This window comes from Aethalodelphis obliquidens, unplaced genomic scaffold (assembly GCF_003676395.1).
Source record: "Aethalodelphis obliquidens isolate GAN/ISIS:26980383/991018 unplaced genomic scaffold, ASM367639v1 scaffold133, whole genome shotgun sequence".
Lineage (NCBI taxonomy): Eukaryota > Metazoa > Chordata > Mammalia > Artiodactyla > Delphinidae > Aethalodelphis > Aethalodelphis obliquidens.
The window spans coordinates 623,418-684,365 of record NW_020838077.1 but is presented as its reverse complement, the minus strand read 5'-3'; the positions used below and the strand labels follow the sequence as shown (position 1 = coordinate 684,365).

At 39.3% G+C, this 60,948-nt stretch overlaps 2 protein-coding genes and 5 non-coding genes across 7 annotated transcripts; 3 read left to right on the top strand and 4 right to left on the bottom strand.

The window, feature by feature from the left end:
* Positions 1-213: 213 nt before the first annotated feature.
* On the bottom strand, positions 214-285 carry TRNAA-AGC (transfer RNA alanine (anticodon AGC)). The gene has a single exon. It is a non-coding gene; the product is annotated as a tRNA-Ala (tRNA).
* A 5,979-nt stretch (positions 286-6,264) lies between these two features.
* On the top strand, positions 6,265-6,346 carry TRNAS-GCU (transfer RNA serine (anticodon GCU)). The gene has a single exon. It is a non-coding gene; the product is annotated as a tRNA-Ser (tRNA).
* A 4,095-nt stretch (positions 6,347-10,441) lies between these two features.
* On the bottom strand, positions 10,442-10,513 carry TRNAQ-UUG (transfer RNA glutamine (anticodon UUG)). Its single transcript has one exon. It is a non-coding gene; the product is annotated as a tRNA-Gln (tRNA).
* Positions 10,514-13,024: 2,511 nt separating this feature from the next.
* SCAND3 (SCAN domain containing 3) lies at positions 13,025-30,246 on the top strand. The gene is made up of 4 exons (XM_027099537.1): positions 13,025-13,935; positions 22,312-22,459; positions 24,588-26,083; positions 28,138-30,246. The coding sequence occupies exons 1-4, from the start codon at positions 13,516-13,518 to the stop codon at positions 30,052-30,054; spliced, it is 3,981 nt and encodes a 1,326-aa protein (XP_026955338.1). The 5' UTR covers positions 13,025-13,515; the 3' UTR covers positions 30,055-30,246.
* Positions 30,247-36,193: 5,947 nt separating this feature from the next.
* Positions 36,194-36,266, top strand: TRNAR-UCG (transfer RNA arginine (anticodon UCG)). Its single transcript has one exon. It is a non-coding gene; the product is annotated as a tRNA-Arg (tRNA).
* Positions 36,267-39,132: 2,866 nt separating this feature from the next.
* On the bottom strand, positions 39,133-39,226 carry TRNAI-UAU (transfer RNA isoleucine (anticodon UAU)). The gene is made up of 2 exons: positions 39,189-39,226; positions 39,133-39,168 (listed from the first exon to the last, which is right to left on the bottom strand). It is a non-coding gene; the product is annotated as a tRNA-Ile (tRNA).
* A 3,823-nt stretch (positions 39,227-43,049) lies between these two features.
* On the bottom strand, positions 43,050-48,142 carry LOC113616222 (epididymal secretory glutathione peroxidase-like). Its single transcript, XM_027099575.1, is given in 4 exon segments — positions 43,050-43,256; positions 44,373-44,472; positions 44,951-45,068; positions 47,875-48,142. Coding segments are annotated over 4 exon segments (693 nt in total).
* Between the last annotated feature and the right edge of the window lie 12,806 nt (positions 48,143-60,948).

The window sequence follows — 60,948 nt, the reverse complement described above, 5'->3', positions numbered from 1 at the left end:
TGGCATCCAAGGAAATCAGGCCAATTATCTTTCAAAAACGGTTGTCACGTAGGATTTAGGACATTTCTGGTGGTGGCAATGCTCTCGGGGCGAAACTGGGTACTACAAAGGCAGTACAGGTATGCAGAAAATTGAATGAAAGAAGACACCAGGTTTAAAGGGAGAGATGAAAGGAAAAGTGGTTTGATCACAAATGCATCCTCTCAAAACTGGTGGAGGTGCCGGGGATTGAACCCGGGACCTCGTACATGCTAAGCACGCGCTCTACCACTGAGCTACACCCCCAACTGCAACTAGTTTTCTTCGGATTCCTTTCGTGATTTATAATCATTATTTCTTTGCTTCTCAAAGATTTAGTAAATTGCAGAGGAAACGTGAATGTAAAATTCTCCATTTGCGTAAAATTCTCCATTTGCGAAACAGACTGAGCAGCGGCCTCATAAGAAAGCAACAGAATGAGACTCCAAAGGAAGGAGGCTGAAAAGAGGCAATCTGTTGTCTCGACAATCTGTTGTCTCTCACTCTCTCCAGCCTCCCTCCATTCCTGCCCTCTCCACATGTAAGGCTTCAGGTAGCTGGGCAGCCGGTACCCACTGAGGAGGTGGCGTTGGGAAGGGAGCAGAGGTGGAGTCAAAGCGGGTCCGCGCCTGCAGAGCTCCAGTTCCCGCGTCCAGCACCAACTCCCTTGGAACAAAGACCCTCAAATCATCTCCATTTCCGGAAGCCAGAAAAATCCACTGAGTGTTTCGTGGTGATGGCAGGGAACATCCCAGCGAGCTCACGATGTCCTGGACTGTAGGCGCCCAGAACGTCCAATTTAGCAACACTTACCTCCGGCAAAACCCTGGAGTCCCCTTGCCTTGCGGAGCTAGTCGAGGGTGGGCTGGGCTGGGCTGAGATGTTATTTAGATAAAAGGTGAGCAGGCAAGGCAGGACTGGCTTCTGTTTCTCCGCGACCAATCCCTTGGGAACCAGGGAGCTATGAAGAATTATTAGTACCTCGGAAGGTTTGGGAAGGGGGGAAGATTCCTATACTTTAAAGAGTTGGCCCGGGCCCAATTCACATGCATTGATTTCTCCGGCACGTCCAGTGCAGTCTCTCTTTTTCTCCCTCTGAATTTCAAAATTATTAAAGTTTTGAAAAAAATAAAAATATTACCCCAAATAACCATATACCTTTTACCCAGACTTAGCTATTGTTAATATTTTACCCCATGTCCTCCCTCTCTCTCCCATGTGAGAGTAAGCTGCAGTATATCATGTTCACTTACCCTTAAATACTTTACTACATAACCACTGTACGATCATGAACTTCAGTGAATTTAACATTAAATAAATAGCTGTATTTAATCTACAGTCTGCATTCCAATTTGACCAATTACCCCCTAGAGTACAGGATCTAGTCTAGTGTCAGATATTGTATTTAGATGACATGCCTTTAGTTTTCTTTAATCTGGGACATTTCCTCAGCCTTTCTTTTTTTTTATGACATTAATGTGCCATTTCAATAATAGTGTATTTTTTCTTTTATTTTTAAAAATAGAATGTCTTTCACTTTGGTTTTTGACTGATGTTTTCTCCCGATTAGATTCAGACTATGCATTCCCAAGTGGATTACTACGTAGATAATGCTGTGTGCTTCTCAAAGTATCATACCTGGAGACAGGTAAGGACTATCTGTCACTCACTGGTGAGGTTAATTTTGATCCCTGCTTTGTAGGACAGTGATTTCAGACTGCAAATATCCTGTTCCTCATCAAAATCTCCCTCAAGATTTAACATGCACAGTCTGAGAAAATCTTTATTATGATTGTTACAGAATAATGATCTTCCAACTCCAGTCCTTCCACCATATTTACAGTCAGTGCTTGGCATGTTACTAAACAATCATTTGTATGGATTTCTAGTTTTTTGATGCTTTATAATTGATTATGATACTTAACTACTTTGGTGCACAAATAGTCCCAGATTTGGCCACTGGGAGTCCCTTCAAACTGGCTTCCTTTGTCTGTTTGAAATGTCTCCATCATTTTTTTGAGTCCTTTTTACTTTCTAAGCCACTATCTTGTTCACACTCTCCTAGACTGAGTCTGTCCTCATGTCCAGTAAATAAACACCCAACACTGGGATTCTGTTCAACAGAAGTGGATGAGGGAGCTGATGATCAGGATGAGAATTTGGGCTGGGGAATTTGTTTTTGTTTTTTTAACTGAGTCCTACCTCCTCTGATATACCCAAAGCAAATAGGGGTAACGGGGGGAAAATCACAAACATAAACTTGTTGCGTGAAAGAAACTAACAGAGTGTATGATTCCTTTTGTATGAAATTTTAAAACTGCCCAAACTAATGTATGGTATAAGAAATTAAGTCAGTTCCTGTCTTGTGGGTAGTGGCTAGAAGAGGACAGGAGAAGAACTTCTGGGATACTGGGAATGTTCTCTTTCTTCATCTGGGTGTTGGTTACACAAATGGGTTCACTGTATGAAAAGTTGCCAAGTATAATTTGTGTACTTTTTCTGTATGTTTGTTATACTTCAATATGAAGTTTTCAAACACAAGAACAGTGTTCAGAGATATGTTATTTCAGTCGCTGGGGGGTTCCTCATCCTGTTTCTGCCTGGGGTTTATCTCCACAAGAGATTTCCCTTCCACGGTAAAGTGTTTACCAAGGATATCATGATTAACCTTGAAGTAAAAGAAAAGAGCAATTCGTTATTGTTTCCTAAGACATGATGTATAGTGGCTAACCCAGAGCATCAAGATGCACTATCAAAGTTCAACAAGAATCTTTTTATTTGGGAAAAGGAAAATTAAATGAACTAGTTTTTGGTAAGCTTTTATCTTCAGAGTACTAGAGAATTGTATGTGACCTGAATCCCCTGATTTAGTGTTTCTACACTTAAGTGGGAGTTCTCTTTTTTCTCTTTCTGTTTTTTTTTTGTTGTTGTTTTTTGTTTGTTGTTGTTGTTTTTCCATTTTGTTCTTAGGCAGACAAGGCAATGAGAAGTGATATCTGGATCATTTTATTGGCATTTCCCCTCCTAAAATACTCTCAAATCCAATGGTGGAGTCTTGCCTCTGTCCCTCCAACTTGCAGCTCCCTCTGGAGATGCCCAAACATCCTCAAGATCAGTACTGACAGGGCCAGATTTCAGGTCCATACTCTCCACAGGGCAATGCTCTATAGCATATATTTCCTCTTCTTCAATTTATACTCATTTTAACATCTCCTCAGAAAGTTTTTAAAAGGTTTTAAGAAACCACAAAAGAGGCCTAAGGAGCAAATTAGCAAGATCCCTTTACCCTCCCCAGAGGTCATGCTGGGCAATTCTGCTTTCTGAATGAGAAAGTCCAGTGAAACCTAATGTGAGACAGACATTTTTTCAGGAGCAAACACCACTTGGATTTTGCAATAGAGAACACTGGCCTAGGGAGAAAAGGGAAACAGTATTATCTATTTGTTTACAGAGCCTTGCAACCTGCCAGATTTTGGGGTTGAAATGGCCTTGGAGATGTCTCAGGTGCCTGGGTTGGATATGTTATTTAATCTCTCTAAATCTCAGTTTCTTCACATGTAAACTGAAAATGATAATACCTATATTTCATGACTGTTGTGAGGTTTAAAGAAGAAATGTACAAAACTTTTATTCACTGGGACCTAGAACAGAGTGTGCTTTTACTATTTGGTGGCTATTCTTATTGTTGTTGGTATTAAACTGGAACTTCTCAGCCTGGAGTAATCTAGTTGTATCCCTTTGATAACCGCCATCTTCCCCAGCTCAGGAATTCCCCATGTCTTTGGGACTGTATATTATTTACTGGTCATAAGGATCTCTGAAGATACAAAGGGGAACCACAGGGAAAAATATGACCCCTCTGTGAAATCAATCATATTACAGAAAAATGTTCTTTAAATACTTTTTCTCAGAAAACATGGTCTGGATAACAGGCTCACTGCTGTTAGAGAAAATAAGGATCCAGGTAATTTTTCGATGGGAAAAAAGGTTTTTTGTTACCTATGGAAGTAGAAATTTCCAAAACCTACTTTAGGTTAAATCGTTCTTTATGGATTTTTGGCAGGAGAAGGTAAAGAGGAAAAAGCTATGAGAGTGGAAAAATAGTGTTCAAGAAGGATTGAAAATAAAAACTAGGGATCACACCAAGCCCAAATACTCTGGCTTTTCTGTGGGAGAACTCACACATTAATAATATTTAGAATGAGAAGAGTAGAGAAGAGAGAAGAGGAGGACTAATGACTAGATCGAAGACAAAATTAGATGCTGTGCCTGTTTACAGTCAGCATCATTGTAAAGTTTTCCCTAAATATCTCGGAGATATGCCCAGGAGTTATATCACTGGGTTCAAAAATATATGTACTGTGTAAGCCAAATTACAGCCATCAAAGATATCTAGGTCCTAAACCCTGGAACCTGTAAATGTTACCTTATTTGGTAAAGGAGAGTGAAGATATGAATAAATCAAGGGTCTTGGTATGGGAAAATTATCCTGGATTATCTGGATGGGCCCTAAATATAATCACAACTGTCTTTATAAGAGGGAAGCAAAGAAGAAGGCAATGTGTGGACTGAAGCTAGATGCTACACTGAAGGCTTTGAAGAGGGAGGAAGCAGCCACAAGTCAAATAATGCAAAGAATGCAGCTCTAAAAACTGGAAAATTAAAGGAAATGTTCACCAATTATGACTGACTAAAAGCTCTGATGGACCTCCTACTTCCCAACAATTAGCCCCTAGATAGTGCACTCTTTGTGACATTTCTGGTCTCACAAAGAGTTGGAGAATTCTCTAGGGAGGTCACTCAAAACAAACAAATATGATATTATATGGGGCCTAAAGTCATTCAGGAGCACGTGGAGCACAGGTCAGGGTGACTAGTGATAAAGCTCTAGATGTGGGAGCCCTGCCTAGGGTGCCTGGGAATCAGAGCAGTTGGGAACAAGAACTGCAGGAAGCCGACCTGGATCAGCAGAGGAGCAGGTTATCTTGAAGCCAAACGGCAATAGAAATACAACTGTGGGGATGAATATTTAACATCAGAAGAGCAGAGAGGTGGAGGAACTGAGCCTGGACTTCTCCTTATGGGCCAAAACCTGTAGTGGGAAAGAAGTGGTTCAGGGTATGTTGTATGTTGAAGGTGAGTTTATGAAATTCAGTAAAAGAACATGAGAGGGAAAGAAGAGGGTCACTCTTGCCAAAGTTGAGAACCGAAGTAGAGATTTCATAGGAAGGAAGGAGCTACAGCATTTGGGCATGTGAGAGTCTTTTCAAATTTCTCTCCAAAAGTCTGCACTAAATGTAGAAAAGCAGTTGAACCCTAGCGAGTGACAGGGGTTTATTGATGCTGAGTTTATTTGAAGTTGTCAAGTTCATCTTCCTCCTGGGGGTGGGGAGGGTGGGGAAGAATGGTGGTGGTGGTGGAATTGTGAAGGCGAGAGGGAAGGAGTGGATATGGAACTGGTGAAGTGGCCTGCCCGAGGTCACACGGTGAGTGGGACAGAACCACAACAGGACCCAGGCGTCCTGGCTTCTGCACTAGTGAAGATTTCCCCACCTGGCCCTTCTTGGTGGGGAAGGGCCACCAATCTGCTCTAAGACGCCAATCTGCTCTAGAAACAAAACGGCCCGGTCAGGACAGTTGCGGGTTTTCTGCTGATACTTTTTTTCAACCACGTTTTCATCCGTTGCTGTGTGTCTCAGACTGATGAATCCCAAGCCCCAGAGAAGGTAACAAGACCGAAATGAAGGAGTCTTTCAGCAGTCCAGCATATTTCAGAAGCAAATATAAGAACTACAGAGCCAGGTTTTGATGTTTCCTGGTCTCTCCCAGAAAACAGGAATCCCGGGACGTGTTCTAATCAGGACGTAGGGAATTCGGCCCCTCGAATGCAGAGTGCAGCGGCAGAGGCACCCTACTCTCTGGGAGAACACAGGGCAGCTGACTGGAGCCGCGTCAGCAAATCAGGGTTGAAATCCTGGCTATGTTCATTCATTCATGTGTTCAACAAGGACCTATGTATTTAAATACCGACGTGTACTGGTTTTACCTGTTCATTTTGTATGTGCCAAGTAATCGAACCACTCTAAGTGTCATTTTCAGTTTTATGGTTGCTGTGAAATGTATATAAAAAAATATCTGATTGTGAGGATTGAGTCAGGATTAAACCAGAAAAGAAAGGCAATTAGATATAGTACGACAGAACGGAACTGCAGTAATGAAGGACATGATTTTGTCCCAACATCATCAGACGAGGTGGCCGAGTGGTTAAGGCGATGGACTGCTAATCCATTGTGCTCTGCACGCGTGGGTTCGAATCCCACCCTCGTCGTGAGGTTCTCTGGACCTTGGCGCCTTCAGGGCGGCCACTGTGTGAGCAGGGTGTTCTTCACTGACTCACTTCCTACTTGTCATGTGGATAGTGCCTATGAACATCTATAGCAACTTGCCTCAGAGCAGGAGGTGTACTTATATTCACACGGACTTTTTCGAGGAAGAGCGATATAATAAAACATTGCCTAGATATACACAACAAATTATTATATGTTGTGTTACACTTGCAGGGTATTTTCAGCCTATTTTTAACTGTACTGCAATTTTCACCAAGTTTGTTAAAGAGACAAAACTGAAAATATATCCCACATGACATTTCCTATTAGATCCAAGGATTCCTCCTTTAGCAGAACAGAAGAATATCATTATTGTGTAGTTTCTGCTGTGATCTCCAACTTGTCAGAACTTTGGGGCAAAATATTTTTATATGTATATAAAATATTTTATAAAATAAATTTATTTAAGTATTTTATACATAAAATATAGTTTAATTTAAAATTATTTAAATATTTATTAAAATATCATATATATAAAGCTATACAGAAAACTCTTGCATCCTTTCTTATTTTCCAACCACCTAATTACATTCGCCACAGATAGCCATTGTTATTAATTCCTTCCAGAATCATATTAAGCATATATGAATATGTACCACGTGCAATAAATATATCTTTTTATCTCAAAAAGGGGTAACACAAATGATAACATACTATGCATATTGGTCTGTACCTTACCCTTTTCCCCTAAGCAATATATCTTTCCATATCATAAAAAAAAGTGACAGTTTATGCTTTTCCAAGGACACATGGTATTCCAACATATGGGTTACTGCATATTATTTAACCAGCCTTCTATTGGGCATTTAGGTTTTTCCCCCCATCTTTTGCTTTTACAAACTATGCTGCAATGAATAACTTTATACATTTATATATAATATTATACAGAGAGATATTATACGGAGAGAGATTATACAGAGAGAATATTATACATAAATAACATTTATGTATAAAGTTATTCATATATCTGTATATGTAATTTTGAATATGTGCATTTGTAATACTGCAAGATAAATTTCTAGAAAGGAGTTTGCTGAGTCCTAAGATATGTGCATTTGAAATATTCACACCTACTGCCAAACTGCCCTCCAAAGGAATTTTATTAATCTATACTCCCAGCCAGTAATGACTGAGGTTCTTTCTCCCTTCACCCTCCCCAATATGCTATGTTGTCAACTTTGGCTTCTCTGTTATTTTAGTAGGTGATAGTGATACTGCAGTGCAATTTAATTTTCATTTCTTTTACTACAACAAAATATTTGTTACATTTATAAAGATAGAATATTTTTTGCTTTATTTTATTTTATTTTTTTAAGGTGAGAGCAGTATTTGAAATATGATCTCTAGGCTGCTTCAAGTGCTTGTTGTGAATGAAGAATTCTGGGCCTCACTCTTGATCTATTAAATTATGATCTCAGGGAGTGTGCTCTGGAATCTGTAATTTAATAAAGCATCCAGATGCTTCTCATGTTGATCTTAAAGCTTTGTGTCTGGCTGAGTTATCTATGTATTACATCCAATCACCCAGAATGCTCTTTATTTCTGTAAATGTTCAGCCCAGGAAATCTGCTCCTGCCTTCAATTTTACCAGCCACATCCTCATATCTTGGACAAATTTTAAAATCTGTTTTTATATCCTCAGGAAATTGGCTACCATTAATTCAGTCGTCTACATTGGACACACATTCTCTACATTTATTGCACCCTCAAATCCTGCGTTAGCTCTCTTTTCTGAAAAAGCAGTTTTCCCAGGATGTGTCTATCAGTTCTTTGTGAAAGAAAAATTGCACCAGATGGAGTCAAACAGACAAGGAAGACTTTAAGACTATTGCAATCAGGAAGATTAAACTCCATTCGGAATGCAACAGAGGCAGCTGAGGATTTTTAACCAAAGGGGCAGAGTAAGGACTCATTGGGTGGAAAATTACTGAAAGAAACTTGATTAAATATCAAGAGTGAAGGAAGGGGAACTTGACTGGACATCAAGGGTGTTGGGGGGATTCTAGATAAACTGGCTTAGTGGGATTCTTGCCCAGACTGGAATCAACAGAATTCTTTACTAAAACTGGGCTGGGCAGGCCAAAGATGGTTTGTAAGAGGGCTCAGAGGAGCTTGACACAAGTTTGGTCAAGGAGGGAGTCCTTGTTAATATCCACAGGGATTCCTTCAGCTTCCTTAAAGAATGGGAGATCCACAGACCAGATAAGGTCCCTACAGAAGTGTCCACATGCTCTCCCAGCCTCTAATGCGTCTGTTACTGGTTCTGCCTCCCTATATCAGCTGTTCCTTGGCCTTCTCTCCAGCCCTGGGTCACTTGAGTGCAGGTACCTCCTCCAGCCAGGTATGTTTCATTACTGTAATTTAGAGGCTTGGAATAATGTCTGATTTACTGAATTTGAGCTAGGACAAATGGGTCCTTGATGCTAAATATGACCATAATGATTATGTCATTAATTTTCCTTCAGTATTTGAGGTGAAGTGGTTCTCCCTTTTGTTACGTCATTTCCTAAAGTTCCAGGAGGGTGGTTGGAACTCTGGAGTCTATTTGAGGTTTTGGCTTTGGGTTAGGACGTTAGTGCTGCAGATGTCTGAGAACCACAGGCTGGAGGTGGCATTGGTTGGAGAGAATGCAGTTAGAAACTCCCCACCCCGGGAAGGCTATCAGGTCAGTTCAGAAAAGAGAGGATACTTTGGAGGATACTTTTGATCATACTAGCATCAACAAGGTTGAAAGAAGACAGGACCACACCTGCTAAGGCAACACTCCAAGCAGAAAATGTTATTTCCCCCTGCAATTAGCATCATCACAGACCATCTAGGTAGAGATACAATCAAGTGCTCATAGAGGGAAACAAAAGAATCTGTTTTCATAAACTTAGTAACCTTACTTTGTTACAAAGTCTCTGTGTAACCAATAGTAAATCATAATATGAGTCAATGAAATATTTATAGTTTAGTGAGTTACTGGAATTGGTGAGAGTAGGACTTGATTTACTTTTTGGTTACATATGAGAACATTAAAATGTTGAAGCAAGAAGGAACCTGAAAATAGATCACTGGATTTAAGGGTTGCCTATTATGACATAGAAGAGATTAATTTGTACAGAACATAGATACCTGTCTCCTCCTAATTTAGTTCCTGTCCAGCTGAAGGAAATCTTTCCTCCCACTCGCCTACGTTTCTCATTCTAATGGCAAATGAGTGGCTATCTAGAACTAACTGGACTTTCTACGTTTGATCAGCTTTGTCTCCAACGTGATCTCTGTCTACACACAGAGTACTTTTCCAGGGGGACATTTCTTGACCCTGAGCGTCAGCTCCATAGAACCGTTTCCCGGGTGCTTCGGGTGCAGGTGTTTGGCACTTTCTGAGGAGGTCGCGTTCAGAGGTTCGCTCCATTTCCCGCGGGCCCGAGCGGCGGGAAAGGGGAGACGCGGGGAGAGACGTGAGTTTTTCTGCTTGGACGGCAGGAACTGCGCGCTCCGCGGCTGCAGGCTTTCGAGGAGTTTCCAAGCCGGCTTCTCATTTGGGGTGGGTGATGAGAACGAGAAGAAGGAATGAGAGAAGGCAGAGGAGAGTGAACTGTCTCGGTGAAATGGGAATGGGAAGAGGAGGTGAGAAGTGACCCCGGACGGAGAAAGCGCGCTCCCGGCCGAGGCTCGGCGACTCGGCACGTGGGGTTTTAGGCTTAGGAGCGGGCGCGGCGAGGAGGCCTTGGTACCTTGGAGGTTTTGAGATGCGGTCTCCATCAAGGAATTGCGCTGCTGGAGCTGTTCCGCCCGAGCCCTGAAAAGTTCATGAGGTTGCTGGGAGGCTGACCATTTCTAGTCAGCCTCCTTGCTATTGAACTTTGTGCGATTGGAAAGCTTAATTTTAAAGAATTCGTTAGCTCCCAGGAGAAGTATTCTGTCCTTTTGTTTGAACAGAGTCGTAGAATCCAATACTGTTGCACACGACCACAAATGTGTAAAGCAGAGGAATGCTTTCTTTCCGGTTCAGATATGATCCCAAGAACTTTAAAAAGTTCCCCTGAGAGAGGTCCCACCGAGATTCGAACTCGGATTGCTGGATTCAAAGTCCAGAGTGCTGACCATTACACCATGGGACCAACCGAAAAGGTAAACCTCCGTCTGTAATCATAGTTAAATATTTCCTTCATAAGTTTTCAATAGCTCTAACCCAGAAGAGTTAGGTCAAGCTTCAGTGAGACCACGCTGATAATGAAATCTGACGCTTTACTGTCGCTGGGGAAGAGGCATTGGGCAAAATATCATTCAGGGCAATCCGGGCACTCTCTCTTCTGCTTCTGTTGGGAGCATAAATTAATTTTCGGAAGACCAGCAGAGGCGGATCCAGATTTTGTGAAGTCTGAAACTTACACAAGTTTCTTAAAAAAGGACACAAGGGGGTCTTTTTAAGAAAAAGAATAGACATTCTCAACAGATACAGCTACTCTAAAGCATATATAACGTATCTGAGGAAAAATTGGAATAAAAAGAGGTCGCAGTCTTAACTAATTTCCATTATAATATACTTTTGCAAGTTTTACAAAAACATATGTTCATACAGGGCGACCCCTTCCAGGGCCTTGGAGAGCAGTCTTGACACACTTAGTGAAACTCATGATAAATACCCCTCCAAAGAGCAGTTTGGCAATATCTATCAAAATAATCTCTACTCAGCAATTTTTCCTTAAAAAAGCCATCCTACAGAAATACAAAAAATTAAAAAATTAAAATATATGTCTAAGGTTGTTCACTGTAATATTTCGCAATATCAGAAACTTGAAAATATGCCCATCCATTCAACGGAAATAATATACTAAAAAGAATGGGATAGATGTAGGTACCCACATGTTGGTTTGGCAGTTTCTGGAGAGGATTTAATCTAAGTTTAAAACAAATAAACACAACCTAGAAATTTGCTGAATTGTAATATATAGCATGAACTAATTTTTGTAAGTCATAGTTTGTGAGTTTATATATACATTTTTAAATAGCTTAAGAAGCGGAATTGGGAATCAAGGAGCTTCTCACTTTTTGTCGTGTTCACTTTTGTGAGATATAGTCACTTTAGTAATTAAAAGTGAAAAATCTACAAAAAAAATTAATGCCCTTCAGTAGAGGACTTAGAAGTCATGTTTACTCCATGCTGACTGCCTCCTGTGCTCAGTATGGCGGTGATCACAGAATGCAGAAAATGAAAAATGTAGAAGATAGAATCCCTGACTGCAAAGGGTTAACAGTTGGTTAGGGGGAAACCACAAAAGATAAGTGCAACATGTTAATAGTGGCTAGGAAAATGAATGGGGAGCTCCATCTCAGTCCTTTTGATGATCTGATGACTCACGCACATAAAGATTGTATATACAATTTCACTGGGTTTAGCGACTCACTCAAGACCATTTACAGACCTCAAAGGTAAAAATTTTTGATTTAGAGATCTCTAAAAAAGACCTTCTGATCCTTCAAAGTCTCTTGAATCAGAAATGCCAAAATGTGAGTAATAACAGGGAACAAAGTAGAAGCAGAGAGAGAATGGGGAAAAGGAGGCATTCAGCAATTCAACAAATATTCCTCAGACATCTATTATTTATTGAGCGCTCTTAACAAGGCTGTGGGGGCAGGCTGGGTGGGGAGGAGGAAGAGGAATTAAGGCTGACACTTGCAATGATTCCTAGGCTTCTAGACCTCCAGCAGAATCCACCCGTGCCACAGCCTTTTCCTCTTGAAACAGCGTTTTCTCTTTGCTTACCTGCATCCACTCTAGCACTGCCTGCTCCGTGCATCTTCGAATACCTTGCCTGGCAGAGCACACTGCCTTGAAGGAGCATGAGCCAGGTGGGAATTTCCTGGTTGCCCACCTGTAATGACTTGTTAGACTCTGAAAACACGTCCAGATTTTCCTTCTTAGGTTTCTGGGGCCAGTTTCACAGGACTGTTTACAGCATGGCTCACAGGAATAGCTACTCCTGCCGTTAGGGGGGAAGCTCACTATATGGATCTTGATTTTTCCCATCTATAAAATGGAAAGAAGGAACTGGATCTTACATTTCTTTTTTCGAGTCTGATTTACGGTGAATGGGAAAGGAGACAGTGGCCCAGATCTAACGAGAAAAGGCCGGTTGAAGCCTACAAATTCGCTGACTTGGCATTCGCTCAGGGATGCTCTTCTACGTCTGTTTTAGGACGCGGCGGTGAGTCCTGCGGGTCTGAGTGCAGCGACGGCTTATCACCGTGACAAAAAAACCAACAACCCAGAGTAGCCTCTACACTAGCGCTACTCACACCGTGAAACTCTTTTCACCCGGGAACTGGGTAACTCGGGAGTTAAGTCTCTGTACAGTTTACTGAGCACTTGCCTCCGGGTGCTCACCAACGTTACCACGACCACCGAGATGACTGCACCACCTGGAATCCTAGAGCGGACCGGAAGTGAGCGCTGCTCCCCCGACCTGGCGGGAACGTGGGAGCAGCTGCGTCGGCCAGGAGTGCAGCCCGCGGCCCATCTCTCTGGCGTGGCGCAAGAGGGTCCGAGCTTCTCTGAAGGGAAGTGCAGGCGGAGGGAAGGTTGTGTCTGCGCGGCGACAATCGGGCCTCCTCCGCAGACGGCTCAATCGGGCCTCCTCCGCAGACGGCTAGCCGTGTGGCAGGAGCCCTTCGCCCTCTCCACGCGGGCCTGAGCCACAGGGAGCGCCGGTTTCGGAGAGACCTGTCTGGTTTCCTTGGTGGAGCTCGTATATCTAGGCTTTATTTAGGGCCAAAGTCTCCCCAGTTTTCTGTCTCGCAAGTAACCTGCCGCTCAATCTGTGGTCCTGGAGCTTTAGTGAGTGCAGTGAAGAAGCTTTAGTGAGAAACTGTGAAACTTTAGTGAGAAACTGTGCTCACAGTTTCCCGTCTTGTCAGAGAATGGCTTCACTTTCAATGGAATTGCTCGAGTAACTGCCCTGTTGTCGCCTAAACAAAATTTTTTTAGCTGCGTCTGTAATTTTTCTGGTCAACAGGGTTTTCTTATATCGAAAACTTTCCTAACCAAGAATTGACTGGGGCCTTCAAGGAAAATCTGCCTAGACCCTTGTTGGAGCGAGCCTTTCTCTAAGCTAAGCTAAGGATGGCGGCAGCCCCGGGGGCCCTCCCAGCCTTGGTTGGCCAGGCTTCAGAGGAACAAGGGGAGATTATCAAAGTAAAGGTTAAAGAAGAAGACCCTATTTGGGATCAGGAATCCTGCCTACAGAAGGATTTGTCTCATACCAGGGAACTCTCTCGTCAACGCTTCCGGCAGTTCTGCTATCAGGAGACTCCCGGACCCAGGGAAGCTCTGAGCCAACTCAGGGAACTTTGCCGTCAGTGGCTGAGCCCAGAGATGCACACCAAGGAGCAGATCCTGGAGTTGTTGGTGTTGGAGCAGCTCCTGACCATCCTGCCTGAGGAGCTCCAGGCTTGGGTGCGGGAGCATCATCCTGAGAGTGGAGAGGAGGTGGTGACTGTGCTGGAAGATTTGGAGAGGGAGCTTGATGAACCTAGACAGCAGGTGAGAAATTGGAGGGGCCATCTTCTGTGAAGAATTTGAGTGCGTGGGTCCAAGGTAGAGTAAGTGGGGTTAACTTCACACTGACGGCTGCAAATTCTGGTTCTGGGCATTATTATTTGATCAGTGGTGTAGACGAATAGATTCATGCTTCTGGGATAACAATTTGCATGTCAGTGATAGCTGATCCTAATAAGGAGATGGTTTAACCAAATGGGAAACCTTGGTCTATTGCTTGCAAATGGAAAATATCTCTTATTTAGTGACTGTGAGATTAAGGTAGCTATCTCTTCTTACGATCCCCGCTACTTTTACCATATATGAAAGCAAATCAGTGCAGGAATATAAGGAATACCTTCTAGGAGAGACAAATAGAAAAGTAGTCTAATTTAATGGAAATATCAGGAAATGGTGAATCATAAGATCTGGGTTCTATGATAGGCTCTGTCACTAATTAGCTGTATAATCTTGGGCACACACACTTTCTCTGGACTTTGATGACTTCATCTGTACAGTGAAGAGATTAATTGCATCATTTTCTAGATACTTTTCAGTACTTGCAGTTGTTGGTATGTGAGCCAGTATTCTGTCTTTTCCCATCACACTAGAGGTTATTTTTAAGAGAATATACTTGCTTTCTATGACTGTAATTTTAGAACATTATGGATATTGCCAAACACTGTTACATTTCTATAATGTTACTATCTATACATTTATCTGAATTCTTTTTGAGTATGAACATTGTATGTATACAATCTGATCTGTTAAAATATGTTTTTCTGGAATGCAGAATCTTTCATATGAGATTGGTAAATAGGAAAATAAGTCAATATAATGCTGAAATTGTGCCGGCTCATATATGAGTTTTCCCAGAAAGTTGATGTTTTGGGCCACCAAGTAAGAGCAGCTGAATACAAAGTATATGACTATAGATGAGTGCAGCAAGCTGTGAAGACATACAGTGCAATGTCCATCCACTTCCATATCCTTCCTCTTGGCTCTCTTGGCCCCAGTGTCTGTTTTGGAAGCCCTCATGTGCATAGTTCCCTCCCATTTTGGTGCATTTTTTGCTAAACTTTTTTGTATTCCAGAAAATGAGCAAGGAAGGGGGTTTGCAAGTGCCATAGAAGCATGCTGGTGATAAAATTTATGCTAGTGAGCACAAAAGAAGAAAAGATTTAACAACTGAAGAAAAGCTCGAAATTATAAAATGTTTTGAAATAAATGAAAGAACATGTGACACTGGGTGTGCAACTGAAATAAGAGTCAACTTTACGAACAATTAGAGACAATGCTGGGAAAATAAAGTTATCTAGCTGGAACAACTTCCATTGCTACAAAATTTATTGGAAGAAGGCATAAGGAAATGGTAGAAATGGAACATTTGTTTGGATTTTATACCAAAGAAAGAAGCAATCAGAGGTAACCTTTCTCAAAATTAAAGAGAAGACTTTAGCAATACATGAAGACCTTAAGAAGAAAGTGGAAGATCCTGCAGAAGTGCCTTCATTTAATGCAAATAGTGGCTGGTTTAGTGGCTTCAAGAACTGCTATGGTTTCCACATTATTAGGATCTCTGGTGAAGCTGTGAGTGCAGAGAAGCTGCAAAGACATTTCCCCGAGTGTTAAGAAATTTGATAAAGAAGGCTATAACCTGGATCAGATTTTTAATTTTGATGAAACTAGTCTATTGGAAGCAAATGGCCTCAAGGGCCTGTATCTTGAAGGAGAAATCATAAGATCTGGTGTTTAAGGCTACAAAAGGTCTACTGACTGTGATGCTGGGTGGGAATGCCAGTGGGAATTTAAAGCTAAAGCTTGTGTGATTTATCACTCTGCCAACCCATAAGCTTTAAAAGGAATTGTAAAGACTAGCCTGGGTGACTGCTATAAGTCTAGCAAGAGAGGCTGGATGACAGGGCAGGTATTTACTTATTGTCAAGGTGATGTTTTGTAGATGATTTCTTAAAATATTGCAAGAAGAACAATTTGTCTTTCAAAATTCTTATAATTCTCAGTAATACATCAAGCCATCCTCCAACAGTTGCTGAACTTTCTTCAAATATTAAAGTTCTCTTTTTATCTCCTCATACAACTACTTTACTCGCTGATCAGGGTGTGATCACAGTTTTTAAAGCTTATTATTTAATGATAACATTCAAGATGTTTATTGGATCAACAGGGGGTGACAATGCACACACAGTTTTTGAATTCTGGAATTGATAGAGTATTAAACCTGCAATTGATAGTCTTGTAGAGGCCTGGAATGATGTCACCAAAGCCTGTTTGCATGGGGTGTGGTGTAAGATTCTCCCTGATTTAATTTATGATTCTAAAGGCTTTGAACCTTCAGAAGAGCTCCCTCAAATCAAAGCAAGCTGTATTGCTCTTGCAAAGGAGGTTGGATTTGAAGAAGTTGAGAGTGAAGATATTGAGGAACTGCTGCAATCTCATGCAGAGGCTCTCTCTACACAAGAGCCACAACAATTAGATGCTGAGGCTCAAATGGAAGCGTTTAAGAGGATGGTGCAGTTCAACAAGCTACCCCATAAGAGCATTTCACTTCTCAGTTATCTTCTGCTCTAAGTATGATAGAAAAGCAGTTACAGTAGGTAGAAGATAATGATGCAGAACACAGCAGGGTTTTACTTCGTGGCATGAGGTCCTGTTTGGAGCCATGTTAGCAGCTTCTTTATGAAAGAAAGAAAATATTTAAGCAGCAAAAACTACATATCTTTTTATAAGCCAATATCAAAGAAATAAAAACAAGATGATGAGCCAGAACCGTCATTATATTTTTTGTAATATCACTACATTTCTTAGAAAGTGTGCAAATGCTTGTCCATCTGAACTTCTGATGATGATATCCTCTACCCTTGCCTCACCCTTTCCTTACACCTCTTTCTAACAAGATACCATCACCTTTCAAAGTAAAATCCTATACTTAATGTAACATTTCTTTATTTAATGTCTTTTTGACTATACTTGAACTTTTATTGGAATTTCTGTAGTTTTATTAATGCTCTCCTGACAAAGTTGTGTAGAATTTAAATAGTCTACCCTACAACTTTATTTTCTCCATAAATCCTGTTATTTTTTGTGCAGTTTTGCAGAAAGCATGTTTTTTCATGAGTTCATATGTTACCACATAGATGCCTGTACAGGCAGTCTCTTATCTCTAGCCAGCACACCTTTTCTCTTTGTTTCGAATAAACAATATTAGTTTTTTCCCTTAGGATGTACCTGTTACTTTAAAATTTTCCTCTTCTAGCTTTGTTGAAAAATGCAACCATTGGTAGGACTTGGTGTTTTGTCAATCCTGGGTAATGTTCAGGGTTATGCTCTGCTCATACTTGATAGTTTTTCATGTGACTCAGGGTTATAGAAATCTCCTAGTCTTATTGAATGTCAAGTTTGCATAAATGTTTCTCATTTTTCTTGTTTCTGTGTGATTTCTGAAGGGAGGGGGAAATGCCATTGTTGCAGACACTTTTAGCTGCCAACCCAGTATCTATTGTACACCCCTTCTTTTTTGCTTAAAAAATGTTGATTTTGTTCATGTTGGCTATGTACCTAACTAAATAATTTTCAGCTTTCCTTGTGCTAGAGTTAGCCATGCATCATAGTCTGGCCAGAGAGAAATAAGCATATTTTCTGGGAATTTCTGTAGAAGCTTTAATTTTCCTTATAAAATGGCACAGATGTGTTTAGTTCTGCCTTTTCCCACTTCCTGTCTTGAACGTGGATGTGATATCTGGAGCTGTGGTAGCCATTTTGTGACCATGACATGATGATAAGCATGAGGATGAATACCAATATGTTATGAATGGCAGAGCAGAAATATAAAGACAACTCGGGTCCCTTACAGAACTGTTAGGTATGTGAATCAATGCCAGCAACTGCCCTCCTCTGGATTTCTTAGCATATGACAAAAATAAACCCCTATTTGTTTAAGCCACTATAAGTTAGGTGTTTTAATTAATTGGGAAATACATGCATTTCTAATGAATACAGTCATATTTACTCCACTATTTTATGACCAAAATTTCTTATTAGATATCTTAAAAAATCAAATCTGGGAATCATATAGTGAAAGACAAATGACTTTCATAACCAATTTGAAGTAATTTCAGCTTTGTAATTTGTTTTTGCCATCCAGAGGTATCCTTTACACTTTTGTGGTAAAGGCAGAGTGGAATTCCTCCTATTCCTTCCAAGACCAGGCCCACCTACCTTGGACTAGTCCCTCTAATGGAAGTAAGAAGAAGTAAGCAAGCAGAACCCAGGGAAGCTGAGGAACACAGCCAACCAGCCAATGGCCATAGAAGCGAATTCTAAGGGGATTATCTTAATAGGTAATAACAATGAGATATTACTATATTATAGGTTCATCTATAGCCAGGGAGGATATCTGTGTTGCTTAGAACCCAAAACTTGAAAACAATAGAAAATGAATTTCTATCTACTGTGTTAGGAGAAAACAAAACTAATTGCTTACTTTTGAAAAAGATTAAAACACTGAACTGTATTCATATGTGTAAATAACCCTGAGAGAATCGGTAGGAAAAACTTGAAGAGTAAAGAAGAGAGCAATAGTCTCATTCGATACTAACATACCATAAAGCCTCTTTAGGTAAAATTGTGGTACTGACACATGAATAGCTGGATCAATGAAACCATAGAAAGTATAAAAGTGGACTGGAGCACATATGAAAACTGAGTACACAATATATGTGCCATCTCAAATCACAGTGGGGAAAATGGTGTTTTAAGTAAATGGTGTTGGGACAAAGAGATAGCCATTTCAAAAAGAAACACATGAAACCCATACCTCATACCATATTCCAGAACCAGAATAAACTTTAAATGTGTCAGAGATCAATATATAAAATTTTAAACATCCAGGAACTAGGAGAAAACAAGCATGACTTCTAAAATAATCTGAATGTATAGAACTACTCAAAATCTAGAAGTAATATCAAAAACCTTTTTTTCTACATGAAACATATTTTTTAAATGCAGGACAAAAAACCCCCACAAGCAAATCAATATAACAAATTAGTGAAGATATTTGCAAAATATGTCATAGGTATAAGTGAATCTCCTTAACAGAAATGCAATAAAAATAATCACGAGACATGAGCAGTTTTTTTTTTTTTTTTTTTTTTACAAACAAACAAATGGCTATGAGAAGATACTCGACTTCAATCATAAAAAGAGCAAATCAGAACTATACTGAGGTGCCATTTGTCACCTATCAGACTGGCAAAAATTCAAAAGCTTGGCAACACAATCTGTTGGCCTGACTGGGGAAACAGTTCCTCTCAAATGTTGCTGGTAGAAGTGCAAAATGGTACCATCCCTATGGAGGGGATTTTGGCACCATCTAACACATATTTATGCATTTACGATTTGACCCAGCAATACTGCTTCTGGGAATTTACTTGGAAAATACAAGTAAGAAACAACATAGACACAATTTTTCATTGCAGCATTATTTGTAAAAGCAAAATATTGTAAACAACCTAAATGCCCATTCGTATAAGGGTGATTGAATAAACTATGGTGCATCAATATAATGGTACTATGTACACAAAAAAAAGCATAAGCAAGATATCTATGAACTGGTATGAACTGATTTCCAGATAATATTTTTATATTAAGTGAAAAAAAAGGAGGTGTAAACTACTATACAATATGAAAAAATAAGTATACACACATTTGCATTTAATTTGTATATGTATTATATACACACAAATATATACATGCAGACGTGTGTATATACGTATGTATAATGTTTTTACTTATTTTTGCAAAAAAAAACACCAGAGAGTAAAGCATCAACAACAAAAAATGGTTTCTTATGGGAGTGGGGGAGAGTAGAATGCAGGCTATGTGAATATGAGCAAGACTTCTCTGGATACATATTTCGTTTTTTTTTACATCACGTAAATGTTCTCAGTATTTAAGAAACAATACTAAATTCAAAATGATAAAAACAGAAACAAATGAACTCAACAATATATCAAATTAACATAGTAATACAGAGGAAAATAATAATTCAGGTGGCTTGACCACAGTACTCTGACCATATACTTTTAGCGGGATACTGTCTATGGGCCTGTAAAGCTGCAAAGGTATATTGAACTTTACTTAGTAGGTATGTTGTTGGAAGTGTTCTACAACACAAAGCATGCTGATTCTGAAACTCTTTTGTATTATTGTAGTTTAGAGCCAATGAGTAAATAATATATATACATTGTTATGAACTGCTTTTTTTTTAACTGTGGGAGAAGGAAGATATTAATATGGAAGATGGAAAGGTGAGGAAAATTCTATAGGTATTGAAGTTGAGTTGAATTCATGTTATTTTATAAAATATATTTACCAGTTTTATCCTTGAAAGGGCCTAGAGGAGATGACACCTATTAAAAATGAGCCTACTACTACTCAATCTTTGCTACTAAACATTGTTGTCCTCTAAAATGAATAAAAATTTCTTGGGGAAAAAAACAGTTGAACTAGATCTGGGACAGGGAGAATACAATGTGGTCCTTGTATTGTTTATTCTAGAAAGCTTGGATGTGCCAAAACCAAAACCAAAACAAAACAAAAACTAGTGGGGTCATGTCAAAAGGTTGCAGGTGCCAGATCAAGGGGGCTCCCACTGGCCAAATTTGAGACAGTTTGAGCATCAAAGTGAGTGAGGATGGAATGGATTATAAAATAAGTCTATAGTGATACTCAGAAAGAGAGCCAGACACCAAAGTAGGATGGACAGAAAGCTCTTTACAGAAAATTGCTAGCTATTAAATGTGGAAGGAATTGTAAAAGTAGGAAGTCACCATTTTGCAACCCCCAGTATAACAAGCAGAAATCAATGAATGTTAAAACCATTGGGGAATAAGATATTTGCATAGTTCCAAATTATTACCAATTATTATTTATTACAGTTGGAGAAAGTGTATTTTTGAATGGATAGATCTGGTAGTTACCACCTTAACTAAAGTAATCAAATTTAGCATTATCTACAATAAAATAATTTGACAACTTAATGTAACCTGTGATGTGACACAGTAAGTACACATTACTTACGTAGTATTCTTCCAAAAATGTTCTTTCCCTGCCGCCAAGCAGTCGCGTGGAGGCTGAGGCTCGGGTGCTTTCAAGATTCGGCTCCATCCGTAACCCACCTCCTTGGCCGAGGAAGGCATTGCTGCTGGAGGTATAATGGACGTTAATACTGCTCTGCAAGAAAAAAAATGATCAAATTAAAAATACTGGGTTTTTGTTCCTCAAAAAACAAAGAAAGAAAAAAAAAGTTTAACCAGTATCTACTTGTGAAGAAACAATTAGGCAAGTCCCTAATGCGCGATATTCTATAAGACAAGTAGCCCTGACTTTTCAAAATTTAATGTCATAAAAAAGCCAGGAAAAAAAAAAGTCAGAAAATGATTTTAGATTAAAAGAAGCAAAAGAGATATAATAACCAAAAACAATGTATAAATATTGAACGGATCATGGACTTAAAAAAAGCAAACATAAAATGCAGGTGACCCTTGAACACCTATGGGGGTGAGGGGTTAGGGGCATCGACTTTCTGCACAGTTGAAAATAGTCCTCCCTATACATGGTTCTTCCATATCTGTTTCTGCATATGCAGATTCAACCAACCAGGGATCGTGTAGTATTTACTGTAGTAGTTACTATTGAAAAAAATCCGCCTATAGATAGTCACCCAAGGGTTAAACCAATGTTGTTCAAGGGTTAACTGTATGTATGGGGACAATTGGGTAGATTTAATTATAAACCGAGTACTAGATCATTGGTGTAAGGAAGAGATAAATGTTTTCTTTTCACCCAACAGTTATCCACTTTGATTGGCTTTTTTTTTCTCCCATCCATAACACACTGGGCTAATGTTTTCCACATTTGGTCTAAAACAACTATCAGATTTCTTCCTGAGTTTAACAGTTCAGTTAGTTCCTATTAGATAATTTGCATACCCCCCAAATATTTACTTTTAATTGCTCACACTGAAACCCATTTACAATTTTCTTCTGGTTAGGAGGAAAATTAGGAAAGATTCCTTTAATGTGCTTCCATTGTTATTCCCCAAAACAGAAACCACGAGGATGCATATCAACTCCTGTTCAATGCAGACAGTTTCTGTTGTATGGCTCTGGCTTTATTCGTCCCAGCATTTTTTATTTCTCTCCTTATTCTATCTTGCACTCCTCTTAAGAATTCAATGAAGACTTTTTTTTCTTCTTATATCCATTCTGTTTCAGTAGAAGAATGTTTTGAAGTTTAGCTATGGTTTGTGCAGTGATGTGATTAATATTATATTAGTTTCCAAATGTACTTGTTTATCCCCAGGTCCCACAGGACACATATGGGCAGGAAGTTCCTATGGAAGAAATGACTCTTCTAGATACTGCAAAGGCGTCCTTAGGTACCCATCTCCAGACTATAGAGGACGGAATGGAATGTGAATCTCCAGAGCCACATGCGCTTCAAGATAATGGTGAGGATAAGTTAGTCTTTGGAAGGAGGATGAGATTTGGGAGGAGGGAAGGGTCCATTCATGGAAATCTTATCAAATTTTATTCCATTGCAGCTTCTACTGAATATGGCTGAAGGAAGGGTCAACGAGTGTAGTGGAATGCTATTAAAGAAGTTGAATTAAGCAGTCATGCAATAATGTAAAAAATAGTTGAACACAAGATTTTTCATGGATATTTTGCAATGGAATTAAGTACCTATGGATAGATAAATCAGAGATGCCTCTGTATGTAAATGCTGATCACTTGTCAATGTAGACATGGGTCCCATTTCTGTAGCCTCTGCCCCCAATTCTTGTTACATATGACTGTTTAAGACTTGGAAATACTACTTCAATATTCTACTGAAGAAAATGGAATTTCTGAAGTCTATGTCCACTAGAGATCTAAGGACTATTAACAGTGTAATGTGTGGTGGAGGCAGCAGCACAGGCTGGCCTAGTTATGGAGTAGCTGTCTTTTCCCAAAGGCTTAAGTATAATTGATATAATTTTCTTCTTTTCTTTTCTTATAACCCTAGCAACTCCTTATTCTCTGCTTATCCTAGACCTACTAACATTGATTGTACTAATTTCTGAAGCTCATATTCTCAGATTACATATTCTGAAGCTCTGGTTCTCATTTACGTTGCCCTGTATTTCTTTCCTCCCCCCAGTTTATCCTTGTTTATCTTCTGTTATGTTCATGGCTCCATAGCATGATGCAAAATGTATCAGTGTGGAAAGAAATACTATCTATATAATGGTCTTTTCAGTCACATTTTGAAATACCACTTATTGTGAGCGTTGTCATCCTCATTATAAAGTTAACAAATTTTTATCCAACACTTTTTTTTTTTGTGGCCACACCCAAGGCTTGGCTTGCAGGATTTTAGTTCCCCGACCAGGGGTTGAACCTGGACCACACAGCAATGAAACCACCTGAGTCCTAGTCACTGGACCACCAGGGAATTCCCTATCTGACACTTTTCTATGTAGTAATGTGTTAGATAATGGAAAAGATACTGGAGGAAAAAGTGATCCCTGCTTCTTTAGAAACTTACAATCTTGTTAGTTCTATGAAACAGTTAAAGAAGAAAGTGCTACAGTGCTAGTTTGTGTTGTGAATAAATTATGTCTTCAAGAAAGGAGAACTCACTGTAAGCTTAAATTAAATGATCAAGGAAGTCTTTTTGGAACCATTGAGACTTAAGTGAGGCCAAAACACACAGTAACATATTAATTTGAAGTTTTGGAAGTTATGAACATTTGAGAATGATTTAAATTTACCAATTCAACATTTGTTATGCAAATTGGTAGTATAAACAACGTTGACTTGAGAGAAAGTATTTTTTCCAAGCAGCTGTAAGACTTTAGAGGTGATATGCTAATTCCAAATTATTCTTTTTGATTTTTTCAAAATAGTTTCCTTAAGACTAGCCAAATTTGATTTATTCTAAGTGTTTCTGTTATGAATATTCTAAACACTTATTTTAATATGCTATATTAAGTCAGAGTGTTTTCACTACTTCAGGTTCATCTGCTACTCTTTCTTTATTAAAATCAGTAATAAGATTATTGGTATTGGGTTTATAGTTTCACAAGCACCAAAAAGGAGCTCATGCAAATATATGATGTTGAAACTTCAGCCCCAAATGTTGCTATAACAGCTAACCTGACTGAATAAAACAAAATGTGGTATAGTCTGGGGCTTTAAAAATATCTATGACTGTATTTCTGAGACTTCTCTAGCCAAAAAAAAATGTTCTTGTGTAATTAATAAATAAATGAAAAAATAATAACATCAGTTTGCTCCCTGTTTTACATAAAACAGTGCTTTACTTTAAGGCTAACCCTGGATACTGCTCTGGAAAGTCACATCCTGGCTTTCTACTCTTTACTATATCAGAACTCTTTGTTCCTGGGTTGAGTTCTTCATTTACCCTCTCTATTCCTCCAAAGGTAGACTCCTTAACCAAAATTGTATTCCCCCTCTTGTGTGTCCATAGCATCTACTTGTACTCCCAGCTCTCTCTAGTGGCTACTTGAGCAATATACATATTTTAAATTATATTCCCAAATAGTCTAACTGATTTTTTTCTTTGTATTTTAGGGTCATTTTTGTGGCTTTCCATGATGTCTCAAACCATGGGTGATGATAACTTTAGTAGCTTAGATACTAATGAAGCAGAAATCGAACCAGAAAACATGAGAGAAAAGTTCTTCAGAAGCTTAGCAGTGTTACTGGAAAACAAGAGTAATAATACCAAGATATTTTCTAAAGCAAAGTACTGTCAATTAATAAGGGAAGTGAAAGAGGCTAAGGCCAAGGCAAAAAAAGAATCAGTTGACTACCGTCGCTTGGCTAGATTTGATGTGATCCTGGTACAAGGACATGAGAAGCTGATTGAGGCTGTAAATGGGGAAACAGATAAAGTACGGTATTATTTACACAGTGAGGATTTATTTGACATACTGCATGATACACATCTCAGCATTGGACATGGTGGACGTACCCGCATGGAAAAAGAGTTACAAGCAAAATACAAGAATATCACAAAAGAAGTTATAATGCTATACTTGACACTCTGCAAACCATGCCAACAGAAAAATTCAAAACTCAAGAAAGTTCTAACATCGAAGCCAATTAAGGAAGTTAACTCAAGATGCCAAGTAGATCTTATAGACATGCAGTTGAATCCTGATGGGGAGTATAAATTTATCATGCATTATCAAGACCTTCGTACAAAGTTGAGTTTTTTGCGGTCATTAAAATCTAAAAGGCCTAAAGAGGTTGCACATGCTCTTTTAGATATTTTTACAATTATTGGAGCACCCAGTGTTCTACAGTCTGACAATGGGAGGGAATTTTCAAGGCAGATTGTCAGTGAACTTAGTTATATTTGGCCAGAACTGAAAATTGTCCATGGGAAACCTCAGCCCTGCCAAAGTCTAAATTCTATAAATCAAACTAATGAGGATATCCAAAATCGGATTATCTCCTGGATGCAAACTAACAATTCATCACACTGGGCTGAATTTTTGTGGTTTATTCAGATGACCCAAAATCAACCCTATCACAGAGGCATGCAACAGACTCCATGTGAGGGTACATTTAGCTCTGAAGCTAAACTGGGCTTGTCTCATTCTCAGCTAACTGAAGAACTTATTGCCAGCCTGAACACAGAAAATGAATTGGAACAGGCCGACAAGGAATTAGAAAATACTCTAAGAGCCCAGTATGAAGAAAATATTGAGACTGGAACAGATAGTAGTGATATTGAAGAAAATCTTTCTATTTCTCCTAAGATAGCCCAAAAAACTCCTCCTGAAAGCAGACTGAATTTTTTATCTTGTGTAGTTTGTGAAAAAGAATGCACAGGTGTTAATAATTGTGTATTGTGTAATAGAAACGTCCATGCAATCTGTGGAGTGCCCTCTCAACATGAGACTGATGGTTATCACCATAGAATAACTTGTAGTCTTTGCTGTGAGACCACTACAATGAAAAGGAAACATGATGAGATTCCAAGAAGTTTGACTGTTCAACCCTCCAAAATGTTAAAGCCATCGGAGACACCATTTTCATCAGACAAAGTAGGAGACTGGGTAAGAGTTTGAGTGTCTGCTGTAGATCAAAGCAGGGGAAGAGCCTCATACTTTACTGTGACCATGATGAGTGAGAAATTTTTGACGTGGCATACTAAAGCACAATTATGACCATCTTGTATATATTTTCTCCAAAGAAAGGCCAATTACATTTAATGTCCTCCCTCCACTCCTTTTTTCAAGTTGGAAGTTATAACCTTGGATGCTGCTTTGTTTATTGTTCTGGGGTGAAAAACAGTAGTATCTCTTACTTATTTCTGATGTCAGGCATTTCTTAGCGGAATGAGAAAGCTAGGGGATAAATGGTATGCATGATGGTATGTTTCTATAGAAGGATAAATTTGGGGACAGATGAATTTAATGTTACTTGGTTTTAATTATATGTGAGTTTGGGTTGAGGGGTAAGCTAAGAAAGGGCATCTCAGGTCAAGTGAAATATTTAGGAAGGGCAGGGGATGATAAATTTGGTTGGGAGATATGGATTTGTGTTGGGAAAGAGTTTGGTTTTCTGATTTAAATGCAGAGTGTGAAATAAGACCAATGAGGCTAATATGTGTTCAGGTAAGTGTTTTGAAATGTGAAGCTTACACATGATTTGGGCCAGTGGTACTCAGAGTTTGTTCTTCAGACTAGTGCTGGTCTGCAAACTGTTTATACTAGTCCATAATTAGTTAAGTACACAAATTTGAGAGTATTTGGAAAGTTACAACAATTTGACATTGCTGCAATGCCCAAGCACGTGATTAATGAACTCATCTTTTCAAATAGAATATTCAGTTTGGGTGTTAAACTCTCAAGGTGAGTCACATGTGGTAGCAGCTCTACATTAGTCAAGCACAATAGGTTCATATTAAAATGTGTGATATAGGGGTTCCCTGGTGGCGCAGTGGTTGAGAGATCGCTTGCTGATGCGGGGGAAACGGGTTCGTGCCCTGGTCCGGGAAGATCCCACGGGCCGCGGAGCGGCTAGGCCCGTGAGCCATGGCCGCTGAGCCTGCGCGTCCGGATCCTGTGCTCCGCAACGGGAGAGGCCACAACAGTGAGAGGCCCGCATACCACAAAAAAAAAAAAAAAAAAAAATGTGATATGCTATGATTAGCTTGTCGGCTGTAACCCAAAAGTGTATAAAACTCTGAGAAAATGTAAGTATTTATTTATCTTTATAACTTAATTTAAAAATAATTTTATATTTTTAATCAAGCCTAGTTTTGGGGTTTTTAAAATTTTTTTAAAGTATAGTTGATTTACAATATCATGTTAGTTTCAGGCATACAGAACAGTGATTCAGTTCTATATATATTTTCTTTTTTCTTCTTTTCCCTTGTAGGTTATTATAAAATATTGAGTATAGTTCCCTGTGCTATACAGTAGGACCTTGTTGGTTATCTATTTTATATATAGTAGTGTATATATATTAATCCCAACCTCCTAATTTATCCCTCCCCTCCTCTTTCCCCTTTGATAACCATAAGTTTGTTTTCTATGTCTGTGAGTCTCTTTCTGTTTTGGATATAAGTTCATTTGTATCTTTTTTTTTTTTTTCAGATTCCACATATAAGTGATATCATGTATTTGTCTTTCTCTGGCTTATTTCACTTAGTATGATAATCTCTAGGTGCATCCATGTTGAGATATATATATATATATACACACACACATACATACATACATCACATCTTCTTTATCCTTTCATCTTTTGATGGACATTTAGGTTGCTTCTATATCTTGGCTATTGTAAATAGTGCTGCAATGAACAGTGGAGTGCATATATCTTTTTGAATTAGAGTTTTCTCTGGATATATGCCCAGAAGTGGGATTGCAGAATCATATGTTATTTTTAGTGTTTTGAGGAACCTCTATACTGTTCTCCATAGTGGCTGTACCAATTTACATTCCTACCAACAGTGTAGGAGAATTCCTTTTTCTCTACACCTCTCCAGTATTTATTATTTGTAGGCTTTTTGATGATGCGAGCCTAGTTTTTGATTTCTAGTTTAACATTATTAAAGACAAAAGTAAAATTTGTATTACTTATTTTTAATTCTAATTTGCAGATGGAAAAACAAGCTTCACTGGACTTTTTTGTGAAGAAAAGACATACCTTTTCTGAATATGGCAGTAGTAGTAAAAGAATTGGTAACAATGGAAGTCATCCTGAGGAAGTGAAAACCAAAAGAGTTCATACTAGCTTTACTCGGAAGTATGATCCCTCATATATTGAATTTGGTTTTGTAGCTGTAATTGATGGTGAAGTGCTGAAACCACAGTGTATTATTTGTGGAGATGTACTGGCTAATGAAGCAATGAAACCATCGAAACTTAAGCGGCATCTATATTCAAAACATAAAGAAATAAGTTCACAGCCAAAAGAATTCTTTGAAAGAAAGAGTACTGAATTGAAAAGCCAACCAAAGCAGGTGTTCAATGTTTCTCACATAAACATTAGTGCTTTGCGGGCTTCTTATAAAGTAGCACTTCCGGTTGCTAAGTCTAAAACACCATACACAATTGCCGAGACACTAGTGAAGGACTGCATCAAAGAAGTTTGCTTAGAAATGTTGGGTGAATCTGCAGCAAAGAAGGTAGCTCAAGTGCCACTTTCCAATGACACCATAGCACGACGTATTCAGGAACTGGCGAATGATATGGAAGACCAACTCATAGAACAAATAAAACTAGCCAAGTATTTTTCACTGCAACTTGATGAATGCAGAGATATTGCTAACATGATAATTCTTTTAGTATATGTGAGGTTTGAACATGATGATGATATAAAGGAAGAATTCTTTTTTTCAGCCTCTTTACCAACAAACACAACTAGCTCAGAACTGTATGAAGCTGTGAAGAATTATGTTATCAATAAATGTGGTTTGGAATTTAAGTTTTGTGTAGGAGTGTGTTCTGATGGTGCAGCTTCAATGACAGGAAAACATTCTGAAGTGGTTACCCAGATTAAAGAACTTGCACCAGAATGTAAAATAACACATTGTTTCATTCATCGAGAAAGTCTTGCTATGAAAAAAATATCACCTGAACTAAATAGTGTGCTTACTGACATAGTAAAAATTGTGAATTATGTAAAATCTAATACGTTAAATTCAAGATTATTCTCTTTATTATGTGATAATATGGAAGCTGATCATAAGCAACTGTTATTGCATGCTGAGATACGGTGGTTATCACGGGGAAAAGTTCTATCAAGAATGTTTGAAATACGAAATGAACTCTTAGTATTTCTGCAAAGCAAGAAACCAGTTTGGTCCCAACTTTTCAAAGATGTGAATTGGACAGCCAAACTTGCTTATTTATCTGATATCTTCAGTATTTTTAATGATCTTAATGTTTGCATGCAAGGAAAGAATGCAACATGTTTTTCAATGGCAGATAAGATTGAAGGACAAAAACAAAAGTTAGAAGCTTGGAAAAAAAGAGTTTCTACAGATTGTTATGACATGTTCCATAACTTAACAACAGTTATCAGTGAAGTAGGTAATGATCTTGATATTGTATATCTGCGAAAAGTTGTCAATGAACATCTTACAAATTTGTTAGATTGTTTTGAATTGTATTTTCCATCAAAAGAAGATCCACGCATAGGAAATTCATGGATACAAAATCCATTTCTTTCATCAAAAGATAATTTAAATTTAACTATAACCCTACAGGATAAGTTGTTGAAACTGGCTACTGATGAAGGATTGAAAATGAATTTTGAAAATACAGCATCACTTGCTTCATTTTGGATAAAAGTTAAAAATGAATATCCTGAGCTTGCTGAGATTGCTTTAAAATCTCTTCTTCTGTTCCCCTCAACATACCTCTGTGAGACTGGGTTCTCTACATTAAGTGTTATTAAAACAAAACATAGAAACAGTTTAAATATACATTATCCCCTGAGAGTAGCGTTGTCATCAATCCAACCTAGATTAGATAAATTAACAAGCAAGAAGCAAGCTCACTTATCACATTAAATTTTTAAAATACTGATTTATAAGGTTTTAATTCAAAGTATACATATAGGCATTATGGAAGTGTGAAAAGTTATGATTAAATTGACAATTCTCTATATAAATTGCCTATATGTAAACAAAAGTGTACAGTTTTTATAATTCTCTTATTTTTCCCCATTATATTTGTTATATTTATTAAGATGTAATTTTAAATCTGTTCATTCTAATATTAAAAAAATTTGTCTTGTATTTTGTATGTCTTTTCATTATTGCATTTTATTAGGATATTAAGATGGTAGGATGACTTCAGGAGGGGAATAATTTCTTTAAAATGACAGACTTCATCAGTGAAGGGAAGTGAATTCAAGGGGTGGAATTGGAATTTGAATGCAAGGGAGGGGGTTAGTAAGATGTTAGGTTTGTTAAACTGATCCTGGGTGGTTTGGTTGGAAGTTGATAATAAGTTTGTTTTGTTGGTGCATGTTCAGATGCAGTGTTAAGTGGGTAAGGTGGGGGAAAGCCATCAATGCTTATAAAAGCTCAAATGGGAAAAAACCCAAATGTCTGTTCACAGAATAAAATGTACTGTGTTTATTCAACAGCTAGAATACAGTAGTAAAAATGAGTTATTGTGGAGGGAATTCTGGGGTGTGATGAAATGTTCCATCTTGATTGTGGTGGTGTTTACTATTAGCCATATGCAAAGTTGTCAATCAGGGTCCCAGATGAGTGTTATCTGGGTATACAGGAGACTGCTGTCAAGAACTACCTTGTTCTTACTTCTCTTAATTGATTGCAATTTCATCTTTCATCCTTTCTCCTACTTCTCATCCCAAATACATAGCAACAATAGATTATATTGACTGAATTTCCACAGTGCCCACACTAGCCCAGCTTATCTTTACCAAAATTGATACTCATGTTTCCCAAACTATGAGCTTAAAAGCCACAAAATTGAATATTTTCAACACAGACAAGGAGGAGATGAACAAATAAAGAAATTTTTTAAAAGAAAAATCCCGAGTTTGGCAAATGAGAAACAATATTGGATGGTAGTTGTGATAAATTATTATTATTCAAAAGTATTTACTGCCTCTTCCTGGGGTAAGATTATACTGCCCCACTCCACAGATATCAGATTTGACTCATTTACTTCACTCTGGATAATGAAATGTGAGCAGACCTGACATGTTACTTTTGGGCACAAAACAAGAAACAGTCCTTGATTTGCCATATCTTTTTTCTTCCTCTGTCAAGACGCCATCAGTGTTTCAAGTTGAGGTGGCTCCATTATCCTGGGCGGAGTCATGATGGACAAATAGCAGGAACAGGGTATCTGTTATGGTAAGCCACTTTTATTCTTGGGGTTGTTTGTTTCTGCAGCACTGCGAAAATGCTGTACTGACAATGTGATTGAATTAGCACTGGAAAATGATTTCTTCTTAACTCCAGTGGTTCTTTGTCTGAACAAACTTGAACAAGTCCTTAAAAATTTTTGGAGTTGAATATAAAATAAAGATGGTAATATGCTCAGCATTTGGGGTTGTCACCATTGTTCAAAGAAGAAATAAATTCAGAAGCTTTTGGCAAATTCTAAAGTACTAGAGAAATGTAAGGTATTACAATATTTTCACTCAAAGTCTGGACTCAGACGTGGTGTCTATGGCATCATTTTAGCTTCTGTGTTGCTGTGAGGCATAGTAATCATCACATTGTCAGGCCCTTTGTTCAGTCACTGAAATGTGCACAAACTGCATATGAATAAGACAGAAAAAGAAGATACGAGGATATTTTTCAAAAGAACAAAGAAAAATGATGAATTCAATAAAAGTTACTTTTGAAACCCACTCATTGCTAGGTTCTGTGGCTTAGTTGGTTAAAGTGCCTGTCTTGTAAACAGTGATAGATCCTGGGTTCGAATCCCATTAGGGTCTCCTTTGCACATTTCTTTAGCCCTGAGAAGGGATGAGGAAATTGTCCGTATAAAAGTACTACAGTACCTCCTGCCTCCTCCTGACTCCGGAAAAAGTCAGAACCCTAAAAATTAGTTTAAACTTCTGCAACTCTCTTCTTCCCATCACAAAAAGGCAAGTGAACTTGTGAGGGCCATTTTCTGGGGAAATACGGATAGTTGTCCCAGGAGGGGTTCAGAGAGGTGTCGAATATGCACATTCTTGCCATTTGCGACAACATGGATTGACCATGGCTATCAGAGGGGAGGGTAGTGGAAGGATGAGTGAAATAGGGAGATTAAGAGGTACAAAATTCCAGTTACAAAATGAATGAGTCATGGAGGTGAAATGTATAGCATGGGGAATATAGTCAAAAATATTGCAATATCTTTGTATGGTGACAGATGGTAACTCGAGTTATCATGGTAATCATTTCATAATGAAAATATCAAATCACTACATTGTGCAACTGAAACTAATATAGTGTTGTAGGTCAAATATACTTCAATTAAAAAAAAACTTTCCATAAATAAAAGAAAACGTGAATCAACATAAAAAATATTCATTAGCCCCACTGGCACTAGCATTTCTACAGTGTTGAAATAGAGTCTTGCATTTAACAAGTTAAATGAGTTTGTTGGGTTATAGATAATGGTTTTTCATCTATCTTTTTATCTAGTTTGTTATATTTTTTTCCCATTTTCAGTTTGTCCATTTATTTTACATGTAATTCCAGATATGTGGAAATCACATATGCTGCTTGCAAAAGTGTTTGTAGTAAAGTCACTTGCTGTGACTCAGTTAAGTCCACTCCTAAGTACACATCTGTCTTGCAGTCATTCAGCTGAAATGAAATGGTCACTGTACCCAAATGATTCAAATGGCAAGACTGATAATGCTACACATGCACCAAGAGGATATGAAAATGTTTATCACTCACATAATGGCGCTTCCTGGGAGAGCAGGGGAGGCTCACAGGTAAGTCCAAAAACAGCTTGGAAGAGCAAGGAAGGGTGATGGGCTTTGACTTTTATTGGGTTAGAGGGTGGGCTGGCGGGTGAAGATTCCTGAGAACCAGGACTAGTGTGGTTTGATCTTTCCTCTGAGAGAGCTTAAGCACTTTCTTATGGGCTGGCTTAGATGTGAGTGAGAGTGATGGGTCTTGAAAGCTGTCAGTAAATATCAAAAATGGAGTCAACCTCTTAATTACAATACTCAATAGGAATTTGTGCACAGGTCCACAAAAAAGCATATACAACAGTGTTCCTAACAGCCCTATTCATGATATGCCCAAACTGGAAACAACCCATACATCCACCACTAGAATGGATAAATTGTGGCATATTCATACAATATGACTATATATATGGCAACAAAAAATATTGTTAAATGCAAAAACATGGATGAATCTCATAGTGCTGCACAAAAGTAGCCAGGCATAAAAGAGTACTTATTATATAATTCTACTTATATGTTATTAAAATGTGCAAACCTAACAGATGATATCAGAGTCAAAAGACTGGTTACCCTTATGAGGAAAGTCATTAGGAGGCACGTGAGAGGGGCTTCTGGTGTGCTGGTAATGTTCTATTTCTTGACACAGACAGCCTAAGTGACAAAACTTAATTCTGGATCCCATTTGATGGAAATAGTGGCAATAAGTTGGAACAAAAGATCTGAGTGAGAGTTCATAGATATATTCTCTTTGTAAATATTCAGTGATACATTAATACATATATATTCAGATACATACCTACATAAATATAAGTATTCTATATATGCTCATGTTTGGGCACTTTCCTGAATGTTGGTTACACTTCAATTTAAAAAAGTAGTTTGCTTTAAAAAGAAAAACAAAGTCACCAGTTAGGAAAGAGAACATTGCCATTATTTTAGAAGTTCCATTTGCCCCACTCCACTTTGCATCTCTCTCTCATCTAAGATAACCACAGTATTAATGCTTGTGATAATCACTCCCTTGATTTTACTTAATAGCTTTACTACTTATATATGTATCCATAAAACAATAGATTATTTAGTATGCTTAGTTTGTGATTTCTATAGATGATACCATGTATTTGTTTTGGAATTTTTTTTGTTATTGAAATATTATGTTAACATCTCATTCTGTGTGATTTCTAGATTTTTCTTTATTGCATATAATTGTTTTTGTAAATTTTTATAGCTGTCATGAAAATGTGTTAAAACTGACACTATAATAAGCATACGATCTGTTTAAAAAAGAAAAGATTTCTGTTTCTTCCTTTCTTTCTTCCTTACACCTTTTTTTAACTCTCCTTTTGTCTAGTAGGGAATAGAAGTGGCAGTTCCTGGTTTACTCCATGTGTTCCCAATTTCAAACAGAATGTTTTGAATTTTTTGCCCTTAAGTATTGTTTTCTGCAGACTATTTTTGTATTTTAAAAATCAGGTTAAAGAACTTTCCTTCTATTTCCAAATTGCTGTACCATTAGTGGACACTGAAATTTATTAAATGCTTTTTTCTGTCTGTACGGAGGTGAACAAAACTTTTTACCTTTAATTTCTTGATATGCTGGTTTTGATATTAGGATGAAAGTAGGCTTATAAAATGAGACGGAAAGGCTTCCCTCTGTTACTATATTTGGAAGTATTTGTGTCCAGTTGAAATTATTGTCTCTGGAATGTTTTATAGAACTTCCAGATTAAAATATCTGGGTTTGGAGTTTTCTCTGTGGAAAAAATTTTGACTATTTATTCAATACATTTAATGGTTTGGGACTATTCATATTTGCTATTTCTTCTTTAGCGAAATTTTTTATTTGTTTTTTGCAGAATTGCTGTTTCATTTAAAATTTCAAATTAATTGGGCAAAATTCTTTACACCATTGCACATTCTGATCCACCTTCTGGAATACTCTTCTAATGCGTTTTTTTTTTTTTTTTTTTTTTGATTAACCTTTCGCATCTTGTAGATTTCAGTTCCTGGAAGGCTTACTGAAGGCTGGGTTAAGGATAGACCCCAGACAGTCTGTCACTTTGGCCTGATGTGGCCCAGAGAACCAGGGTGGTGCTTTCCTGGAAAGCAAGAGAAAGAGCGCAGCCTCCTCAGGGTGCAGTCGCTGCTCAGAAGCGCTTTTGAGAAAACACTGTTTCTCCAGCACCTCTAAATTGTGCAAAACCTATGTAACCGACTTTGGGGGGCTGGGAGCCAGAATGTGCTGAGAAGGTAGGTTGGATAAAGACCAAAATCCGACCCTCCCAGTTCCTAATAATGGGGGATGAAGTCCCCCAGATGCCTCGGATTCCAACCGGGTTGCTTTCACCACGCCCACAGCACCCCCAGGAAGAGGGTCCAAAGCAGGCGGTGTTGAGTAACCCGGCCAGCCTCGAGCGCGCCTTCCCACCACCCGTGTGCTCTCCTCGCCCGCGCCATCACTAGTGGGGGATCGAGATCCACTGAGATGAGGGCGGCTGGGGAAAATGAGGTGCCGGAAAGAAAATATACGAGCACAAATTGACTCAAAACCACTCTTTTCTAACCTGAAGTCTGTCTCCTTACCTCTGAGCTACACAACACCGCAACCCAGTGGCTGCACAAGAGGAGGGCCATTTTCTAATTGCTCGCTAAGTGCAACTGTTGGGCTTTTTAACATAGGTCTCCCTGGAGGGTATTCAGCGGGTCTATTCATCGTGGTTTCCAAAAGGGGCCAGGCCTAGGAAGACGCTTCTCGATTCAATCCTAATTGAAGCAGTCTTGGCAGGATTGGGCGCCCAGCTGAGAGGGTGGCAGGAGGGGTCTTTCTTGTGATTTTCATTTATTCCCGGAGGGTCTTAATTCTGACTCTGTATTCATTCTGAAGGTAAACCGAGCATTTGTAGCCGTGATTACAGAGGGACATTCTGTCCTTTTCTCCTTCTATTTCTTTACAAGTTAATGCAACCGACTGAGAGAGGCATCACAATGCAAGTGTAAAATTTTGTTCAGAGAAGAAATTTGGTGTCAAACTAAGGGCAGGAGTTTGGAGAAAAGCGAAATTTCCATTTTGTCTTAGCCTCTTACCATAATTTCTTGGAGAAGTTACTTGGCTTTTGTATCAATGACACCATCTTTTAAATAAGATTAATAAGGAAGGCCTCTCTTCGTAAGAATTATATGAATACTAAATAATACAGAAATAGTCCAGAGTCTCAACACTTGTAATATTTTTCACAGCTGGAACGTTGTAGGACCACGTGGCCTAATGGATAAGGCGTCTGACTTCGGATCAGAAGATTGAGGGTTCGAATCCCTTCGTGGTTGTAAGTCCCTTTTTCACGCTCCGGTTCGCTTTTCCCAGGCATCACTATCCCAGCTCTCAGATTCCAAATTATAACATCCGAGCACTCCAGAGATCTCCCCTCTGGTACGATTGATTCAGTAAGTGGGGTCGGCGCCAGCCCCCTGCATCCAGCCGCTCGTACTTTAGAAGTCCTTGGCCAGACAGGCACACAGGTGTGGGAATAGGGAAAAGCGCCAGCCCTGGTCTTCCTGACCCTCTTCTAGTGCGTTGGGTGAGCACAGTGAGCGAGGTGGGTGCGACAGGTTACAAATGTCAAGGAATTTTGCTCGCTGGTCAGGCAGTGCCGGGACGTCTCTGTTATTTTAGCGTGAGACGACCCTCACTCTTTCATTGGTTTTCAGTTGGTTCTCGGCAATTTGACGCTGAAAACGCGTCTTTATGTTGAGAGATTTGTTTTTTTGAAGTCAGTTTAAATGTCGCCCCCTTGCGAAAGGAAAACTTGCCACATTTTAGAGGCGCTAGAGAAACGATGTTCTAAAACCCGCCCCTGATTCAGTTGGCTGCCTCCCGAGAGGCGCGCGGTCCTTCTCTGGCCTCTGCAGAGACCTCGTGTGGGTTCTCCCGCACGGTGCTGGATGAATTAGTTGGACTTTCAGCAATATCTGAGGAACCAGGGTTAAAACAGAGACCTGAAACTATGAGAAGAGGCCAGTCACGCAAACTAGGATGAAGAGGGAGCAGCCTCTACACAAGTGGAAAGAATGTGGCCAAATACATTTAAATATTTAGATGTAATGGACAAATTAATAGAACAATATGACGTATCAAAGTAGATTCAAGAAGGAATCGCAATTTTAAATAGTCTTAAACTATGAAATATTTTGAATTAGTTGTCAACTCTTCCTTCTGAGAAAATTCCACATCCTTTCGTTTACCAGGGGCTTCTTTAAAATATTCAAAGAAGAAATAAATCTAATTAGACTCTTCCACAGTATAGGACAAGAAAAGAGAGAAAGAAAAAAAATATCCACAACTACTCTTGCCGAATGCCGTAATGAGCTTTTTCCCATGAATGTACCTCTTAAACAGCTTTATTGAGGCATTATTTTCTTAAAATAAACTGCATATATTTAAACTTACAGTTTGACATATTTATAACTCATGAAACCATCACTACAATAAAGATAATGAACATAGACATCACCCCCAAACGTTTCCTCGTGCCCTTTTGTAATCCCTGTTTATATGTTGCTGGACTTTGTTTGCTAATATTTTGTTGAGTACTTTTGTGTCCATGTTTATAAGAGATATTGATCTATAGTTTTCTTATCTCATTATATCTTTGTCTGGTTTTAGCATCAGGGTAATTTGACCTTCTTTTCCAAATTTTAAAGAGTTTGTGAAGAATTAATATCAATTAAAAAATGTTTGGGAGAATTCAGCAGTGAAGATGTCTGGGCTTTTCTTTGTGGGTAATTTTTACTTAATCAATCTGTTTGCTTGTTATAGACTCTTATTCCACGCTAAATGCCTTTATCAGTCATCTACATCTTTGTAACAAACCTCACCTAAATTTAGTGGCTTAAAACAATAATTATTTATTTTGTTTGCAATTTTGAAGTTCAACCACTTGGGCTGTGCTTAACCAGGCAATTCTTTTGCTGGTTTTGCTTGTGGTCACTCATTGATTGCAGTCATCTGGCAGCTTGACTGGGACCAGATGGTCCAAAATGTTCCCACTCACAGTCTGGGGAGTGCGGCTGGGATGGCTGGGATGGCAGGGACTCACTCTCGACATGATTTTCCATCCTCTAGGAAGTTACGTGGGATTTCTTCACATGGTGTCTCAGGGTCCCAAGACAACAAGAGGAGAAGTTGTAAGACTCTTGAGGCCATCTTGGAACTCTCACAACCTCACTTCCACAACACCATTACCACAGCATTCTATTGGCCAAAGCACAAGTTCAGCTCACATACAAGAGGGAGGGAAATAGACTCCGCCTCTTAATGGTAGCTGCTGCACAACCACATTGCAAAGGGACATGTATAATGGGAGGAATTTGTGGCTATTAATCAATCAATAATTTATTATCTCATTTAACACTAAAAACAACACTCTGAATAGCCCCTATAGATATGTCTATTGTATATCTTGGTAAGTAAGTTATCCACGATCACTTCTTTACCTGCGTTAATCTAAATTGGTCTGTGAGTCTTATTTCGAACCCACATGTACCTGGTGGGCAGCTCAGGGTAGGGCCGGGGAGAACATAAGCACTCCAAAACGTAGCAGCAGATGAAAAAGAACTGATAGTGCTGAGCACTTGCGCACAGGCAATTATAAATCTTTTGTAAAGCCGGAGAGCTCCATGTCCATGTCTCAGGATGACTCTGATAATGTTTAAGATCCAGGTAAGATTAAGTGACCCACACATAGGCTCCTGACTCAACTCATTTTCTGAGACTGAATACCTGTGTCTGCGATATATCTACAGGCAGCATGGACTTATAAAGAGTAATAAGCATCCTAGAGGAAGCCAGAGGAGTGGAGAAACGGGGGAAAGCAGGTTCAAGGACAGGACATTTTCCGCTGAAAGACTTGTAAGAAAAACCAAGATCGTCCGCATTTCGCATAATTGACAAATCAGACGTAGTTGAATACTGTGAACAGTCGTCTTGGCAAGTGTCAAATGATAAATTGCCAAAGTGTTGGAAGAAGGCAGGCACCATACTCAGCAGGATGGTACTTGTTATGCATGACTTTAAGAGAGAATTTTAAGACAAATCACAAGCAAGACGTAGGACAGAAATCACAACAGTTGATCTCTTCGGGGGTGGCCTCATATTTGGCCTGTCTCGTTGTATGGGCTGGAGAGTAGTAAAAGTTGCTCCAGGTGAGGCTCGAACTCACAACCTCGGCATCGCTCACAAGTGTACTGTCTTATAAGTACCGCGCGCTAACCGATTGCGCCACTGGAGCTACGTTAGGGGGATATAAGTGAATATACTTTCACAGATGAAGACGGTATTTTTGTTAAAGATATTAAATGTTATGAACAAAATGGCATCTTCTGATATGGGGCTTCCACAAATGGGATTAAAAGCAGCAAAGGCATCCCTGGTATTTGCCAATCTGCAGCCGTTTCCTCCCCTGTACAGAGATGCTGCCGGGGCTGAGCGTCGCAGTTATCTCTATCTTGATTTTCCGCTCAGATTCCCACGGCTTCTCTAAATTCAGACTGTTATTTGAATGAAAAAAAAATTACATTGATTCCACAAAGGCAGGAAGCTTTCCACTTAGGAGTGTGTATTTCATCTGTAAGAAACCAGTGCATTTTCATTGCTTCCGGATTCCCGCGGACTTTCCATCTCAGCGGTTCTACTTTCTTGAGTTTCCCGTCTCCACTCTGAGCTCTGCTCGACTGACCTTTCATCTGCTTCAGATGCCACCTATCCCACCCCGACCCGATCACTCGCTGTTTTTTAACCTAAGAATGTTAAAATACGTTGTTATCCTGAAACATTCAGAGCTAATATTTCCTTTCGAAAAACCACTGTTATAAATGTGCAGATGCAATACGTACAAAGGGAATGCAGAAAAACAAAAAGATTACTTGAACATTTTCTGAAGTCTCATACTCAGAGAAATCTATTGTTTATATTTGTTGTAGTTCATTTCAAGCTTTTAGTGGGCACGCTGTGAACCAGACCTGAGCCACAGCTCCATTTGTTACCTGGTCCCTATTACCTCCATTTTAACAGGGGGGCCATGATGACACTTTGGGTCTTTCTGTATCAATATCAACTTGGACCTTGTTTCCAACAGTCCTTGAAATGTGAGGGTATTTCTCTTTCTTGAGTTTATGGTTATTGAGTAAATGCTCATAAGTCCCTTTAGGAAAGGAATGGGGGAATTATATTCTACATATTTGCAGTGGCACTGCAGGGTCCTCAGGACTTGGCTTCTCCTTTAGTCAAAAATTTCAGGTCTGAAAACTGGTTTAAGATCAGAAATTGAGCAAGGTATTGTGATTTTATTTTTAACTGGTGTAGCCCCTCAGTCTCCTGATTCTCTATCCTCAATTTCTTCTAATTGTGTAGACAGTGATATGCTTGTTGACTGCCCATCTGTATTGCTTCTAGGGATGCTGTATTTTATTAATTATCTCAAACACTCTGCAAAGTTGGCTACCACTCTGAAATTGTCTCTCATTACAGTAATTTTGCCCACCCACTCCTGGGGCATGCACACACGCACACACACACACACACACTCTCACGGATTCTGATGGTTGAGTGCTGCTATCTCTGGCCTGAATTATTTCAGGACCCTATAGTCCCCATTGCTGTCAGTGAAGTTACTTCTGTAGCAGAATCTCATACCATCAGCCCAGCGCCAATAGAGGACACTCATTATAGAACTTCTCAGTGAGGCTGGTGCCCCTCTCCTCAGCATATTACTTTTTTTTTTCAAACAGAATGTCCTTTGGCCCTCTTGTGACACATTCACCTAGTGGGTTTTCCAGCGTTACATGGTAAATCCAATAAATCCACTCTAGCATGCCCACTTTTCTGAGATTTTGATCCCTCCTTTCTGCCATAATCACGAGAGTCCTGGCATTCTTACCACATTTAGTGAGAGCCATTTCTTTTTCAAGCAGGAGAATCCTAATAGTATGTTGAGTTCGTGCCAGTGTGTAAAAATTCTATACTTTTGGAGAATACTCCAGTATCAGTAAACTCTACTTCAGCTAACTTTGAGTTCTCTTCTTGATCCAGAACCCTTAGAATTTAGTTCTATATGGGAAAGACGCTGAGTGAGTGGCAGAGGCACATGTTTGGCAGAGGAGAGGTCTCTGCATTGTCTTCAAGGAAGAAGAGGACTGGGCTACTTTTAAAAGGCTCAAAGGATCTTGGGAAATCTGGAGATTTAGATGTTCTAATGCATCCCACCAGATGTCTCCATTCAGTGTCTCAAGGTTCTATTCTTTTCCAATCAAGGCCATGACCTAGGCATAGAAGATAATCTAGTTTGAGAATTTAACCCACTTTGGAGTTCTACTATTCTTATGATTAAATCTTGGATCTGAACCTTAGCTTTTTATGCTCTTGAGTTGCAGGATATGAGAGGTTCTTTATATCCTATTATGGAGACACTCTGGCTTTCACAGTTAGCCTTTATTTGATGAGATATCATCCTCAGCCTTTAATCATCTTTTTCCAAGACATCAGTTTCTTCTAATAACAACGATACAATTCTATTATTATTACCAGCTCTCCCATATTTATCAAGCACCTGATACATCACATCTTCTTGTGCATATCCACCAGTATAGCATCTCAGTTCAGGTCTGGTGAAAGTTTTAAAAACTGCTACTTTGTGCCAGTGGCTGTTTGTGCTCCACCAATCCCCTCACTACCAACCAGATGGTGGGTAATTCAGCTTCAAAAATCTCATCTTATCATCCTCTTTCTCAGATCACTTTTGGTACTAACTATTGTAGGTTGAGTTCCCCGGAAAGACTCCAAGATGGGGATTTGCATTCAGAAAGTTTACTGGGGCACTACCTCAGGGTCAACACCTGAGAAGCAATGAAGAGAATCAGAATTTGTCAGAGGGAAAAATTGGGCTGCAGTACAAGTGCAAAAGGGCAATTGCCTACCCCTTGGGGGTCTCCACCACTGGAATGGGTCCTTCAGAGTTGTCCTAAATTGAGAAGCCAGATCGTGGCTGTTATACCTCTCGTTGACCAATAATTGCATACAGGCTGCCCCTGGAAATGAAATGTGACCCTTGACCTGAGACAATTCCTAAAGAGGGATGAGAGTTGAGAGCCATCAGGTAACAACCTTTCAAGGACCTGGGATGGTAAATCCTTCTGTACAGGGGGTTCAGGTAATTTGGTCAATCCACCATCTGTGACAGTCACAGTGAGGAAGAAGAGAAAGGTATGACGAGTTTGAGCACAGGATAGGATTTAAAAACCACCACACTGATCCCAGTTGCTGCAGAAAAGATTTTATTGGAGATAGGGTCAGGGCTGGTTCTGAAGCTGAGGAATCTAAGGTTGAGAGAGGAAAGCCTGTCCTTCAAAGGGTGCTCTGCCCAAGTGTCACAATCTGAATACAGTAAAGATCAGACATAGGAAAGTTTTTGTAGGGTCCAAATTAGAAAGAGGCTCCAGGTCCCACTATCGTGAAGATGCCCTTCCCTTCATGTGAGGCAATTTCCTGCTCCCACTAGACCTAGGGCTCCTACAGAAGAGTGACAGATCAGTGGGAGCAGGGGTGGGCTGGGTGTCACAGATAAAGACTGATCCGAAAATGTTTGGAAATTGACATTACATGTTTCTCCTGGGGAAGGAAATATGTTATGAAGTGGAACGTAGATTGTATGGCTATACACCCCATTGCTATTTCTACACCTTTAGGGTAGAGAGAGAAGGAGAAATCAGAATGTATAGCAACGTTCTTTTTCAGGATATTGTGACAAACTGAACCTTCCTCATGGAAGGATGATTTCCCTTTGATGGATATGCATTATTAAATTTGTAACAGATGTCTGAGGATTTAGGGTTTCCATTCTGTTTTTTCTTCACCCACTTACTCTTGCAAGGGGACATAGCAGTAGCCTTCTGAATATAAATCTGCTTGGTAGAGAGTGGGAATCTTGGCACTATAGAGGTGACTTAGTCAAGTGGAGACCATTTAGGAAGACAGTATAGTGAAAAGATGGATTTTTTTTTTTTTGAACAGGTCTTCAGGTAAGAAGCAGAATGGCTCCTGCCCCCAACTTGGTCTTCCTATTTGATTTTGAGCTGTTTCAGGTCTGCCAGAATATCTGACTTGACTGTACTGACTGGAGCCTGATGGAACCAGCGCATGACAGGGACTCCATCAGGTCCCACCAGGAACTTTTCAAAATTCCAGCGGATGTCATGGGCCATGATGGGTTCCCAGGATATATGTTTGATTGAGCCCATAAGTTCAGAAGGGTGAGGACAGGATTGCTGCAGCAGAGAGATGGAAAAGAGAAATGACTGTATCATTTCTGCTCTTGGATGATTCAGGCTATTTTCACCCACAGGTAATCTACTCCCTCTTATATCAAGATATTTTCATTTCCTCTGATTACTAATATATTCTCTGAATCGCTAAGATACCAACTACCAAGAATGTTGTAGATATTATAGCAAAAGTCTATTCCCTCTTTCTGTTTCTCCCTGTGACCACATCACAAAATCCTGCTGCTATGAATAAGATATATCACCTCTCTAGCTTTCAGTTTCCTTTTCTGCAAAGTGAATGGTTTAGATTAGAATGTGTTTTCCCAGGTCTTGATGCTCCATGGGCCAGTAACATTTCAAAAATATCTTTTGGGACCAGTAGGAGTTCCAACATTTTGTTTTGTCAAATAAGAGAAAATTTTAAAAACATCATTGCTTCACCATTTAGTTTTAAAAAGATAATTATAAGAATAAATTACATATACGTACTAATCTTAGAATAAAGGGTAGCCCTATAAATCAGTTGAGTTTATGAAATCCTCCTTATATTGTCCTATTTTTTCAATTTACTGAGAATATATAAAAATCTCAACATAGGCCAGCTTTGGCTCACAGTTCAGCATCTAAGAACACTGAACTCTGATGATCTTTAGAGCCCCGTTCAGCTCTCACATTCTCTATATCTAAGAGTCAGTGTTTCATATAAAGCACTTACTACATTGTATTATATCTGATTTCTATGTCATCCTCTCCAGTATGAAATCATCAAGGAATAGGGACTGTTTCTATTCATCTTTATACCCTTATTATTTAGAAAACTGCCTTATAGATAGCAGGCACTCAACAAATATACCTTGAATGTATGAATGAATGAATGTCAATGAACAAAAGAGAGTGGTCCCAGTGAAAGGTGACACTCTACACAACTCTCTCCACCACACAAAGCCAGAGCATCATAGATACTAACAAATTAAACCCCAATCCCTATGCTAATCTCGAGATCTCTTCCAAAGAGTCCAATCCCACCTCCAGGCAGGTGCCCTTGGATCCATTTCTACCACACCAAGTTTATGCTAGGAATATTTGGGAAGAAGAGGCTTAGGTCAGTGATTAACTCACCTTCAAGAAGATGAAGACTTTCTGCTCTTTTTCGCCATTCACATCCCCTTTCTCAAAAAGCTGGAAATTAGGTACATATCCTCCTCCTGGACGGACATACCTGCAATGAACCATAATGTTCCCAGGAAGCTCCAGAATATATGAAAGAAAGTTATAATGGGGTACCAGAATTTGAGGTCATGAGAAAGGGGAGAGAGAGGTGGAGATATGGAAAACAGGACTGGGAAGGGGAAATAAGGCCATTTTTAAACTTTGGGCTCCCTGATTCACTTTATTTTTCTCTATTCCACATCCTATCACTGTCTCCCCCTGCACTGTTTCTGTAGCAGCAATACCAGGAGCTATTTCTGTGCTCCTGGTCCTCCGTGGTCCGTCCAGTTCTCACTTCCCAGAGAGGGGGAGAGAGTGTCTGACACTGCCAGACTCATATCAGCAGAGGCCAAAGTTAAAATCAGTTTGCAGATGCCCCTAAGCCTATTAACCCACTACCCATCCCAGAAGTCCCTAATATGGAAGTGCCTCTGGAAACAGAGGAAAGGTAGACAGAGATCCCTATAGGGTTTCAAGCAAGCACTTACTTCAGTCCCGGAAGGATCTCTGAGTTCTCTCCTGGTTCTTGCTTTCCAAATTGGTTGCAGGGAAAGCCCAACACAACTAGGTCAAAGGGCTTCAGCTCCTCCTGAAGTGCGCTCAGTTCTAGGGGTAGAGAAGGGACAATATGGCGGCCTGGCTAGAGAGCCTCCTTGTGTAGAGAAAGATCCTTAGAGATACCCATTTTACAGAGGAAAAAACCAGAGGCCCAGGGAAGGAAAAAAAAAATATCTAGGTCAGAAAGACTGTTTGTGGCAGGGCTGAAATTAGATACTGGATCTCTAAACGTGTATTCAAAATGTTATAGTGCAGTATTTCCCAAATCTGCAGCACATCAGAATCAGGTGGGGGCCTTCCTTTAAAAATAGGGATACCCAGGTTCCATTCCAGAAAAATTTCTGATTACATTCTTTAGAGATGGCTCCCCAGTCACCTTTATTATTCTAAAGCTCACCAGATCACTGCTGGTGGGATTGTAAAATGGTTTAAGTGCTATGGAAAATAGTATGGAGGTTTCCCAAAAAATTAAAAATAGAACTACCATAGATCAGCATTCCCATTTCTGGGTATATATGCAAAGAATTGAAAATAGGGCCTCAAAGAGATATTTGCACATCCATGTTCATAGGAGCACTATTCATAAAAATCAAGAAGTGGAAGCAACCCAACTGTCCATCAATGGATGAATGGATAAACAAATGATTGAAGAACTGGCCTTCAAACAAATTCAGCCTTAAAATGGAAGGAAATTCTGTCACATGCTACAACATGGATGAACCTTGACGACATTATGCTAAGTGAAATAGACTAGTCATGAAAAAGACAAATACTGCAGGTAAGACAAATACATTTGGTATCTAAAGTAGTCAAATTTATAGAAACAGAAGGTAGAATGGTGGTTACTAGGGGCTGGGGGGAAGGGGAAAAGGAGAGCTATTATTTAATGGGTACAGAATTTCAGTTTTGCAAGATGGAAAAGTTCTGGAGATTTGTTGCACAAGAATGAATATTTTTAACACTACTGAACAGTATTCTTAAAAATGGTTAAAATGGTAAATTTTATATTATGTCTTTTTGTACCACAATTAAAAAATGAAAAGCTCATCAGGTGATTTTTAAACAAAACTGCGTTTAAACATCACTGCTCATCAGTTTGCCTTCCCTGGTTGGTTAATTGGTAGATTGAATCTTTCTTTTAAAAAGGAAAAGACACACACAATGAGAATGTGCTTCTCTCCTCTGCACAAGCTGGTTCACCCTGGGTGGAGTGTGGGTAAATCTGACAGGGGCAAAGAGAACCAGAGAAATTCCAGGTTGAGCTTCCTGGTGTTCTTCAACAGTCTTCAGGATGTTAAAGATGCATTCTACCTAAAAACCCTCACTGATATGCCAAAACACAAGCTTCCAACTGCCTTCTTCCCCAAGTTTTCCAATTTGTCTCCTCAGACTTTTATAATTGTCTTCTTTGTTCACCCTTTCTGAGCTAGATATTTTCAGTCCCCTAGCAAACACTAACCAGTCCCACTCAGATTCTGCTCAGCCAACGGGGTCAACTGATATCTCCTCTTAGTCCTTTATTTATTTTTATTTATTTACTTTTGCAATATGAGATTGCTTTCCTGTTTCCAAATGGTTCCTTAGTACCTTTCCCCACATCCTCCACTCTTGTCTTTAGTCACTGTAGGTAATCACTTCCTCTAGGAAAGAGACAATAAATTAGGAAACATGTCTACCAGTCCTTGAGTAGCTATTTCTCAGTTTCCTCATCTGTTATGTACAGAGTGGGAACTGAATAAATTGATTTTTAAAGTCCCTATAAACTGGTAAAATGAAGTATGGTCCAGTAGAATATTCTTCAGTCTTAAAAAAGAGGGAGGAAATGGTCTGAACTCCAAGGTACCTTATTAATTTTAAAAAGCAAATTGGCAAATAGTATTTACAATATGTTATCAACTGGGGGAAAAGAAAAAAAAGAATACCCATATATTTTGTAAACATGATAATATTGGTCATCTGAAGGGAGGGGAAAGAGATGAAAAACTTTTCACTCTAAACTTCTTTATTCCTTTAATTTTGAGCCTTGTGAATATATTACCTTGTCAAAATATAACATAATCAAAAATTTTAAATCCAAGTTCTTATTAGTTCAAATATAAGAAGTACATCTGTTTCTGAAAGAAAATAACCCTGTTTATTATTTATTGGCTTTCAAACAACAAGGCCTAAGATATGAGAAAGATAAAAATCTGCTCTGAGTCATGTACAGAGAGGGAAAAACTACACTTAAAGGAGGCATTGAGGTTGGAGAGGGAGTGTTTGCCTCTATTATGGCCTCCTCTACCAGCCCTTGCTCCAGTCAAATGTGCTCCAGGTATAAAGCCCCTTTCCCCTTTTCCCTGTCTTTGTAAGTTACATGTAAAACCCTGGAAAAGTCTCAAAAACATCAATCCTACCTCCTGTACTTACCAAGGAGACTTGAAGCTTCAGAGAGGCTCCTAGCTGTCAGATACATTATTGAGTCTCGTGGAAATCTCAGGAGCAAAGCAGAGGCAGGACATAGGAAGGGGTCAACAAACATTTTCTGTGAAGGTCCAGATAGTAATTTCAGATGGTCTCTGACACCATCACTCATACAACCACTCAACTCTGCCTTGTAGCTTAACATCCATCAAGACAATCTGTAAATGAATGAGCATAGCTATGTTCAATAAAACTTTGTTTACAAAAGTAGGCTGGCCAGATTTGCCCTGAGGACCATAGTTTACTGACTCCTGACATCAGGGAATAAAGTCACTTGATCATGAGTATTTATTTTGATACATAGAATTAGAATTAGAATATAATTCCAACATGACTTAGAATATAATGAGCTGGAAAGTTTAGTCCCAAGGAGATTTGGTTATGAACTTACCAGACGATTGAGCTGTCAGACCACAATAGGTGGCCACATTGACAAAAAGGACATGCTTGCCCGCATACTGCAAAGAGGGAGAAAGCAGAGGTCAGAGGCTTACAAGAAGGACTGAGGGCAAGATTTGGGAGCAGGACAGAAGGCTCCACCTTTGAGCCCTGTCCCACCCTCTCTGGTGGTCACTCACCCTCTCCAGCTTAGAATTTGACTGCACGAAGCCAGCTAGGAAAAGGGGGGAAAGGTAGGAGGCCCTTAACTGTACAGTCATGACTAGTATCTGTAGATCACTAGTCTGAGAGTCTGAGGTTGTCGGGTACCTGGCAGCCTTTTGATACCCTGGCAGGGACTAGCCCCAGCCTATGCAGGCCAGTTGCAGGGTGGCAAGGATTTCTGGGGTGTGAGTAGGGCAAGAGGACGTAGAATTCAAACCACGTCCTCACCTACACACACCTCCGTGAGCACTCAGCGCTCACTAGTGCGATGAGGACCCGGGACTCACATAAATTCTGGCAGAATTATGAAAAGGTGAGGGCAAGCACTCCACAGTCCTTGAAGACTATTGTCTATTTTTTCTGAGTGGATAGCCGTATCTAGGTGCAGACATCTCAGTAAAGTCACTGCAAAAAGGCATGACAGGGCTTCCCTGGTGGTGCGGTGGTTGAGAGTCCACTTGCCGATGCAGGGGATGCGGGTTCATGCCCCAGTCCAGGAGAATCCCACATGCCGTGGAGTGGCTGGGCCCATGAGCCATGGCTGCTGGGCCTGCACGTCCGGAGCCTGTGCTCCGCAACGGGAGAGGCCACAACAGTGAGAGGCCTGCGTATCGCAAAAAAAAAGGCATGACATAGACATTCCAAATACTAATCCTAATATTATTATGTAAGTTAAAAAAAATCAAATAATGGACCACATGTGATCCATTAGAAGGAAACTGGGCCTGAGGAAGGGAAAAATATTTTCACGTTAATATGTTCACTGTACAAATGTTTACAAATGCTTTCATGTGCTTACTAGTCAGTAAGAAAAACCAAGCAGCCCAAGAGAAACACGGGCACCAGACAGTAAACCAAGTGGCATCTGTAGTAGGATACAATGTTCTCCCTTACCAAGAATTAAAGAGGTATAAAGAAGAATAGTTGCATTTTGCATTTATCAGATTGGCCAAAGTTCAAAAGAATGGAGGTGCCCAGTCTCGGTGTCAGTCTGGTATAGGAGGCTCTTACACACTAGGTGGGGGCAGGGAGGACTACTAATAGCCAACAACCTTCTGGAGGATAATCTGCCATTTTGAATGCGATGCATTTTTTTTAAGTAAATAACAATTTTTTTTTGAAATAATTATAAATGTATAGGAAGTTGCAAACACTCCTCTTAATCTCCTCGAAGCCCGAAGGCCCAAGAAGCATAATGGAAATGAGACTCAAGTTCCTCTTAGGATAAAAATGCTTTGCCTCTCAACCGTCATAAGAACCCCCATCCATTCAGCAACAGTTTCCAGCCACTGCTCAATAGTCTCAGCCAAAAGTTTAGAATAGATGAGTTGATGATGCAGACCTGGAAGCCCTAGGAATTGCTGAGTTTCTCACATAAATAACATATTTAAATCCCACCAACTTCATGGGGTGTGGGGGGGCTGACCAGTAACTTTCTCTTGTCTACAATACAGTTTTACTTTCTGGACCTCAAGTGCTAAGGTTTGAGTTAATCATACTCCTAAATTCATGATTATTTGTCCTTGTAAGATTCGTCTCTTGTTCTATTTATTATTCATACCCAAACTTCAATGATTTTTGATTCCTCTCTGCCTATAGGTAAAATATGTTTAATGTGCATAGTGTTCTTATTCTTGAAACAGTTGTATATTCCTCATCAGATTATTAGCTCCTTGAAGTTTAAAAAATTATTTGGGTTTTTTTTTCCATTCAAATCTCAGATTTAGAGGGTAGAATTAATCAAACTTTTAAATTTATGGCACTTTATCATCATTAGGCTATGCAATGATTCTCTTCTTATATTAATTAAAAAAATTTTTTGTCCACTATCCACTACCATTTTCCTACCTCTCAGAGAGGAGAAGTGGCAAGGAAACAGTTACTACAGAAAGGAAAGTTGGCAACATTTGTTCTGTTGCAACAAAACATTTGGTAAAACTGTTGCCTGATGACCTAGAAGGCAAAATGACTAAAACAAGGATGAATGCGGTTTGCGGTTCCTATGGCTTTGGAATTACAAGGGGTGAGTTCAGCAACTAACTGTGCTGTAACGAGGTAAATAACAAAGAAATGTTGAAAAATATTTGGATTAGTTGAAGAGTATCGGGTTTGTTTGCCTTTACCACTCTTCCCACACTCTTCTTCCTCCTCCCACAGGATTTGGGCTGACAGCTCAGCAGCTCAGCTTTACTCCCACGTTTATTGAAAAGATAAATTCTTCCCCTCCAATTCTCAGTTCCTTTCCAACCAACCCCCTCCTTCTTCCAGGTTCACGTAAAAAGCTGCCTCCCCTTCCTTAAAACTGAAGTCTGAGTAGGGTTTAATTCTTGCTTCTGGTGGAATCTGGGTATTCATTAATTCTCTTGGAAAACAGAAGATTTTTGTTATCCCAGATTTCTGACCTCTTCTCAGAGGCCTCTAATCTAGAGGGAGGAGCCCAAAACAATGACTGCTGGTCCAGCCACAAAGCTCCCAAAGCCCTTTAGGGCAGCTATACAGGTTTTCTACTTTGTGGCCCCTTCCCACCCACAGATACTTTGCCCAGCCACAGTTCAAGAACTATGGAGATTAAAATATCAAGCCTCAAAAATAGTGTACTTCAATTCCTTCATCCTTCCCAGGATGTGTGACTTTGGGCAAGTTACCCTCTGTGCCTCTGGTCCCATTTGTGAAATTGGGAGAACAATATGAACTTCATCGGACTAATTTAAAAAATAAAGGAGATAATTCATTTAAACTCTTAGCACTGGACTTAGCCCAAGGTAAACACGCATCGTTAATTTAACAGATGCTCAAATAGAAAAACGGACTTATCCAAAGTTACGTGGAATTACACACTGCTTCTCCCTTGCTGTTATAAATTCCTTACTTTCTTAGTCACTTTATCTTTGCTCATCACACAATAACTAACTCCTAAAGTAGAAGAGAAAATTTCATCAGGTCAAGTGGCCTAAAATCTCTGCCTTCCCAAGTCTCTGTGTCCCATTGTCTTAGTTTCCCTGGAAACAAAAGCTCTGACCTGGCGAAGAAAAGGTTTAGGAGCTCATGCTCAGCAAGGGGCTACATGGGGCCACTTCCTGTCATGGTCTACCTGACTGTATCATATAACTGCTGCCTTCTCTTCATACCTTCTACCAGAGCCACATGTCAAATTCCTGTTATTTCCCTTCTGGAATGCTGAAATAATTTCCTACTTGTCATGTGTTCTCTCTTCCAAGTTCTTCCCCTTCAATGCTTTTTTTCCTTCACCTGCTGCCACTGGAGCTGCTGAACACTTGTCTGATGATATCCCTCCACCGATAGTGAGCCAATAAGGCTAACTAATTTATTATAGCATCAAATCCAGAATCTCCAGCATGGTATCCAAATTGCTCCTGATGCGACCTCAGCCTCCTTCTCAATCTTCACTCTCAGTAGCTCCTCCTGTGAACTCATTCTTCAGACAAGCTAAATACTCTCCATTCCTTGAAACACTTTGGATTTAGGTTCTTGGTCTTGGAGGTCAATTACACTGGTTACTTGGGGATTCCTCCTTCCCTGCCCCAAATTATCTATATATTTATTTCCATTGAAAGGACAGGGAATGCAATTTTATCAATTTTTACGAAACAAGATTTTAGGTTTGAAATGTTTGTCACCTGAGCCATAGATTAAGTCTGAAAACCAGTCCAGATTTAAATTAAACAATAAGAACTGCCACTTCCTGACTTTAAAAATCCTGTAATTGCTAATCGTCCATAATCTTAAATAGAATGGCAAAAATCAACATGTCTCAAGCACTGCCTATTTTCCCCAGTCGGACTCCAGTTTTTCCTCGAGGTAGGTTTCTCATGAGGATAACTTTCTTGCTCATAGCTAGTGGGTGGCAGTTTAAAGTCAAATAAAGCCTTTCAGATTCTCTGTCTTAGCCTCTGTTAATGACTTAATCCTACCTAAAAATCAGCACCAAGTTTCTTGTGTTAGTTCCTTTGATCATAGAGGAAACAGGTTCAGTTTTTTTCTGAGATGTAGTCCACCTCTTCATCCCAGATTCAATCACAGCCTCTGCAACCACCCAAATATGATTTAGAGACTTTTGTCCACCATTTAGTTTTACTTGGATATTTTCCCTGAATTTGATAATCTCCATTGGCATCTGTGATCCCCATTCATGTCTCCAGGATTTTCCTGTGTTGCAAGTGTGGGTTACAAGTGTGAAGTTTAGGATCTATTCCTAAGTCTGCCATTTTAAAGTTATATTGCTTATGTTTACATAGAATTTGTAGTTGACAAATCTCCTTCACATCAAGGATTTCATTTAGCCTTCACAATCAGCCAGTTAAAAAGGTAGAACAGGCATTATTTGCTCAGATTTTCAATGGAAAAGTGAGGTTCAGAGAGGGGAAGTGACAAGCAAAGTCTCATTAATAGTGTAGACCTAGACCATAAACCAGAGTTTTTATTTCAAATCCATTTGCCTCTCTACTCTAGGTTCAACTCCCAATCAAATATACGTTTGGAAATGAAGGGAAGTTCTAGAGAGACCACTGTCCTTTTGCATTTAATTTTCATCCTCATGTGTTCTTAACCTTCTGACCTCCTTCCCCAAACATGATAAGGAAGCTCACTTCTGGTCCAGGCTGATTCTGGCCCTGAGCCTTCACTGAAACAGCTGGTCCTGACTCACAGATTTTCCGAAGTGTCTGTCACTCATACCAAGCTTTCCTCCTCCAGCCTGCTACAGGAAGAATTCTGCTTCTTGGAGGTTGGGGGAGGGGGACAGGGGGAGGCAGTGAGAGGAAGGATGTGTACTCCCTTAGGCAGTGTTCTTGTCTGTTCAGTCTTAATGGGCTGGGGGAGGGCGTGGGAGAGAGAGCTCTGTGTCCATGCACAACCACAGGAATTTGAGTAACCCACACCATTCAAACCCAGATGCCCTCCCACCTGGAAATTCTCCAGTCTGTGTCTCAGGCCCTTGCTGCTCCCAGAGAAAGAATAAATATGCCCATTTCACCAATACACACTGCAAGCCATCACCAACTCAATACAACTGTGGGACATTGAGAAAATATCAAAATCACCAAAGTCCCTTCTAAGGCTGACATTCTTAGTTTATTTTATCAGTTTTGAACGATTCTGGTCACCTTTAAAACTGATTTGATCAGTTATTACCCCTAGAAGATTGGGAAACAAGAGTAGGAAGCCAGAAATTTTACAAATTTTAAGCTCTAATGTGTCTTATGGTTCGTATTTCCCAGGCCACAACTGTATACATGAGAAGAAGATGCTCAGTAAAGTGGAGAGACTGCCTCATCCAAGTCACAAGGCCAGGGCTAGACACATCCACAACTCTGCCCCTACAACAGCCTCTATCCCTGCTACAGTCAGATCAGATTTAGAACAACTAATTTATCCAATAGTTCCTAAACTGACTTTATAACTTCTCTTTCAAACCTGGGTCATTCAAGGTTCATGTTTTGATATTGATTATGTCTTTTTTGTATTTTTTATTTTAAATCTAGAACAATCCCACTGTTTCTCTTTTATGGCATTTTTGAAGTTATAAGTCCAGTTGTCCTGATAAATATCCCACATTTTAGTTGTCTCATTTTTTCCTCACAGTGTCATTCTTCCCCTACACAGACAGACCTTGTTTTACTGCACTTCACTTTACTGCACTTTTATAAATTGAAGGTTTGTGGCAAACCTGAGTTGAGCAAGTCTACTGGCACCATTTTTCCAACAGCATTATTTTTTTTAATTAATTAATTATTTTTTAAAATTTTTGGCTGCATTAGGTCTTTGTTGCTGCATGCGGGACTTCTCTACTTGCAGTGAGCGGGGGTTACTTTTCCTTGCGGTGCGCTGGCTTCTCATTGCGGTGGCTTCTCTTGTTGCGCAGCATGGGCTCTAGGCGCGCGTCCTTCAGTAGTTGTGGCACGTGGGCTCAGTAGTTGTGGTGCACGGGCTTAGTTGCTCCGAGGCATGTGGGATCTTTCCGGACCAGGGCTTGAACCCACGTTCCCTGCATTGGCAGTCGGATTCTTAACCACTGCACCACCAGGGAAGTCCCGGAATTATTTTTTAATTAAGGCATGTACATTGGTTTTTTAGACATAATGCTATATTAAACACTTAATAACATAGTATAAACATAACTTTTATACCCACTGGGAAACCAGAAAAAAGAAAGTGTGACTCACTTTATTGCAGTGGTCTGGAAGGAACCAAACCCACAGTATCTCCAAGGTGTGCCTATATTTCTTGTTTTGGAAGTGAGGTCAAAGACTTGGATGGACTAGAATTTTGTGAATGTTATAGTCATCCCTGAGTATCTGCCAGGGATTGGTTCCAGGAGCCCCTATGGATACCCAAATCTGCGGATGCTCAATCCCTTATATAAAATAGCACAATACAACGGATACAGTCAGCCCTTTGTATCCACGTGTTTCGTACCCATGGATTTAACCAACTGCAGATGGCTGACTGTATAAGGTAGGAGTAAAGTTTTAATTTCTTTTCCCATGGATATCCAATTGAATCATCACTATTTATTTAAAAGACCATCCTTTATTTTTCTATTACTTTGCATTGTACTTTGTCATAAATCAAGAGTCCTTATATATACAAGTCTATTTCTGAGCTCTCTATTTCTTTCCATTGTTCTATTTGTTTATTCTTAAAACAGACAACGTTTAATGTACTTTTTTTCATTGAACAACTTTTTATTGAGCTTCTACTATGTGCCACACATGGTTAAAAAACAAAGACTTTATAAACATGAAAGCTTAGTTTGTTCTTTTTCAATAAACTGAATCAATTGAAAGCAAGCTCTTTGTTCCCAAGAATGAGTTATAATTTAGCTGCTTCATTTTTGTCAGTAGAATGCCCACTGAAGTAAAAAATCCCGAAATAAAAGGAACCAATGATGAAATTATTTCTGTCACTGATGATAGTGAAAAAGAATTTGTAGATATTGATGAGGATCTTTTAGAAGTAGAAACATTTACACAGGAGGAAATGGATATATACCCATCAGACTATGAAGGTCAGTTCATTTAGCTAATCTTTTTGTTTGACCTTACTAATTTGATATTGGTGACTGATTATCTGAGATAACTTAGTCTTAAATCTGAATTGGCATGTTTATAATAGCCTAAAGCCAAATATTTAAAGAGAACTTAATATTTACGAAATGCTAAGCATGTTTAATGTAGATTTTAACATATAGTTTTAAAAATGAATTTTGATATTTTATGAAGCAAGTTCTCCCACCTTCTTCAAAAGTGTCTTGACTATTTTTGTCCATTTGCATTTACACTTAAGTTTCTTAAACACCTTTTCCAAATTCCTCAGGAATGTCTGTTAGGATTTTGGTTGAGATTGCATTGAATCTATAGAATAGTTTAGGTAGAATTGACATTTTTACAGTGTTTACTCTTCTAATCCATTAAGATAATATACCTCAGAATTAATTTAGAGCTCTTCAAAACTGTGCCAGTTAAAACATATTTCTCATCATAAAGATCTAGTACATCTTTTGCTGAGTTTACTGCTAGGTATTTGATTATTTTAAATAATTTTAAAATTAAGTTTAATTTTTTAATGGTTTCTGAAAATATATAGATATAATAAAATTTGTATTGATTCTTTTATCTAGCAACTTTGCTAAATCCACATAATTATAGTAATTTATTGCTAGTTTCTTTCTAAATTATATGTTCATAAGGTATGCTAATGGTAGTTTCACTTGTTTCTAAGCTTTGTACATTTAATTTCCTTTTTTTGCCTTCAATTCACTGGCCAGGTTTGCCAATACAATACTGAATTGAATTGAAGTAGTAGCAGAGACATTCTTTCCTTGAATATTATTTCAAGGGGTAATGATTAAATATTTCACCATTAAGTATGATATTTGCTGTAGACTTGTGTTAGATACTCTTTATCAGGTTGAAAAGGTCTCTTGTATTCTTAGTTTGCTGTGAGTTTAAAATATGAGTTGTTGATCTGAAACAAATAGGCTGCCAGATATTTCTCCAGCAAAGATGAGTTTATTCAGGATGAGCAGAGAATTGCTTTTCAGGGTCTGCAACCGTGGTGAGCCACGTGTAAGTCCCCACAGGCAAGGAAAGAGACCACTTTTACAGAGAGGAAAAGGAAGTTGGGAGGGCTACAGTAAACAAAGAATCCATGGCTTTTCATTGGTTGAGTTCAATTGCCAAAAAAGAAGTTTTTCTTCTTCCTGTTGGGCTCTGCTATGGTCACAAACTGTGAGAGCTCCCCCTTCTGGTCGCCTAACTCTATTGAGGTTTCTGTTTATTAATTTTTTATAGATTATATAATTATATGTTATATCACTGGTATATTTAAACATAAATAGATATTACCTGTATAAATATATAAAGAGAAAGATGTTTACATGGTCAATCTTAGTAATACATTTACTGTGATGGTTAATTTTATGTGTCAATTTGATTGGACCATGCATTGCCCAGCAAGCAAGAAATCTCTCTCTTTCTGCCTGTCTTTGAATTGGTCTTCTGTCTTTGGATTCAGACTCAGAGTGGAACTTATACCATCAGCTCTCCTGGTTCTCTCAAGCCTTCAGACTCAGACTAGAACTATACAATTGACTATCCTGGGTCTCCAGCTTGTTGACTGCAGCTTCCTGACTTGGGGCTTCTCAGTCTATAACATGTGAGCCAGTTCCCTATAATAAATCTTTTTAGATAGAGAGCTAGATAGATAGAGAGCTAGATAGATAGATCTAGTATCTATTTATCTCTAGAAAAAAGAACCAATAGAGATAGCTCTACCTCCTTATCTATCTCTCTCCTATGGGTTCTGTTTTTCTGGAGAACCCTTACTAATTTCCTTGCATACGCTTGTCGTTGGGTGGATTGGTGTTTTCTAGTTTGTCCTTACCAAGAGGTAAGGACAAGCTGTTTACGCTGTTCAGACCATAGCTTAAGGTAGGCAGACTCTTACTGAATGGACCCTAGGACTTGGTGTCTGACACTTGTGGTAGAATAAAAATTAAATATTTTCTCTTTGTCCCCACTTCCTGGCACAGAGCTTCTTAAAGCTGTTGAAATCTGAGTGGGATGTGTGCTAATGAGAAGACTGGTGGCTGGGGGCTCCTGCATAACTTCAGGATGCAAGCTGCTAGTCAGGAAGACCAAGTCATAATTAGAGAATTGGAGCTTCCAGCCCTGCCCTCTCTCCAGGAAATGGAGAAGTCCTGGAGCTTGAATTCAATCACCAGTGGTCATTGATTTCATCAATCATGCCTTTGTAAAGAAACCTCCATAAAAAACTCTAAATGACAGGGTTTGAGAGCTTCCTGGTTGATAAACACTGGAAGCATTGGGAGGGTGACATACTTGGAGAGGACATGGAAATTCCATATCCACACATCCCCCCATACCTTGCCTTGCATTTCCTCCATTTGGCTGTCTCTGAGTTACATCCTTTATAATGTACCAGTAAATGTATGTAAAGTGATTTCCCGAATTCTGTGAGTCATTCTAGTAAATTATCAAAAGTGAAGAGAGGGTCGTGGGAACCCTCAATTTATAGTTAATCAATTAGTAGATGGGTGCCCCCATGCTGGGATTTACAACTGGTCCCTGAAGTGGGGGCAATCTTGTGAAACTGAGCCCTTAAACAGAGAAGAGTTGGGAGTTGGTGTCAGAATTGAATTGAACTGTTGAACACCAAGTTGGTGTCTGGAGAATCACATACCCCCTACATGCAAGAGGCCTTCAAATCAGAAATTCAACTCTACCTGGAGAGATATTAGCCCTTCATGAGAAAAAAATGTTATTAGTGTTCAGTTTCTTTTTCTGCACAATTGGCTTGGTAGTGTGTTACCGTCTTGTCAGTTCTTAAGTGCTCTATGAGAAAGATTAGACTACAGACAGAAAGAGAGAAGGCAATATGACCATGAAGGCAAAGATTACGGTGATGCAGCCACAAACCAAGGAGAGCCAGAAGCACAAGAAACTGGATGAGGTAAGAAACAGATTCTCCCCTAGAGCCGCCACTTGATTTGGTCCAGTGAAACTGACTTTGGACTTCTGATCTCTAGAGCTATGAGAGAATAAAGGTTTGTTCTTTTAAATCACCAGGTTTGTTTGTGGTAACTTGTTACAGCAGCCAAAGGAAACTAATATGGATTTCGGTACCTAAAAGCAGGTGCTACTGTAACAAATACCTAAAAATATTGATGTGGCTTTGGAATTGGATAATGGGTTGAGGCTGGAATAATCTTGAAGGACATGATAGGAAAAGCCTAGAATGCCTTGAACTAACTGTTGGTAGAAATACGATATTAAAGGATGCTTCTGGTAAGGGATCAGAAGGAAATAAGGAACACATTATGGAAAATATAAAAAGAGGTTTGTGACTCCTTCCTGGTATCACTCCAACCTCTAGCTTCAATTGTTATATCTCCCCTGTTTTCTATAGTAAAATCTCCATCTGCTTTCCTCTTATAAGAATACACGTGATTGTATTTAGGGCCCACCCAGATAATCCAGGATAATCCATTCATCTCAAAATCCTTTACTTAGTCACATAAGCAAAATCTTTGACATATAAGATAACATTTACAGGTTCCAGGGATTAAAATATGATATCTTTGGATGTTATCATTTAGACTACTACTACAGACTTTGGATTTTGGATCAGAACACACTTGAATGTGAGTCCCAGTTTGACACAGATCTGTAACTTAGGGGAATTATTTCTACTTTGTATTCATAACATTATTTATAAAATGGAGAAAATATTAACCTTATGGCTATTTTGGTAATGATTAAGAAAATCTATAGAAATATGCCTGATACAGAGTAAGAAGGGAGTCAATACGTGTTAGTTCTCCTCCTTCATACTTTGTTCTTTATCTCCCATCTCCCTTTATCACTACCTTATTTCTTCTCTATTTCCTCCCCCATTCTATCTCTGGGAGCAAATTCCTCCTAGCATCACTTGTTTCTACTGACTTATCCTCCTGAGGTCGTTGTCCAGAGAATACACAGAGTTGGCCCTGAGATCTGTTGAGAAGTGCAGGAACCTACCAGCTGGTGTTGAACCATTCGAAGTAAGGATCATCTAAACTGCTTCTGAGCTTCCACTGCAGGGAACACTGGTTCTAAGATCCCGCTTGACACATGGCGTGGCCAAAAATAAATAAATAAATAAATCAAGTGGGAGAAGTCAAACCTGACCCACTTCTGTCAGTTGCCCCTAACTTGATTTGCTTGGTCCAGTGACAGAGGCTTTCCAAGGTCAGAAGTGTCGATTACTCCACTTTCTGGGCCTCTGCCTTTCCATACATGAATTAAGGAAGCTGCAATACTTGAGCACTACAATTTTAGAGTTTGCTGAGTCAATACTCTCACTTCTCAGTCTTCTCAAGGTGAAAATTGGTCAAATTAGATAACCAAGAGATCTGAACATATTAAAAGATGAGGAAATATTAAAAAATTATTAAATGTGAAAGGACTTAAAGCAGTCATCCTTTAGTCCAAACTCCTACCCCCCAGGTTAATTGTTGGATTGTGGTTTGCAGTATTTGATGAGATGGCATAGTCTTTCCTTCTGAGGGAGGAGCAAGGCCTGAGTCACAGAAACTTTGGGACTATGCCTTATTGGGGGATGTCTGGTTCTGTGGCCAAATAAATTGCTTAGCTCTTGCAGGTGCTGTGGGTGTCTCAGATGCCTGTGGCTGTGCATGGACACAGTGGCACTTCCCTAGTACATTAAGGTGGAAATAATAGATACGGGCCCTACCTGGGAAAGTATACATTCTTCTTTACACATTATCCCTTTTGTCTCACCAAACCCTAGAATTATTTCTTGGAGCAGATGAGGATGGAAACTTTGGCAATAGTGGCAGAACCTACAGGAATATTTTACTTCAGGGCAAGTTGCCTTAAGGAAGACATTAAGGGCCACAGCCAGCCTGGATCTGAGGTGTCCTCAAGGATGAGGCAATAGTAGACACAAACATGGATAAAAATGTTACAAAAAAGGAAACTACACCATACATCATTCACCTTGTTACCAAGTCCAAGCTCATACTGCTTGTCACACAACAGGCCAATAAGTCGAGAAACAAGGTGTTGGGGCAAGGAATAGAGACTTTATTCAGAAAACCTGCAAACCAAGAAATGGCAGACTAATGTCCTAAAGAACCATCTTGTTTGGGTTTGAATACAAGCTTCTGTTATGCTACAAAGAGAGGGAAATGGGAGGAAGTGAGGTCAAGAGGTGACGAGTTGTTGCAGACTTCTTGGTGCCAGCCAGATCTTGGAGGGGACGTGGTCATCGTTTGTTCTTGAGTTGTTCACTGTAGGGTTGGCCATGATGCTCCTGTAAATCTTCAACAAGACAGATGTTATTTCCTGTTCTGCAACTCCTTATCTCTATGTGGATGAGTGGTCACCAAGCAAGGGAAAATTATCTTTCTAATGATTAGTATACCTACAAGCTAAGCAAAAGTAGTTTAGCTTTAAAGGTTAAGCATGGGAGGTGGAGCTTCTGGAAGGGGACTATTCTGTATACTTCAAGCTACAGGCCACATTCAATTTATGATTAACATGCCTATGTACAGAGTTAGCAAGGCTGGGCAGGAGGCAATTAGCTATAGAGCACAAAGGCTAGAACTTAAAGAAATAGATTCAATATGGAGTCAGGTTAGTTCTTCCCTGTTACAGACTCAAATTCCCACTATGTGTAGTTAATGGATTTAAGGAAGTCAAAGGCGATTTTAAAACAAACAAAAAAAGTTAGATTTGAAGTCAAGTGACTCTCTGGCAGTCCAGTGGTTAAGACTCTGCATTCCCAGTGCAGGGGGCACGGGTCGGGGAACTAAGAT

Coding starts and splice junctions, on each gene's coding strand:
- SCAND3 (XM_027099537.1), top strand. CDS start 13,516: ATGGCGGCAGCCCCGGGGGCCCTCCCAGCCTTGGTTGGCCAGGCTTCA. Junction 13,936..22,311: donor TTGATGAACCTAGACAGCAG/GTGAGAAATTGG, acceptor GTTTATCCCCAG/GTCCCACAGGACACATATGG. Junction 26,084..28,137: donor CAGACAAAGTAGGAGACTGG/GTAAGAGTTTGA, acceptor TCTAATTTGCAG/ATGGAAAAACAAGCTTCACT.